The 71488-nt window shown below is 44.0% G+C and overlaps 2 protein-coding genes and 1 long non-coding RNA gene across 8 annotated transcripts; 2 read left to right on the top strand and 1 right to left on the bottom strand.

Moving 5' to 3' along the window:
• Nucleotides 1-33734: 33734 nt before the first annotated feature.
• Nucleotides 33735-55464, bottom strand: DCTN6 (dynactin subunit 6). 2 transcript variants are annotated; one of them, XM_059882214.1, is made up of 8 exons: nt 55423-55464; nt 50677-50741; nt 40756-40861; nt 39314-39402; nt 37924-37971; nt 36211-36353; nt 34979-35017; nt 34231-34319 (listed from the first exon to the last, which is right to left on the bottom strand). In XM_059882214.1, exons 1-7 carry the CDS (start codon nt 55443-55445, stop codon nt 35006-35008), a joined length of 486 nt encoding a protein of 161 aa, XP_059738197.1. In that variant the 5' UTR covers nt 55446-55464; the 3' UTR covers nt 34231-34319; nt 34979-35005.
• On the top strand, nt 55416-57521 carry LOC112444588 (uncharacterized). 5 transcript variants are annotated; one of them, XR_003032937.2, is made up of 4 exons: nt 55550-55810; nt 55917-56042; nt 56173-56335; nt 57181-57521. It is a non-coding gene; the product is annotated as an uncharacterized lncRNA (long non-coding RNA). The 5 variants fall into 5 exon arrangements; XR_009493159.1 differs by having other exon boundaries at nt 56170-56335; XR_009493158.1 differs by lacking the exon at nt 55550-55810 and adding an exon at nt 55418-55505 and having other exon boundaries at nt 55886-56335.
• Nucleotides 57522-60450: 2929 nt separating this feature from the next.
• On the top strand, nt 60451-69462 carry MBOAT4 (membrane bound O-acyltransferase domain containing 4). Its single transcript, NM_001192257.3, has 3 exons — nt 60451-60569; nt 64502-64726; nt 68499-69462. Exons 1-3 carry the CDS (start codon nt 60451-60453, stop codon nt 69460-69462), a joined length of 1308 nt encoding a protein of 435 aa, NP_001179186.3.
• The last annotated feature ends 2026 nt before the right edge of the window (nt 69463-71488 follow it).

Genomic DNA, 71488 nt, shown 5'->3' with positions numbered 1-71488 from the left:
ACGTCACTCTTCCCTCTGTGCCCTCAGAGCCTTCTCCTCATCACAGCACTCGCTCCACAGTGAATTCTTCTCTCCTACAAAACTAGCCCTTAACCAGGCCCTCAGACTTTCACGCTGGCCCTCTGAGTTCACTGATAAAGGCACTAACTCTGGGCACACGTGTCTGCTGCAGGATTTGCCTCGTTACACGTGAACCAGATGTCAGCTTAGGCTCGTCCCTCACTGGCACCTCTGGGCAGTGCACAGCTCGCACAGCTGTGCGGGGAAGCCCTGGCGTCAGCTGCTGTGCTTTACTTGCTGTGCACTTCCCACTGCCTGCCATTCGGCTTGATCTCAGTGAACATTCATTGACTGAATACGTGCATAAATCGATGACCTACTGAGGGGCACTACCAGGCATGCCAGTCCACTCACTCTCACAAGCACGGTTTTGAACCTACTCTCCTCTCCTCAGATCTCCTCACTCAGGAAGTGATCTCGCTTCTACCATACAGAGACACAGATATGGCTGGGACAGCAACAGCCACCTCTTCTTCCCAACACCAAATGAAAGCCTGTCTTTTCCTTTCTCGTCCTCTCGTTGTGGCAAGGATGACAACCCTCCCATGAAAGCGAAGTCCTTCAGTCCTGCCTTGAATCTTGGCCAAGAGCCCTCTGGAGGAACATAAATCTCTCTCCTGTTTTCAGCCTTTGGCTTCTGGATCTTTCCTATTGATTTCATAACGCACACAAGTAATTTCCAATAAGAACAAAACAACAGGCACACACACATACCTTTGCTACGTTATCTCCACTCACGGTCTCACAAGTCAAACGGCTGGGTCACATTCTGCACACTGGCTGCCAGGAGCCCACCCACGTACAGTGACAGAAAGTTTGAGATCTGAGTGTGGCTCTTGGACTGGGAAGTACCTCCAAAGCAACTGCTTTGCAGAGGAAAATCCAAGTTCCTTGGTTTGGAGTAGGAAGCCTAGCAATATCTGATTCTATTCTGTTTTTCCGTTTTCTCTCCTGCCTCTCTTCCCCATACACATACTCATGCCCCATAACCAATGTACCACTATAGCTGGCCTCTCTATGACTACAGGTCTCTATAGGTGCTGTTCACATTCTAGAATGTTCTTCCTCCTTTACCACCCGAACATTATCAAGAGACTAACTCAGATGTCATATCTTCTTGAGTGGAAAATAAACTGGATTTTAAGTTTCATTTCGCTGAGTTTTATCAACTCAGTTGTCATTGTGGTCATACTTTATCATTTCTGCTGGGCATGTAGGTATGTCTCACAAATATGAAACATGCATGGTAAACTGCTATTAGTCACCACAAATTCCCATGAACTAGCATTCCTAAACCCTGACAGTACAATTACTATTGACAGCAATATAGAAGATACATAAACTGTTTCAAGAATCCATTTAGGTTGGGGCTTCCCTGGCAATCCAGTGGTTAAGACTGAGCTTCCAGTGCAGGGACTACAGGTTCCATTCCCGGCAGGGAACTAAGATACCACATGCTGCAGAGCTCTGCTGAAAAAATAAATTTTTTTTTAAGTTTAAAGAAAAGTAAAGTTAGGTTGTATGAAAAAAGAGATGCTTTTGACCAGACTGATAGTTGCAAGTTATTGCTAGCTGGGCGTGCTGCTACCTAGATAAAGACTACATTTCCTAGCCTTCCTTGCAGCTAGATGTGGCCACAGGACTAGATCCCTGCCCTGGAATGTGAATAAAAGGGTAGGTGCAACTTCTGTGTTTGCTGCTTGAAAGGAAATTGCCCACCCTCCTCTTTTTCTCTTTTCCTTTCTTAGGTTGAAGCATGGATATGGTTATGACCCAGCAGTGACTGTGCAATTAAGGATAATATCCTACCAGTCCATCCTAAAGGAAATCAGTCCTGAATATTCATTGGAAGGACTGATGTTGAAGCTGAAGCTCCAATACTTTGGCCACCTGATGCGAAGAACTGACTCACTGGAAAAGACCCTGATGCTGGGAAAGATTGAAGGCAGGAGGAGAAGGGGATGACAGAGGATGAGATGGCTGGATGGCATCACTGACTCAAAGGACATGAGTTTGAGTGAACTCCGGTAGTTGGTGATGGAGAGGGAGGCCTGGCGTGCTGCAGTCCATGGGGTCGCAAAGAGTTGGACACGACTGAGCGACTGAACTGAACTAAGGATAATATCCTACAGATGATGACACACAACAGGATGAGAAGAAGCCAGAACCCCAGCTGACCCACCAATCTGGACCACTGTGGTCTCTGGTGTGAGAAATAAATAAATTTAATTTAAGCCACTGTGTATGTGTATGTAGACAGATGTCTCTTTAACATAGCAGCTTAACCCTACGTTGCTTTCTGAGGTGGAGTAGGCAGAGAGCTTCTCCAAAGCAGAGATGAAATCTCTGTCATCTTTTTATCTCTAGCCCCCAGCAAAGCACCTAATTAAAACAACAAAAACAACAAAAATTCAATAAGCCTTTCCTGATTAATTGAATGGATGCCTGGACTGGTAAGAACTAAGGCCATAAAAAGTGAATTGGATTAAATCTGAAGGGCCTGGGATGTCCTGGTTAGGAATTGGGACTTTACACGGCCCATATTAAGGGTCCATGGAAAGTTTTCAGAGAAAAAGAATTTCACGTGTCTGTCGTCTCAGAATCGTGTTAGCTGGCGACACCTGCTGGCCACTTGGAACCCTGCACCTAGCGCAGGCTGCGACTCCAGGGAAGAAGAGATTAAGCAGTTGTCAAACACTGTTTAAAGTTACAAATGGGAAGACAGCAACCTTGTGATAAGTAAGAAAAATTTGGAACTGCTCTGGGCCAGTCATTGTGATGGGTCCTGTAGGAGGGAGGCAGCAAATTTTAGACATGGTTCTTGGTGTGGAAATTTTAGGTGCTTTTTTTTTTTAAACGTTTCTGTCCTTTACTCTTGATAAGCTTCTAAAAAATACCTGTTCAACAGCTGGTCCAACTGACACAACAGCTGGCCCAGACAGGGCGACACCTGAAGAGTCTGATGGCCCGGCTGGACCCCCTCTTTGAGTGGTGACTCGCCTGGCTGGAGCCCAACAGGAGCTTTTCTGCACATAAAACTACAAGTCATCCACCAGCTGCAACAAGACACCAGCCAAACAAGGGTGGAGGTTCTGCGCCCAGAGGCCAGCATGCCGTTTCCTGAGGACCTGTGCATAGAGGAAGAGGCTGGTTACAGTCAGGCCTGGGAGGAGCCCCTAATGGGGAGACAGGGACAAGGAACCTCACGACCCCCAGAGAAATGGAGAAGGGGTTATGGAGAAGATGCAGCAGGGTGCCCAGTCACAGCCCCCGCTGGGAAGGAAGGACAACAGCCGACTGCTTAGTAAAATGGTCTGTTCTTGTCGGGGTGGGGAAGCCTCTTGTGCCCTTTCCTGCCTCCTGTCTTTCTTTCTTGTCTATTTGCATTGGCTTATGCTTTTCTCAGGCTTCCCTTGTGGCTCAGCTGGTAAAGAATCCGCCTGCAAGGCAGGAGATCTGGGTTCAATCCCTGGGTCAGGAAGATCCCCTGGAGAAGGACATGGCAACCCACTCCAGTATTCTTGCCTGGAGAATGCCATGGACAGAGGAGCCTGGCGGGCTACAGTAAATGGGATTGCAGAGTCGGACACGACTGAGCGACTAATACACACACACACACATGCTTTTCTCATTTCTATTAAAGGAGTAAGTTAGTTGAGCCAGCTTGTGATTTTGATTAAAAAAACAAACAAACAAACAAGGAACCACAACCAAACCAAACAAAAAGCCCACACTGTAATAAGAGATGATCCGTTTTCTCAGATGAGACAGTACACTGAGGTCTTTGGCTGGACCCACAGGGGAGATTTTTCTCAGTTTTGTTTTGAGAGAAGATGTTCTAGTCCTAAAAACCAGTCTGATCACCCCTAAGGGACACCGTGCGGCCCCTGCAACGGTCCTTTGCCCTTTAACTTCTGCCTCCAGGAAGGACACTCAGAGAAACTTTCTGACCCCTTTTAGCAACTGGATAAGACCATGCATTTCTCTGTGACAATATACCTGAGTTTTGAAAGTTTTTTCAATTTCATATTTTTGTAAGCCATTACAGATTTCTAACACAACATATAACTAAACTTCAGATGAATGCCCAGATAAAAAGTGCTTTGGGAATCACAGGAAGGGAGATGGATATAAGATGATGAGGCCTTTAGGAGGCGGTCTGTGCGTGGAGGAGAGCGGGCATTTGGTTAAGCCTTGGAGGGAAAACAGTTAATAGTAGGCTCCTACCCATTCCTATCCCTTCTCCCACCCTTTCCTTAAAACTCTTCTCCTGGCCTCTGCAAATGACAAAAGAACTCGTTTTTGAGATGATTTTTAAAACCCTTGATGAACTGGTAACTGACCACCCCCACTCCCCACGCAAGTCTGTCTAACCAGGCACCAGCGTTCTCTCCACCAGTCTCCATCGGACAGCCCAGCTGCATGAGTGTCTAAACTAAAGGGACTCAGCATTCCTGGAAGCAGGAGTCCCTGTCTGGACTGTGCAGAGTTGGCTTTTTGGGAGGGAGGGGTAGTATGGGGTGGGAGGATTCCTACAATGAATTAAATTACAAAAAGCAGGCAGCTGCAGCAGGAAGGGGCCTGAGTTTTCTGCCAAAGGATTGGAACCTGTTTTGACGGCTACGCATCCCTCGTGCACGGAAAAGGTGCTTTTCTGAGTCCTTGTTCCCAGCTGCTGGCCCTCGCTCACCAGGCCAGGCCTCCAGACCTGTTCAGGAAGTGAAGCTAGGATGAAGGCTTCCCAGTCAGTGTCCGGTTCCTTTTGCGTCATCCCAGACTGTTCCTGGGCTGGACTCTCTGGACCTCTCTGAGGTTGCTTCATCAGGTTGGCCAGACCTTCGGCCCATCGCTGGCTCTGTGACCCCACTTCTGGCCTTGTCGCTCACCTCCCTCCTCACCGCAGCAAGAGGCTCCTCACTGCATGCTGGCAACGTCCTGATGCGGAAGACTGGCGGACCCAACCAAGAATGTTCAGAGTGACCGGTAATGAGGCTGACCCGTTACTGTCTAGAGCAAAGTGTCAATTTCTGCCTTGGGGCCAGTGAGCACTGGGGTTGAGGGACGGCTGGGTGGCTTGGGGTTGGGTGGGAGGCCCTGTTAGCTTTCCAAGCTCGGAGCAATGAGGCTGCAGAGCTGAGAAGGGAGAGTATCTGTACCTACACCTAGCTCTGCCCTGGGGGCGGGGGGAGGGGCGGTGCTCCGCAGCCCCACCTCACCCTGATGCACACTCAGAAGGTCAGGAAGGTGAAGGAGATGATTACACCCAAGTGGGAGGCTGCTGGGCTTGGAGCCTGGTGACCAGCCACTCCACTCCCGCATTCCATACCCATGTCAACTCCGAGGTAACAGACATTGGTCGTGCGAAGCCACTCAGTTCTGAGGTTGCACAGCAATTGATGAGCAACACAGAAAGCGACGCTGGGACCTTCAGAGGACGTGAAGGCCCCTCTGGGGAGGTGTGGCCCGCCTGTCTGCAGTGAACCCCAGGAGCTCTCTCCTCCCACAAACCGCACCCTCCTTCCAGGTTTCATTCACAGTAGTCCAGGGTGACTGTTTTCTCTTACCACTCTGACCCCATAGTTCAGAGGTCCCCAGCCTCCGGGATGCAATGCCTGGTGATCTGAGGTGGAGTTGATGTTATAATTAAGTGCATGATAAATGCAATGCCCTTGAATCATCCCGAAACCACTCTCCCTACTCCTGGTCCGTGGAAAAATTGTCTTCCATGAAACCAACCTCTGGTGCCAAAAAGGTTGGGGACCACTGTCATAATCGTAGGAAAAGTCATCAAGCCCCTTTAAGACTCTGCTCTCCAGCACCACCCCTCCCCCAGCCCCAAGAGAGGAATCCCTCACCACATACCTGCCTCATGATCTCCTGGAACCTTCTAGCCCCTTAAAGACAATGACTCCATGGACCCCTGAGACGTCACCAGGTCTCGCGTGCTGAAAGTTATCGACAGCATCCCACTCACACTTTGCTCATCAACCTTGAGCTTCAGCCTCTTATCTGAGGAGAACCTCTCCATCAGCAATCAGCTTTTACAGCAGATACAGCACCTCTCTTTTAAAGGAGGTTTTGTGACAATATTTTCCTTAGGAGAGTAATCTAAGATGATTTCAGAAAAAGTGAAAAATCCATACAGCGATCGCTGTTAAGGTGTGCGTGTGTTATCCAAGCAAATTCACTACAAATAGTGAATAAGAAATGAAGCGCTGAAGTAATTTATTTTGTCATAGCCAGAGCTTGGAAATGAACTGCTTTGCACCCTCGAGGCTTTGTGTAATTTAAAGCATTTCCTGGCAAACAACAGCTTGGGTCTTCTAGAAATATTCTGGACGCAGATGTGAGGGAGGAACGGGATCTTTGTGGGCCTGTTTCTGCCTGACCAGAAAGAAACAGCCGTGAGGTGGGGAGGATTGTGGAGAAAGGAAATAACACGAAACACCTGCGGCCAGTGGGACCTTTGCTCACTGCCTGACGCCTGTGACCCCCAGCTCTCACCTGCCCACCCATCCCCAGATATCTCACTGCCCCCACAGGGGAACCACGACCCCTTCCCCACTCAAGTGCCCGAGCTCTGCCTACACCCACCACCCTCTGAGACCACAGCCTGCTGGAATTAGTTTGCAAGCGCTGTTGTAAATAATGCCATCACCTGGGTGCCTTAAAAGAACAGAAATGTATTCTCTTACTGTTCCGGAGACTCGAGGTCCAAACTGAAGGTATCGGCAGGGCTCGTTCCTTCCTGGGGGCTCTGAGGAGCATCATCCCTTGCCTTTCTCCTGGTGGCCGCCACTGGCCCCTGGCGTTCCTTGGCTTCTAGATATGTCCCTCCAACCTGTCTCCACCCTCACGTGGCATTCTCCTTCCGTGTGTGTGTGTGTCTCCACGTGGCCTTCTTTCAAGGACTCCAGTGATTGGACTGGACTCCCACCTTAATCCTTAATGAGCATGACCTCATTTTACCATATTACATGAGCAAAGACCCTACCTTGAAATAGCATCGTGTTCTGGGGCTCCAGGTGAATCTAATTTGGGAAGGATGCTACCCTGTACATTAACGTTCAAACAGTCCACATTTTAATCATCAGTCTTGACAGCCCCTGAGTTATACCCATTGGATTACAAATCCTCCATCGTGAGAAATAAAGGCAAGGGAAGAGATCACGAAAAGAAAGGCTTGACACCCAAACTCTGCTGAGATATATTGGATTAAACAAGTTTTCTGGAGGCCCCAGGAAGACCTGGATGAGGATTTTGAGGTCTTCCTTGTTGCTTGGAGATAGTAGGGGAGCAGTTCTTTGCAGGAGGAAAGTTTCTAAAATATGGAAAATGAAAGCAAATCTCCTGGAATCATAAGGGTGGACCACAGCTACCTTAGGCAAGAAAACAATGCATGACTGTTACACAACCTGTAACATTGTCTTTAAGAAGAATTTTAAGGACGTGGGAAAATGCTTACACTGTAACGCAAAACAAAAAAGACAGGACTCAGAACTGCACCGCAGCACGAGCTCGACTACACAAAGAGGAAACGTTTCCAGAAAATAAGGATGGTGCCAACTGTGAGGTGGGGAGGTGAGCTAGAGACCTATTGCCTTTTATTTCACACACTTCCGTGTTGCCTGAATATTTTTTCCCGAAACTTGGATGCAAGTGCTCAAAAGATATATAAACTTCCAGTTATATGATAAATAAGTACCTGGGATATAAAGTATGATTCATATAATTAACCCTGCTGTTATGTTATATATGAAAATTTGTTCTATATGAACATTTTTAAGAGAGTATATCCTGAGTTCTCATCACCAGGAAAATATTTTTTTTTCTTTTGTATCTATATGAGTTGATGGATGTTCACTAAATTTACCGTGATAATCATTTCGTGATGTGAGTCAAATCATGATGCTGTACACTTTAAACTTATTTAGTGTTGCATGTCAATTATATCTCAATAAAACTGGAAGAAAAAATAAACTTTAAATTTGAAAATGGGTTTAGATTTACAGAAAAGTTGTAAAGATAATTCAGAGAGTTCCCATATATCTAGTACTCAGTTTCCTCTATTGTTAACATCTTGCATTTGTTACAACTAATGAACAACTTTAGTTAACCAATGTCAACTTTTTTTGGCTTCGTGGCATGTGAGTATCTTAGTTCCCCCACTAGGGATTGAACTCACACCCTCTGCAATGGAAACACAGAGCCTTAAGCACTAGATCACCAGGGAATCCCACCAATATCTATTCTTTCATGGGATTTTTAAAGTGTTTCATCTAATACCTTTTTCCTGTTCCAGGAGGAGCCCGTCCAGGACATTAGAGACCGTGTCTCCCTGGGCTCCTTTAGACCATGACACTTTCTTAGGCTTTCCTTGTTTTTGGTGAGCTTGACAGTTTTGAGGAGTTCTGGTCAGATAATTTGTAGAAGGTCCCTCACTTTGGGTTTATGTTTTCCCTCACGATTAGATTGCAGTTATGAATTTGGGGGGAAAAGACCACAAAAGTTAAGTGTCATTCTCATCACGTCACAGCACAGAACAGATTACTTTAAAAAAAATTACTTGGTTTGTTTTTATTTGTTTTGGCCACACTGTGTGGCCTGCAGAATCTTAGTTCCCCGACCAGGGATGGAACAAGGGCCACGGCAGCGACAGGGCCGAATCTTAATGCCAGACCCCCAGACAACTCCCTACGTTACTTTCTGAATGAAACATACAATAAAATATAAATACGGATCACGCTACAAAAATAGCAGTGTCTGACTCTGAGTGCAGATTATGGGGGTCTTCTTAATATCTTTCTTTACAGTCTTATATAAAAAGCATAAAGTATGTTTCATAATTGGAAAAAGAATTAACAACATCAGAAATCCAAGTGCAAACATCCAGGGAGGGCAGCAGAGGGGCTTGGCCGTGGGGACAGGGCAGAAGGGTAGGAGGCGGGCCGGGTCTGGTGCGGGAACAGATGTCAGCGTGACGGGGAACATGCCAGGCCGGCTGCTGGGAGCAGTCAAGATTACTAATGGCAGGACAGAAAGTAACAGCAACAAAAGGAGATGAGGGCCGGGGCTGGGAAGACAGTGCTAATGAGAACACTGAGAAGCATTCCAGGCAAAAGGGTCACCCAAAAATGTAAGCAAGCCTGGAGCTAAGATTAGTTATGGCCAAATAAGTCTTGTAGGATTCAGGGGGTGCAGGCCTCTGGGTGAAGGCTCGGGCACCTCTGCGTCTCCGAATCCGGCAACGCAATGCTTTGTGTAAATACTGACTTTTTAGGGAAGACAGAAAGGAGCCTCTTTCTTTTTCCACTGCAGGGATTAAGGAAAGTTTATTGATTTTTAAACAGGCTGTTTCTAATCTGGGCTTATTTTAGATCTAATAAGACTGTTATCATTATTTTTTAATTGGGTACAGAGAAGGGAATTCGACGTCAATCCGTGGGTAAAGTATTTTTAATTGCTTTGGAAGACGTTACGTTAAAACTGAGATTGTAGGTCACACGCAAGTCCGAGGGCACTGGTCCCACAAAGATACTCTACTGGAAGTGGTTATGTCTCCCCAACTTTTTGGTCCAGCATTAAAGTGACTGGGCAGATGGGTTGGCATGCATATAATGGTGCAAATGACCATCACTTCCGGAGAAAGTGGCCTTCCAAGTATGCTTGGCAAACTCCTATTCCTTCTTCTGAAACCCAAATCAAGTGTTGTGTGACACCTCAAATTCTCTTAGGCTTCACAATATATCTCAGGTGGTAAAAATCACCTCCTTTTCTACCTCACAAATTATTCCAAGAGACAAGTGAGCCGGTTTTCATGAAAGTGGTTTGGAATCCAAAAGCACCAGCATTTGCTGGTGATGTTATTGTAAAGATATCTGCAGGGAATTCCCTGGTGGTCCTGCGTTCTCACTGGAAAGGGCATGGGTTCAGTCCCTGGTCAAACACCGTAGTGTTCACTGTAGCACTATGTACAATAGCCGGGGCATGGAAGCAACCTAAATGTCCATCCACAGAGGAATGGATAAAGAATACATGGTACCTGCACACAATGGAATATTACTCGGCCATAAAAAAGAACAACAGAATGCCATTTACAGCAACACAGGTGGGACTGGAGATTGTCATACTGAATGAAGTAAGTTAGACACAGAAAGACAAATATGATATCGCTTATATGTGTAATCTGAAAAAAAAGTGGGTACAAATGAAATTATTTACAAAACAGAAGTAGAATCATGGATGTAGAAAATAAACTTATGGTTACCAGGGGGTAAGGGAGGTGGGGAGAGATAAATTGACAGATTGGGATTGACAGATACACACTACTATATTTTTATGTAATAAGATAACTAGTAAGAACTTGCTGTATAGCACAAGGGACTCTACTCTGTTATGGCCTGTTATTCTTTAGAAAAGAATCTAAAAGTGTGGGTATATGTGTATATATAACTGACTTACTTTGTTGTACACCCGAAACTAATACAACATTGTAAATCAACTATACTCCAATTAAAATTTAAAAAAAACATCCCAGGTTGGGGAACTAAGATCCTACAAGCCACATGGTGCAGCCTAAATAAATTTTAAAAATCCTTAAATAAAAATATCTGCAAGTTAACGATATGTGCCCATAGGTAGGTAGCTGCACCTCAATGCAAAGATGCATCTGGGAGGGAGAAAGTTGACCAATGTCAACGATGGATAACACTACATATTTGAACCCGGCTGGACGTGTGGCTTGCATCCCGTCTTCCTGATTCCTTCCACCGACTGCTCAGAGCTGGGACCACTGACTTCTCTGATGCTCACCCTTCAGTGCAGTTTCCTGAGTCAGTGCTCAGGCAGGCAGGAATTAGAGTTTAAGCGCCTCCCCCCCGCCCCCAATTCCCATGGGTTTAGGGACCCTTGGCCTCCAAATGACCCCCCAGTTTCCATCTTGGTTCCACTGTGCTTGATGGCCAGTCCCATGGAGAGGGGTGTGGCCAGTCCTGGAGCCTCAGAGAAGCCCAGGCTTCACCAGCACCGGAAAGGGCTTCTGTGCGGCTGCTGATGGCTTTTCCTGAGAGGTGGAATTCATCTAAGGTACAGGCTAGGCTCAGGTTCGCCTGAGCCCTGGATTTCCTGGGCTGCTTCCCCCTCTCCGGGTGGGAACTTGCTGCCACCAGAGACCTAAAGGGGCTTTCTGAGCTGACCCTCTGTGGTCGGCCACTCCCTCACTCCCCTGTTCCACGTGCTGGGCCCAGGTGGACCCCCTCCTCCCCACCTTCTTTTGCCAAAGAAGTGCCCTATGTAGGCACTGGTCCTACGTTTTAACAACTTTCTTTACTAATTTGTTGTTTGGCTCTAGAAATATTCAGGTGTGATCTCTCCCATTACACTCTCCAAATCGCCAAACTTCCACCAATAATTGAATAGTGTCCTGCTGTAATTCAGAATCTCTGCTCTCATTTCAGATATACTGAGGACCCACATAACAATAACAATCAGATAGTGACGGTTTTATTGCTATATTAAAAATGGATAACCAACAAGGACCTATTGGATAACACAGGGAACTCTGCTCAACCATGTGTGCACCCTGGATGGGAGAGGGGTTTGGGGAAGAAGGGACACATGTCTCTGTATGGCTGAGTTCCTCTGCTGTTCACTGCAAAAATCAAAAGTTTGAAGTTTGAAAGACAAATACTGACTGTTGAAGAGCACCCCCGCCCCGTGACAGCGCCCCCTCCCTGCGAGGCGTGTCATCTTCTCTTTACCCGTGAGGACACTGAGCCCAAGAGGCTAGCCCGGGGCGGACAGCTGGTGGGTGACAGAGTTGGGATTCCACCCAGAGCCGTCTGGACCCAAAGCCTGTGGTGGTGGCTGTGTGTGACCCAGATGAGCAGCTGATTCAGGTGTATAAACTGCCGTGGGACACGGACACAGGTGGTGACACGTATTTTGAAGCATGTATTACATTTCCATGTTATGTGTTATTTTCCTCCTCTGGAAAACCCATGTCCATGGGTCCAAAGGGCCCATGTCCATCCTCTCCTGTCTCCTCTGGCAACACTTTGCCTTTTGTATCGAAAGCATCCTGAGAGGAGCTGTGGGAAATTGAAAGAACAGTCAGATGTAGTTTCTGTCTTCAAAAGGTCTTAATAAAGGAGATAAATGGGAAATTAAGTGAGTGCTGAATGAAACTTTAAGCTAGTCCCTTTTCTGTTTCCTTTTGGCTGCCTAGAAACGGCACTGACTCCATTTATTCTGCAGAATATCTCAAATTGGAGAAGGGCTTTGAATTCAACAGCTTTGAATTCAACAGCCAATGGCTGCGTTTTAGGAGTACAATTTTTGTGTGTGCTTTAAGGGGCAAGGATAAGACTTGAAGGGTGCAGGGAGGGGTGTGATACTGTCCATTGCCATGAAAGGTAGTTGCAGTCTGCCCGGGGACTCGGAGAGGGTAATCGGTTTTACATTTGGTCACCCTGGAAGCCGTTCCACTTCCCAGTTCCTCCAGCCTGCCTTAGAATTATTGTTGGGTTCAGTTAGCAAAGCTTTATTGATGGCCCACTATGAAGCAGACAGAGTGTGGGGGAAAACAGGGTGTTAAAGTTGAGGGGGGCACAGTCTCTGACCTGGAGGGGTTTATCAGTGAGATAGGACAGATTTATAGGTAAAAGATGGTTGGCTCAGTGCGGAGGTCAGGATGAGGTGCTAGAAGAGTCCAGGGAAGGGATCTAGCCCAGTGTCAATGTGTGGTGTAGTATGCTGTGTGTGTGTGTGTGTGTGTGTGAACATATGTGTCTATCTCTGTGTTTGTCTATATGTATATCTATATGTTTTGTAAAAATTAAGTAGAAACCTCAATTTCTTTTCTTTTTTTTCCAACTTTTTTTTGGCTGTGCTACATAGCATGTGGGATTTTATTTCCCTGACCAGGGCAAACGAGTGCCCTCTGCAGTGAAAAGTGGAGTCTTTTTTTTTTTTAATATAAATTCATTTATTTTAATTGGAGGTTAATTACTTTACAATATTGTATTGGTTTTGCCATACGTCAACATGAATCCGCCACAGGTATACACATGTTCCCCATCCCGAACCCCCCTCCCACCTCCCTCCCTGTACCATCCCTCTGGGTTGTCCCAGGGCACCAGCCCCAAGCAACCAGTATCATGCATCGAATTTGGACTCTTAACCACTGGACTGTCAAGGAAATCCCCCTCGATTTATTTTAAATGGAGTTGGGAGAACAGAAGGGGGAGCTCTCAGGCCCTGTGATGACCACAGAGCCCACCAGGAAGCAGAAAGACTCCGTTCCTGGCAAGCTCTCAGCCAATGGAAAGCCACAGACTCTGTGTTTACTCCAGCTCTCCTCTTCCTCTGCCCCCACGCCCCCCTTCCCACCCCTGCCACCAGAAAAGGGATCTCTTTCCCCTGACTCACCATGGCTCAGACCCCTAGTTGCAATTGTGAGGGTGCAAGAAATTCTCATCTACTCTGCCAGGTTCTTCTGGCTGGTCTAAGAATAAAATGCACATGAGACAGATTAACAAGAGGCAATCAAACCAAATTTCAATAATATGTATTCATGGAGGAGACCCAGGAAAACTCAGCAAGTCATGAAAATGGGGTCAAGCCCTCACCTTGAACAGCCAAAGGCAAAAGAGGCTGTTGGAGGTGTGGTTTAGGACTTCAAAGGGGAGGAGGGCAATTCCCAAGGAGATGGAAATGCAAATGTTTGGTAAACAAATGTCTGTCTGCTGGGGCTGCGGAGACGCTGGGACCCAGATTGGACCCTGATCTCTAGGGGTTTTCCCTACCACTCTGGTCCATACTTTCTGCCGAAGTCTCTGGGGCAGCTCTATTCCGGGAACAGACATCTCTATGCAAATTCTTTTAGGCAGTTAGTGGGAAGGTCAAAGTTTCTGAGTTTTTTGGGCCTTGATTGTTTCCAGCTTGAAATAATCCCCAAGACTGAGAGGCATGTTGTCTGTGATAGTCGCTCACTCGTGTCCGATTCTTTGAGACTCCATGGACTGTAGCCCACCAGGCTCCTCTGTCCATGGAATTCTCCAGACAAGGATACTGGAGTGGGTAGTCATCCCCTTCTCTAGGGGATCTTCCCAACTCAGGGATTGAACCCGGGTCTCCTGTATTGCAGGCGGATTCTTTGCCATCTGAGCCACCAGGGAAGCCCTAGGGTGGCAAGTTTTGCTCCCCTCCACAATTCTCTGCTGATCCATCTTTCTTGGAGAAATGACAGGCAGTCTGTTTGTTTTAGGTCAATAAGGTATACACCTTCCTGAAGACAAGACACCTGACCTAAATCTTGAAAGGAGATTCCAATCAAAGAGAAGGGCAGAGCCAGGACAGAGGTGATGGATGACAAGTTGAGACCCATCAACTGGAATGGGAGGTGAGAGGGGACAGGGGTTAGGACTGGGGGGCCCATAGTTGTTGGCTGAAGTAGACGAGTGAATCCTGTAATGCACTGGGCCCCGGGAAGCAGAGGAAAGACAAGGTTAGATTAGCCTCTTGGAGCATTGCTCTGGTGGCCACCTGGGGACCAGAGCAATGAGGGTGGAGGTGGGACACTGAGCTTAGTCATCAAAGGAAACAGTCCAGGAGAGAGGCCACCAGAGCCTGAATTCCAGGAGGGGACAAAGCAGTGGACAGAAGGTCCCACACTACCCTGCTGTCCTACAACCCAAGTGACACTTCTGTCTCCTCCTCACCACCCTCTGTGCTCCCTGCCCCCCTGCCAGCTTTTCCCCAGCCTTCTGATGAGTCAGCCTTTGCAAGCCTCCCCTTAAACAGCAAGGAAGCCAGAAGTAGGAGAGGGGAAGAGATGGATCAGAGATGGAGCAGAGCCCTCCAGGCCTTCCTACCCCGAGTTCATATCTGATCACCACGTAATGTCATTTGCTCTTTGCAGTTGATTAAGACCATTACTTCTCTATTGGCTTAATTGAATTGCTCATCTAGACACTTATGAGGGGTTGCTGTAGTGTTAGTGATTCTAGTTTTTCTTCTCCCTCCTTCCCTTGCCCTCTTCTGCCAGGCTCCGGGTTGTCCGGGTAAAGACTGACCGTTCCCCGGGGGTGGTGTCTAATGGCTCCCAAACAGGCTTCCACTGTGAGAGTTTCCACATTGAGAGCTTCTTCTTTGCTTTTAGAAATCACTTCAATAAGTACCCACCAGATTAGATTCTTATGCAGACAGTATCTGTTGTGGGGATGGAAGAGAATACAAACATAACAAGACTGTTAGGAAACGGATCTGTGGCTTTCCAGCTTTCTTACTCTCGTGGAATCAAAAACACAGGCACTTTTGAGCACCTGGCCTGTTGAAAGCACCGCCCTTGGGAGTGGGGTTGGTGGTGGATGAGGGGACAACCTAACCGGGAGGTTAGGTCCACAGGCCCATGGAGCACAGGGAGCTGCGGTGGACTCTGCCCAAGAGACTGGGGCTTCTTGTGTCTAAACTGAGTTTTTAAACGCTAAGTGGGTGTTTGGCAGGCAGAGCCAAGCGCATTTAGAGCTGAGGAGACAGCGTGACCAGTAGGATGGGGGGATTGGGGAGTGACCAGAATGCAGCTGGTATAGTCACCTGCAGAGGCCCTGGCACACCACACACTGGAGTTCAGTTCAGTTCAGTCACTCAGTCGTGACCGACTCTTTGCAACCCCATGAATCGCAGCATGCCAGGCCTCCCTCTCCAACTCCCAGAGTTCACTCAAACTCATGTCCATTGAGTCAGTGATGCCATCCAGCCATCTCATCCTCTGTCATCCCCTTCTCCTCCTGCCCCTAATCCCTCCCAGCATCAGAGTCTTTTCTAATGAGTCAACTCTTCGCATGAGGTGGCCAAAGTACTGGAGTTTCAGCTTTAGCATCATTCCTTCCAAAGAAATCCCAGGGCTGATCTCCTTCAGAATGGACTGGTTGGATCTCCTGGCAGTCCAAGGGACTCTCAGGAGTCTTCTCCAACACCACAGTTCAAAAGTATCAATTTTTCGGTGCTCAGCTTTCTTCACACTCCAATTCTCACATCCATACATGACCACTGGAAAAACCATAGCCTTGACTAGACGGACCTTTGTTGGCAAAGTAATGTCTCTGCTTTTGAATATGCTATCTAGGCTGGTAATAACTTTCCTTCTAAGGAGTAAGTGTCTTTTAATTTCATGGCTGCAGTCACTATCTGCAGTGATTTTGGAGCCCAAAAAAATAAAGTCTGACACTATTTCCAGTTTCCCCATCTATTTGGGCTTTACTAAAGTACAAGCAACTGGAAGTAGTTGAATGTGTGTAGAAGTGGTGGATTGTGTGTTTTCGGAAAAATAACTAGAGAGACATGAAGAGAGGGGAGTGATGAAAAGCAGTTTTGAAGCTTTTAGAGGATGCAGGTGATGAAGCCTGCTTCAGGAGATGGGATGGAGAGAAAGGGACAGTGTCTTGAAATATTTAGGATGTAGAATTGAGCTCTGTTGGCTGCTTACGGTGTAGGAAGGAGTAAGGCATGACAGAAAGTTTGCTGGTTTGGGGGAGTAGGTCCCTACCATGCACTTGGATACCTGAGGAGAGGCTAAGATAAATTAGTCATGTTAGGTGAATCGAAGGATGTTTCTCTGGTGGCTTCAACAGTAAAGAATCTGCCTGCAATGTGAGACACCAGGGTTCAATCCCTGGGTTAGGAAGGTCCCCTGGAGAAAGAAATGGCAACCCACTCCAGTATTCTTGCCTGGAGAATCCCATGGATGGAGGAGCCTGGTGGGCTACAGTCCATGAGGTTGCAAAGAGTCGGACACGGCTGAGCGACTAACACTTTACAGTGTCGGGTGAATCTCAGGATGGAATTGCCTACAGATTTGGCAGAAGGGAAAAGGAAGAGCTCAAGGAGGACATGTGGAGAGAGGTTTATTCTTCGCGCCCAGGTGGACTCTGCTGGGTCTCCTAACGCCTGCAGTGCTGCCACTCATGCCAACCGCTGTATGAACTGGCACTGAGTCAAGTGGGACTCACTCCAGACCCCCACCCGTGAGGCACTTCTGGGAGGCTGGTCGGATGAGAGCGCACACTGAAGGCAGTACTAGAGGGCCATTCAGTGGAACCTGCTAGAAGGCAGCTGGAGCTTGGATACCAGGAGAGGCCCAGGTTGGAAATCCAGGCTGCAAACAATTACCAAATGAGGCAGCTGAGGCCAGGGGTGTGTGTGAAATCACTCAAGTAGAGCTCCCAGACAGAAACCCAAGGAACAGCAGCGTTTAGGGAGAAGCTGGGGAGGTGGTGGCCATGGAAACTGCAGTGTGAAGAGGACAAGGGGAGAGCAGAGGCTGGGAATCGGCCGCAGGGTGGACCAGGCTGGTTAAAGGGCGTTTCACCAGTGAGACCAACGAGGGGAGACCGGCAGAGTGGGAGGAAGCAGAACGGGGCAGGATGGGGCGGAGAGGAGGGTGAGGGGTGGCGGTTAGCCCAAGTGACCAGGACTCTTGTCCCCCTGCCTGTGCACTAACTTCTTTTCCAGGCCCAGCTTAGTTTGCTCTGGGCCCATCCTTCCCGGCTCTTGACCCTTGGGGGCTCCAGCCTCTGGGATCAGAGGTAAAGCAAGGAGGGTGTAGAGCCTCCCTTTACTTGTCTCTGGATAAGAGCTTCTGGACCACTGGGCCAATTCCACTCTTTCTTGTTTTGCACTGAAAGAAAAAAAAAAATCAGTGTAGATACCACGCAGTGATATTTCCAAGCATGGCTTTGATCTTGAGGTGGAAACATTCCAGGAGAAAAACAAGAAAAAAGCTTCTTAACAATCTGCTGCTTGTTGGCTGAGAGACTGGGTGTTGGGCTGATTGGTGGAGGTCTCAACGCTCAGCAGTCAGGGAAAAAGGCTCTCCCATGGCCATCAGAGGACCTGAGTGGCGTGTTCTGAACCCGACCGCCCGCTACTGCCTTCTCGGCTAAGCACCTCTAACAACTACCATATGTTAGCTGGAGATTTTACTTAAACAACAATCCTGATAATGCCATAGAAGGCTTGTGTACCTAGGTTCACATCACAAGCATGTTTTGTTTCTTTTTTAAAAAGATTTCCTTTTTGGATGTGAACCATTTTTAAAAGTCTTTATGGAATTTTACAACACTGTTTCTGTTTTATGTTTTGGTTTTTTTTTGGCTCCGAGGCATGTGGGATCTTACCTCCCCAGCCAGGGATCAAAACTGCACCTCCTGCATTGGAAGGAGAAGTCTTAACCACTGGACCACCAGGGAAGACCCTGAAATCATGTTCTCTATGTGAAAACAAATTTAAAATACATTTGTATGAAGTTTGAAATTCACTTCTGAAGATTTTAATGTGGGGTTGTACTGGGGGATGGTTAGAGAATTTAATAATGATGGAAAGACTCCACAAGTCAAATTATTCTCTTAAATTTTCTGCTTTGCATAATCACAATGTAAATAATGTATATGTTCATATTAATGCTCATTTCTTTGGTTAAATAAAAATTCCAGTGGACAGGAGGCAGCTTTTATAGGTTCTTAACTATGAATGAAGTGAGATAGGGTAGTTTTTAGCCTGATAAAAATCCAGGAAAATTACATTCATTTTGGTGCATTGGAAGCAAATACAGTTTTTTGAGGAAAAAGTAGAAAGGTATTGGGGTTTCTCTAGTGGCTCAGTGGTAAAGAATCCTCCTGCCAATGCAGGAGACATGGGTTTGATCTCTGGATGGGGAAGATTTGCAGGGGAAGGAAATGACAACTTATTCCAGTAGTCTTGCCTGGGAAATCCCATGGACAGAGGAGCCTGGCAGTCCCTGGGGTCACAAAAGAGTCAGACACAACTTAGTGACTAAAACAACAAAGACGCATTGAACCCACACATTTTCTTTTCAGGAAATGAGTATTTTTTAATTGGTCAATGATGCAAACTGTCCATGTCCACATTCCCTTCTTTATCTTTTCAATTCCGAATATATTCCCTCTGCTGTTCCTCCTCTCACCTCCAATTTTGTTAATCTCATTAAGATAGACTTACTAAATGATAATAGCCGATGATGGTTTCTGATAGGTGAGGAGGTGCGAATGAATACAGAGATGAAGGGACATCCAACCAGTGTGACTGAAGGAGGAGGACTCATATATGGGAAAATCTAGAGGATCTCATTTTGACAGTATTATTTTGACAGCTCATTCTCCTCTTTCGAGGTTTTTTTTTTCCTTCTGGACTGAACTTGAATCATTGGGGTCATTCTTGTTTGGATGCAGTTCAGTTCTCATTTACTTACTGAGCACGTATGCGTCATGCACTGTGCTAGATGCCTGGGGAGAGGGCAGGCTTTTACAAACCACCTTCTGGTATCATCTCAGGTGAATCTCAGGATGGACTCTAAGGATCTGGCAGAAGGCAAACGGAAGAGCTAAAGGAGGGCAATATGAAGGGAGACTTGGCCTTCGTGCCCAGGTGGAATCTGCTAGTTTTCCCCTGGTGCTGGCGACAGCCTGCTGTACAAAGTGGGACACTCTCTCCAGGCTTCAACGCAAGACATTTCTGGGAGACCTGCAGGGACTGCGCTGGGGCCATCGGCTATACAAGCTGGTCCTTGAGGGCAGCATCTTAGATCCAGATGAAGGATAACAGAAAAGTCCCATTTGGTTCAATTCTCTGTCTCTCTGACCTGCACTGGAAATACCGTTTGAGAGTCTCCCAGTTGAAACCTTCCATTATCGGTGATGGGGAAAATGGAAATTACTCTCCCCCCGACTTTTTAAGGGCTTCCCAGGTGGTGCTAGTGGAAAAACACGCCTGCCAATGCAGGAGACATAAAAGATGAGGTTCAATCCTTGGGTCAGGAAGATCCCCTGGAATAGGAAAAGGCAACCTGCTCCAGTATTCTTGCCTGGAAAGTCCCATGGACAGAGGAGCCTGGTGGACTACAGTCCATGGGGTTGCAAAGAGTTGGACACAACTGAGCACACGCATTTATTTGGTTGCTCCGGTCTCAGTTGCGGCACACAGGATCTTCGTTGCAGCTTGGGGATCTTTAGTTGTGGCATGTGGGAACTAGTTCCCTGACTGCATTGAACACGGGCCCCCTGCCTTGGGACCTCGGAGTCTTAGCCACTGGATCACCAGGAAAGTCCTTTTTTCTTGTGTGTCATGGCTACCAAGAATCACGGAAATGTTTTTCAAACCAAAATACTGGGGACCTTATTGTCTCCAAACTTTCTAGTCAGAGATGGAAGAGCTAAATGTATGGGAAAAGCACATTGCTAATTTAATCATTCCTTTTTATTTGCTGAAACGCAAGGTTCAGATGATCCTGATTCAGAAGAGGGAGTTTGGTGTGGGGCTGTACCAGAAGACTCCAACCCAATGACATTTTGTTCCAGAATTATTTTAAAGCCTTAAAAATGAATGTAGCTGCAATTTCATGTGGCGAAACAAAATGGGTATTTGAGGGAATTCCCTGGCGATCCAGAGGTTGGGATCTGCGCTTTCACTGCCAACGGCGCAGGTTCAATCCCCGGCCGGGGAAATGAGATTCTGCAAGCTGCACAACACAGCCAAAAGGAAAAACAGGAAAATCTAAATTAAAAAATAAATAAAATGGGAATTTGAGAACAGAAATGTAATATTGGTTATGAATCATGATAACACTGGCCACCATTTATTAGCCCTTACCATGTTTCAGGTTTCCTGATAGGTGCCTTATAAACCTGCCCTCGAAGCCCAGGCTGATCGTCAGAGATTAGCTGGTTCTTGAGGTCAGGTTTTCTGCTTCTCCTCATTTTCCCGCTTGTCCTGTTCACATCTGCTTTGTTAATCTTAACGTGAACACATCTTTATCTTAACCCACTTCAAGTTTCTTTTGGAAAAAGGCAACATCCTGATGAATGAAATACATTTTTAGAATGACTTTTTTAGAGTGATTGATTGATTTCAGTTTGATTCAAATGCTAAAGAATTTATGGCTTTACCGAAAGACAACCGCCATTCTTGTTCAATTATTCTGCTCATTTCTACTTTGTAAACAGTGTTCTTTTATGCAAACAAAGTTGGAAAGCCTGGATCTGGGCCCTGCAGGGGCAAAGGCCTTTCCTCTGTTACTAAGTGTACACTAGGGTCCTCAGCTTAGTTCGACTTACAATCTTTCGACTTTAGGATGGTGTGAAAGTGATACTCAGCAAGTAGAAATCGTACTTCGAATTCTGAATTTTCATCTTTTCCTGGACTAGCGGCCTGCTCCCTGGTGATGCTGGGTGGTGGGAGTGAGCCTCTGCTCCTGGTGAGCCCTGTGATCGCGTGGGTGAACAATTAGTACACTGACAATCATTCTAGACCCACAGGGCCGCCCTGTTTTCCTTTTTCGGTACAGCGTTCAGTCAATGACATGAGAAGCTTTGTGATACAGGATTTTGCCCAACTGTAAGCAAATGTAAGTGTTCTGAGTGTGTTTAATGTCTGATTCTTTGAAACACCATGGACTGTAGCCTGCCAGGCTCCTCTGTCCATGGGAATTCTCCAGGCAAGAATACTGGAGTGGGTTGCCATGCCCTCCTCCAGGGGATCTTCCCAACCCAGGGATGGAGCCCAGGACTCCCTCATTGCAAGCAGATTCTTGACCAACCAAGTCACCAGGGAAGCTCGACTAAGCACACAAGTTAAAGTATTCTGAGCATGTTTAATGTAGGCCAGGCTAACATATGATGTTCTGTAGGTTACATGCATTTTTCAACTTATGATGGGAGTATCAGCAAGTAACCCCACTGCAAGTTGAGGAAGATCTGTATTGTCTGGTGGGGCTTCAGAGGGAGGCTCTGGCATTTCCACACCTGCCTGTGCATCATAATCAACAGGTGGGGTGGATTGTGGTCTAGAATGAAGCTCACTCTCCTTTATAATACGAATAATGTGTCTTCACATATACATAATCTTTACACTTGTACTTCATGGACAATCTATATGTGTGTGCCTGTAAGTACAGTTATGTAGCTGATCATTTCTCTGTTTCACTTCTTCCTGAGTTGCCCTCCATAATTATGCAAAATACTTGTGCACAGTAACCTAACTAAAATAGAAACTATTCAAAGAGAATTCAGATTTCCAGAGAGGGTGGCTGCCCAGTGAGTGACAAGGACTCTTAACGAGGACTCCAGGAGGATCGGCCACACCTTCACTCGAGGGCAGGAGCCTTCTCTGGCTGGGAGCTCCCTCCTGTGACTCTGGCAGTGGTGAAGCGGGGACGGATGCTCCCTCTGGGGCTGGGGTCCCGTTGTCTGCCCCACGCATGCTGCCTTTGGGAGAGGCAGGGAAGGGACATCAGGTCAGGTCATGGCTCAAAAATCCATGCTGTTGACTTACAGACCCTTCCAGGAACTTCCAGGTACCTTAAAGCGAACTGCACATCAAAGCAAGTGGCCCTTAGACTCTGAGGGGAGGCAGCTCAGGATCCCTAAATGGAGCTCTGTTATCAAAAGGGCCCTTACGCGGTGAGGTGCTGAGGTAAAACCAGTGCGTTCTGACTTGCTGTTGGCGTGTTTGTGTTTTAACACTTTGGTGAGTTCTTGTTCTGACCTGGAGAAGCTAGGAGTAAGATGGGGGGATGGACCTTAAAGTGATGGAAGGATTTTCATTCATTTTCTGATAATCCTACTGCCTGCCTTGCCTGGGAAAATGCTTCTTTGCAGTGTCTAGTAGTACAAAATAAAACCAAATAGTCTTTGTGTATTTACACTGGGGCTTCAGTTATTTAAAAACATGGATAGGAAAAAAATTAGCAGAAAATATAATTAAATAGTACCAGTGATTTCCTCATGTTGAGGTGGGTATCTTTTTTTCCCCAAGTTTTGTACTAAATGGGGCATATTTATAATGAAACTGAAATATGGGGTGGGGGACCACCCTGTTTTGCAATTTATGCTACAAATTTTGTCTGAAAATTCCACCAAATGGAGTATCTTCAAACCTGGGGGAAGTGTGTCACCTGGAAAGCTTTTAATCTTCAGAGACTGCGAGGTCTAGAATGGGGGTGCTGATGTACAGCCCAGGTAGAGGACCCTTGAGCTTAAAACAGATAGTGTAGGGGGTCCCTGGAGAAAGAGAACCAGGAATGGCTTTCTCAACATAAGAGAAGTCATTTTGGGCTCTAAGCCTAGCCACAGTGTTTGCCTTAACGTGGCTCAGTAATTAACGATGCTAAGGGAACAAGGAATACAGGAACCGAGAAAAGGCAGTCAAACAATAGTGAAATGATAAAGCAGAGTCCTAGCTCTTTCTCAAGGGATATACATAATATTGATTTATGTCTGAGTTCTGCAGGAACTAAGGCTCCTTTCCATGTGGAAGCCAGAAAGTGCTGACTCGACCCTCCTGATTTCAATCAACTAAAGCTTGGCCTCTGTCGATCTTTGCCCCATTCGATACTGAATTTTCTATTCTATGCTGAATTTTCCTCTGCTCAAAGACCTTCATGAGTATGTATGTGCCTTTAGCTTAAGACCTCCCCAGTTTTGCTCTTCAGAGAGAGACTGCTTTGGGAAAGATCCCTAGTGTTCTTACTTGCTGCAAGTAATACTAAATCCCTCCTTCTACTGATTAATCTGAAAGAGGTGAATCCCAACTTGTAGAACCACATATATATTTTATTTCACAAATCCTCTCCCATTTCCAAGAATGCTATGAGTTCTGTGTATATGAGTTCTGTGCTTGGTTTTGCTTTCTGGCCTGATGCCTGTCAAGAGAAAAACCCAGTTTTTAGGTAACAAGCTAATGGTTTCCAGACTCCCTCATTAATCTGGGTATGACCCTCCTGTGAAGGCCATGACAGCAAGACTCTGGCTGGAATCAGAAGCTGAAGGGAGTGTCAGCAGCCACCCACTACTGTGAATGGATAACAGGGCGTGGGTCCCCTGGGTGCCTTGGATTGAACAGATTCCCCAGGGTGGTTTCCACATCCTTTATTAACCTACCAGATACTGGAAAATAGTCAGTTAATTTTCAAAGCAATATTCATTTAAATTCATAAAAAAAACACACATACACACAAAACTCATAGCACTCTTGGAAATGGGAGAGGATTTGTGAAATAAAATATATATGTGGTTCTGTAGGTTGGGATTCACCTCTTTCAGACTGATAAAAATAAACAGGCTAACCATGACAACTTTTAAGCTAAATATTCAAGGAGGCAGTGGTAAAGAATCCACTTGCAATGCAGGAGACGCGAGTTTGATCCCTGGGTCAGTAAGATCCCCTGGAGAAAGAAATGGCAACTCACTCCAGCATTCTGGGAAATCCCACGGACAGAGGAGCCTGGTGGGCTACAGTTCATGGGGTTGCAAAGAGTTGGCCACGAGCAAGTTCTGGGAGATGGTGAAGGACAGGGAAGTCCGGTGTGCTGTCGTCCATGAGGTCGCAAAGAGTCAGACACTGAGCAACCGAACAGAAACACTAGCAACTAAACGACGACGTCTTTTCGGCTAGCGGGTGTGAGGGTGGGCTTGGCAGTGATGGTGATGCTGGCCAGGATCTGAAACTGTAACAGGAGAAGTGACGTAAGTCACTCAAGGCTTGGTTTGCAATAAAGATAACATAGTGGAGATTTTGATCTAAAAGTAAAATCAGTGAGTTTTCTCTCTTAATTATCTTCTCCACAGGACATGAGGGTGTTTCATTTCAGATTCTAGAGACTCGGATAAATGAAAAGTTCCTGAAAGTCAGGTAGACAGACAAGCAAATTGATTTTCAGTTGACTGGAGTATTAGACACAGACCAGATGTCCCTTGGCCTCTGCTCGCCTTTCCTGAGAGTTGTCTCTGCTCAGAGCCAGGGGCAGTCACACTTGGTCCACAGGATCCGGCCTTCCTGGCTAGAGTTGGATGGGACTAGCAGTGGGACTAAGAGTCTCAGTCCTGAGAGTTTTGCACTGGGGCTGTGAGATGCTATTTAGTCATCACCGCAGGGCAGTGAACGGAGGACTGGAAACTAGGGAGCGAGGGCAGGCACGCGGTCAGGGGCCCGCATCTGCAGTGGTGGTTGCTTTGCTCAGGGACCAGCCAAGCGGACAATTAGAGAGAGAACGAAAGCGAGGGGCGACGGCTGCCGGCTTTCTGGGCCAGTCCTCTGTGGGTCCCAAGGCAGGCTGGATGCCCTTGGATTCCATCAGCCACCTCGAGAGCCTTCCATAAAGGCCTTTTTGCTTAAACTAGTTTGAAGTGATGTCTTTACTTTGTGACCCAAAAAGTGTTGACTAGAAAAAATGGTAACCAAAGCAAAATGCGTAACTTAATCAGAACTAATAGTGAGAAAGAAACGTCAACAGAAGCAGACATTAAGAATGTATTAGTCATTTTTCCCTGATGAAAACTTTAAAGCAGTCATTTTTAGCTTTGGGGGGTGTTAATGGTTAGAATTCTTTAAGAAACTCATGAAAGTTACAGACCCTCTCTTCAGAAAAAAACCCCACATTTTGCATATAATCCATGGACCACAGATTAAGTAGGTTAGGTAATTAGGGTTTTGATTTGAGCCTTAATAAATGGGGCTTACAGACATGTTATTTTCATTATATCTCCCAATTATATTATAAGCTTCTTTGTAAAGGATAAAAGATTTGTTTCTCTGTAAATTTAGTTTATTAGCAGATGGCTCAAATGGTACTGTTCAATAAAGTTATTAGTATCTGTTAAACTACTGGATATATATTTTATCAAAATACTTTATAATAGGACTTCCTTGGAGGTCCAATGGTTAAGACTTGCTTCCAATGCAGGGGCTGCAGGTTTGATCCTTGGTCAGGAAACTAAGATCCCACATGACATGGGACACAGCCAAAAAAACACCAAAAAAAATCCCCCAAACTTTGCAATATTGAAAAATACTTTTTCAATTACTAAAATACTTTTTGCATACAAACCATGATTTGTACCCCGAACATCATTAGTCATCAATGAAATACAAACTCAAACCATAAGACACCACTACTTCACATCCACTAGAATGGTTAAAATAAAACAGACAAATATTACCAAGTGTTAGTGAGGATGCAGAAAAACTGGAGTCCTTGTTTGTTGCTGGTAGGAATGTAAATTGTGCAACCACTGTGGAAAACATTTTGGCAGTTCCTCAAAAAGCACAGGACTTCTCTGGTGGCACAGTGGGTAAGAATCCTCCTGCCAATGCAGGGGACACGGGTTCGATCCCTGGTCTGGGAAGATTCTACAGGCCACAGAGCAGCTAAGCCCTCAAGCCACAACTAATAAGCCCCTGTGCTGCAGCTACTGAAGCCCACGTGTCCAGAGCCCAAGCTCTGCAACTGGAGAAAACTCAAGTGCAGCAGCAAAGAGCCAGCACAGCCAAAAATAAATAAATAAAGCAGTGTGTACATGTCAATAAATAAATAAATAAATAAAGCAGTGTGTACATGCTGATCTCAGGCAAAATTTTTTTTTTTTTTCAGGCAAAATTTTTAAAAAGAACCTATAAGATCTCTAAAAAAAAATAAAGCTAAATGTAGTTACCACATGACCCAACAATTCCACGTCCACTTCCAGGTATGAATAAGAGAAATTAAAACTTGTCACACAGAAAACATGTGCATAAATACTCATACCAGCATTATTTATAATACCTCCCCCCCAAAAATTGCAACAACCCAAATGTCCATCAACAGATAAATGGATAAACAAAATGAGGTATTATCTGTATGCTGGAATATTATTCAGCCATAAAAAGGAATGAAGTATCAATATACGATATAACTTACATGACCCTTGAAAACATTATGCTAAATTAAAGAAGCCAGTCACTGAAGATCACATATTATATGATTTCATTTATGTAAAATGTCTAGACCAGGCAAATCATAGAGGCTGAAAACAGATTAGTGGTGGCCATAGTTAAGGAGGAAGCACTGCTAATGAGTATGGGATTTTCTTTTTGTAGGATAAATTATGCCTCAAACTGCTCTAGAAAAATCTTCATTGGGGATCTCAAAAGCAGCTCTAACTCAGGAGTCCAACACTAAATTCTTGCTCTTTCACATCAATCTTGTCTTCTTTCTATGCTCTGTGGAGCTCAGAATGGACCACAATGCATCTGCTTAAGCAAAGTGGAAACCCCTGGGGCATGCTTGGCATCTTGTCTCTGCCCTGCCTGCCTCCCCCCAGCAAGGTTTAGTTCATCCCCGAATCTTTTCATTTTTATCTCATAAATCTCTCCTTAGTCTTTCCTCTTGTCCATACCTTTATTGTTACATACCAAGCCTACATACAAACATCTCTTGCTAACAAAATTTCCTTCTGGTCTACTCACTCTTACCCCTCTTCAACCTACCACCCACGCAGTAGCTGACAGGGCCGGGTTGCTCAGTAGATGGACCAGGCTCGTGCTGGTCCCACAAAGCAGGCCACAAAAAACTGAGGCAGGAAGCCTGCCGTGTCGTGCCTGCTGTCTGTGGCACACAGTGGGCGTTGATCCAGGACCTTGCTTCAGACGTAAACTAAGAGCCCCTCCAGGTGGAGGCTTCCCAGGTGGCACAGTGGTAAAAGAACCCGCCAGCCGGTGCAGGAGACGCAAGAGACACGGGTTCAACCCCTGGTCGGGAAGATCCCCTGGAGTAGGAAATAGCAACCCACTCCAGTATTCTTGCTTGGAGAATTCCATGGAAGGTGGAGCCTGGTGGGCTACCGTCCATGGGATCACAAACAGTCAGATTACATACTGACCACAAGCATGCAGACCCCAGATTGGATGGAAACAGAAGACTGATGATTAAGATTCCCAAAACATCATCCTGTTATCTCACCACCAACCAATCAGAAGAATGTCTATGAGTTGATCACAAACCTGTAATCCTCACTCCTAATGCTGCCTTAAAAAAAAAAAAACCTTTGCTCCAAAGCATCAGGGAGTTCAGGTCTTTTGAGCATGAGTTGTCCATTCTCCTGGATTTGTGTCCAGCAAATAAATGCTATACTTACCTTCACCACACACACACACACAAACATTGAGACAACTTTCTTGAAAAATTTTGTATCGGTTAGGATACAAAATTCCTGCAGGTAATAGAAACCCCAGCTAAGACAGTGAGGAAATGTATTATCTCTCCTAACAAGTTCAAGGTTAGGTAGGCCCTAAGGTAGGCTCAGCCATGTCTTGAAGTGCCTATGTTTTTCCTATCTTTCCATTCTGCTGCCTCCCCTCATGGTGGTAAGGTGGCCGTCAGGAGCAAACATGCAGCCTATTCCCCTAAACACATCCTGTGGTAGAAGAAAAATCTCCTTCCCAACTATAAGTTCTTCCCTGAGCTTGAATTGAGCTAATCTAAGCTACATGTGCACTTGTGGGCCAAGGAAAGGCCAAAAACTTGTTGGCATGGACTGACTGAGGCTTACTTGTGGATTAGGTGGACAGCTGAACAAAATTTGAGAATCTGCGGAGAAGGAGGAAGAGGAGACAGATGCTTGCCCCTGATCTAATATGGCTGTTCTTCTATACAAAGCTTGAAATACAGGGAAGGGGCCTTTGTATACTGCAGAAAGAGGAAGGTAATTTAAGCAAAGCAGTCATACTACAGTATGACTTCCCCCCCTTATTTCAATATTCAAAACCCAAACGCATTTGATTTTCTGTCACCCGGCACAAACTAACTTTAATAATTTGTTTATAATAAAGTAAAGAGCTTTCTAATTTTTCTTATTACATTATGACAAAGTTAAAATGTAAAAGCTGGTGTATGCGATCAGGGGTGGGTCATTCTTTTCCCAATTAAAAAATATACTAAACATGATGGCAGAGCTTCACTGACTACAGGAGTAAATAAAAAGTCACAGTCTTTTCTTCTGGGCTGTAAGCATTTAAGCAATATATTGATATATCACACACCTACAATTATGCCAGCCTTAAGTGAAACGGAAACATACTTCAGGCACAGTTACAGGATAAGTTGAAAGATCTGAAACCATCTCTTCAGATAATGGGCTTGGGCACATTATATGTAGTTAAGTTATAAAATCTACTGTATTAAAAATTAAGCACGTCTAACCCAGAAATAAGGACTTTCGTGTAATCTTTATAAAAACGAGGCTGATTTAGAAAAGTACTTACGTCACTAGCAAGCACTGAGGCCTAGGTAATTCACGTTCCTGTACCTGTGTGCGGTTGGCAGCTGCTCGTTATGTCATACTGTGGAACCTCCCTGCCCCTGTGTCGTCAGGATCTGTCGATGGCCAGTTAAAGAGAAAAGTAAGTTGAAGAGAAAAGCAAGTTAAAATGGGGAACCACAAAATTATAATAAATGTCCTTATAACTTTTTAACTTAAAACATATACAAGTTCATTCACCCATCATTCCTTTGATATCAGGCTAAGACCTCGTCTCTGAACGGGGTCTCCTGATTGGGGTGCGCATAAGATATCCATTAGCACAGCAGGTAGCCTTGTCAATTTTAGTTTCAGCGCAGTGAGGACTCAAGACACTTGTGGAGCAAACCAAGGGCAGAATTCTAGATTTTGCCCTTTCCTCCCGCCCAAGCTTTCACATCTGTTCTGTCCACACTTGATTCCACAGCATCTTTTTTTTTCCTGATAGCAGGTCTTTCTCAAGCATTCAACGTAATCTCAGAGAGATTACGACTCTCTTCACACTCATATTTGTTTGATTTTGGTAACACTGCATGAAATCATGTAATTACTGAGTACAACTTGCATAAACAAGTTTGGGAACAAGTGACTGACTTTGAAAAGCATACGATGCCAGGAAAAACGTGACTAGCCCATCAGGAACTGGCCTACTTACTAGCTGTAAAAAGTTTGTGGGCCTTCCTCACCATTTTTCAGAAAGAACAGAGACTGGTTCAAATGTCTGAACCACAGGAAAGCAGAGTCGGTTTAAGAAACAGAACATCTAAGTTCAGAGACTTAGCCCTCACACTCACATGAAGTTAGTGCAGACACTCTTCTGGAAGGGATGTTAACAAAGATCTGGCCAATCTTCCTTTGCTATTAATAGGTCCCTAGTGGGACCAGCAACGCTTCTCTGAGCCCCCATCTGGATGTGTGCAGTGGGACTGGTTCTGCCCCTGGTAAATACTCTAAAATATAAAATATACCTATCTTCCTTTGAAGGAGGCAGGCGAGGAACTGTTCCTAGTTTACGTTTAATAAAACACTTAAGTCTAAAGTAGCCTTAATATAGGTTGGATTACTAAGGATAATAAAATTCTCTAGGAGAACCCATCTACTAGCCAAAAGGGGGGAAAAAATGATCCTGTTTCTGGTGCCCTCTTGTGATAAAACAGCAGGTCTACAGTGGGATTATAAACCTTTAAGATTAAATTATTTTCATTTACCTTCATTAGGAGTTGAACACTAAGAATTAGACAGCAAAATGATAAAACAGGTGGTGCTTGAGGATAAGCCATGAAATTAGAAGTATTTCCTCTCTACCCTCTTAATGTCTAAAATGAAATTGTATTACTTTTAGAAGTAAAAACAATGAAAATACCACCACAATTTACCACCACACTTAATTAGTAATAATAAGCAGAAGCAGTTTAAAGTTCTAGATAGAATGACTTGTAGTCTTAACCTTAATCCCTCTTTGAGTAATTCTTATTGAATCCAGTGGGAAGACCAAATCTTTTATGTTCCTATTGTTTTGTCTCAGGCTGTTTAAAAACTTTGAGAGACAAAAACCAAGCAAGACAAATCCACAGCTGTTTTCCTACTAGCATTTAGGAAGCTCACCAAGTTATAGAATCTCTATCTTAAAAGGTTTAACTAGCCTTCCTAATGGCAGCATTGAGTGGGGTAAAAGTTATGCACTCTGGAGCTGAAATGCCATTGACTAGGGGAGTGACTATTGGAGAAGGAAATGGCAAGCCACTCCAGTGTTCTTGCCTGGAGAGTCCCAGGGACGGGGGAGCCTGGTGGGCTGCCGTCTATGGGGTCGCACAGAGTCGGACACGACTGAAGCGACTTAGCAGCAGCAGCAGCAGCTGAGTGACTCTGGTTACTAAACCTCTCTGCACCTCAATTTCCTCATCTGTAAAATGTTGTTATAACATTACCTCCCTGATGATTAGGAATATTAAGTTAACGTCTAGTTAGTTATATGTAAACTGCTTTAAACAGTGCCTAACATGTAATAGGTTCTATACAAGTTTAACAAATACAGGCAAATTTTTTAAATGTCAGTGAGTTTACTAAGTATATATTTTAGCATTATGAACAGTTTTCATATTATTTTCAACATGCTCTCATTCAGCACCCTTATCCTTTAAGATTTTTTATTAATACTTCCTACTTAGCCTAGACAAGTTGAGTTAGTATTAGTCGCTCAGTCATGTCTGACTCTTTGTGACCCCGTGGGGTGTGCCCGCCAGGCCCCTCTGTCCATGGAATTCTCCAGGCAAGAATACTGGAGTGGGTGGCCATACCCTTCTCCAGGGGATGTTCCCCACCCAGGAATCATCTGGGTCTTTTGCATTACAGGCGGTTTCTTTACTGTCTGAGCCACCAGGGCAGTCCAGACAGGTTAAACAGAGGCTTAATGAAATGCAGGCTAAACTTAGGACAAGTAATCTAAATGTCTAAGAGGACAAGGTTTATATGAGGTAAGGAGATGAAGATCTTGAACAGGGAATTCCCAGCTGGTCCAGTGGTGGGGACTCCATGCTTTCACTGCAGAGGGCCTGAGCTCACTCCCTGGTCGGGAAACTGGGATCCCGCAGGACGTGAGGCCGAAACAAACAGAAAAGAAACCTTGACTGATGTCATGTGTGTGCCCATCTTAGACAGCAGCCCTTCTTAAAGCTCCCCACAGCGTAGGGGTCCCTAACAGATGCTGACGGTGCACCAGGAGGATCCGGGTGGAAATGTGTGTTTGTGGATGCCGGCAGTTTTAGAAGATGAATACCGACTCTTGGATGTTCCAAGAACATCAGTTCTTGGCTCCTTCAAAAGGTGGAGCCTGATGACCCCCTTGAGTGTGAGATGGACTTAGTGACCTGCTTCTAACAGATAAAATGAAGCGCCAAGTGGTGGTGTGTAATGTTGGAGACGAGGTCTTTCCTCGCTTGCATCTGCAGGCAGCTGAGGGCAGAGGACACCTCTGGTCACTGAACGGCTGACATCTCTTGGATTCAGCGCCTCCCCTCCATGGGTTAACACTGTGTTCACGCTGTCACATTCTCTTTCTCTGTATTCCTGGTAAACCGACATTTTCTGTTAACATTTTCTTTCCTCAAATGAGTTAATGGCAATTAAAAGCCGCAGTGTACCTGATAAACGCTGAGGCTCTTCTCACATGAGTCAATAGTCTGACTCTCTGGGGATATCTTATTACCAAGTCCTCAGGAGGGATCCCGCGGCTGTCTTCACATACTACTTGCATAGTTTGGAGCACAGGGCAGTTATGAGCACATCAGAGCTTATCTAGATATAATATTCAGAACTGGCACAGCATTTCAAGGGTAGTTTTGTAATTTCTGCTCTTTTATGTAGAAATTTTTGTGATCAACAACATCCTAAGGCGATCACCAGGGCTTGAAAAATGAATAGACAGAAGTTATCAAAAACAGTACATTTATGTGATGTTCTTCTCTTCTCAAACCACTATGTGTAGCAGTATACTTTTCTAACTTGAGTCATGAATATTCTTATCAAAATAAAGTCATTCACATTTGGAACAAAGGCTAATTTGTACCAGTCAGTTTTGGAAATTCAGAAATAATTTTTTTTTTTTTTATTTTATTTTTAAACTTTACATAATTGTATTAGTTTTGCCAAATATCAAAATGAATCCACCACAGGTATACATGTGTTCCCCATCCTGACCCCTCCTCCCTCCTCCCTCCCCATACCCTCCCTCTGGGTCGTCCCAGTGCACTAGCCCCAAGCATCCAGTATCGTGCATCGAACCTGGACTGGCAACTCGTTTCTTACATGATATTTTACATGTTACAATGTCATTCTCCCAAATCTTCCCACCCTCTCCCTCTCCCACAGAGTCCATAAGACTGTTCTATACATCAGTGTCTCTTTTGCTGTCTCGTACACAGGGTTATTGTTACCATCTTTCTTGTGATAACTTATAATGGATAAGAATATGAAAAAGAATACACATACATGTATAACTGAATCATTCTGCTGTGCATGGGAAACTAACACAACATTCTCAACTGTATTTCAATTAAAAAAATGTTTCAAGAGAAAATATTTTAGCATTTAATGTCTTACTATTAATCAACATCTACTAATTCAAAAGTTACTATGTTCCATTAATGGATGCACTTGAATTATTAAAAAAAACCTTGGAATTACAATAAAATTCTCAATATTTTGCCCATTATGTAATCAGGTAAACAGAATCATGCCAAGGTTGATAATTATTAATTAGTAATATGCGCCAAAATAATTTCATATATTTATAAATACATCAAAATCTCTTCTAGTTTCATTGTCCTCAGAAACCTAAGAATATCACTCAATGGTCATTTACTTGTCATTTTCATTAGACACCATTCTTTTTGACTTCATATTCTACTGAATACATCTTTCCCCGATTACTTATGTTTTACTAAAAAGAAAAAAAAAATATTCTTGGGAACATAATGAAATCTAAATTAATTCAATAGCTGCTGAAATTTCACCTGAAATTTTAGACAGCCACAAATTCACAAAAGGAAAATGTAAACACATTAGCTTTAATATTTAACTAGTATACAATAAAAATTAAAAGAGCTATTTTGGGAAAGTTGATGCAAGTAGAAAAACTGATTAAAGTAAAGGTCCTGTCATCAACATTTTTATTTAGTTTAGTATTTGTTAGAATATAAATACATAACAATATGTTCTTTTTTAACATGAGTAGTCTTTTACATAACTAAAAGTCATGGCCAACATTTTATATAACATAAAACATAGAACAAAAAAATCTGTAAATTATCAGAATGGGACAAGGACATCAGAAAATAATACATTTTATATAAATTATAGAGGACAGTTACAATGCAAATCTATTACTTTCTTCTCTAATTCAATTTTACAAGATAAAGTCAACAGGTGTTTCGTGGACTGTTATGAATGCACAAACATGTGGCTCTTTCAAAAGACACCAGTCAAAAAAGAAAAGACATTGGTCAAACACAAATATTATCTTGATGTCATCTATTGTTCTTAGTTCTTAACTGGAGTTGAGCTTCCTTTCATGGTCTTCTTTAGGTGATGGTAGTTTGGCAAGATTTTCATCAGGAAATCCAGCTGTAGTGTCTGGGGCTAAAAAGATAGGAGAATTTTAAGAACTGGCCAGCAGGAAGCAAAGTTGAGAGCACCAGGTAGAAAGGATTATCACTACGTCACGGATTACAGGTGATTTTCACCGATCTCTGTTTTTTGGACTGAGGCATGCCGAATCAGCTCCCTGACCAGGGACTGAACCTGTGCCCCCTGCAGTGGATCCCATTCACTGACTTAATTTTGCTTCCCTGCTTTTTCAGTTTACAATGAACATAAATTAAGTTTGGTAATAAGAAAAAGCCAAAAACTTTTGCATGTAAAAATGTATGTTTATCAGTTTTCAACCTTGCTTTTTGTAGATTTCATCTTGGCCTCTAAGAAGTGAAAGAGTTTCAATTACAGTAGACGTCATGAGTACACTGCTTTCTATATGACAGAGCACACAGCTACGACACTCATCTGATCTTCACTCTTCATACGTCAGCTTTGCTCACACTTGGCCTCACTGTAAAATTCACTTGGGGTACTTTTAGGCCCTTTGTCCTAACCACTTTGGTTCAAAAAGTCTGGGGATCATTTGTAGCAAGGACCTCTATGTGATCCTCATAATTGGTAAAACATGGAAAACAGTGTTGCGTACATACCATTACGTATTAAACTTCAGATATTCTTGCTCACTTAGTTCTAATCTCCCTTACCCCAACTCCAGCTTCATCTCTCCCTCTTCAATCATTTTGCTGTTATGCAGAAAGATAGTGAAAAAATACTAGATTTGTTCTTATTTCTTTTTTGGTCCAAAGAATAGTAATACTTGCTTATAATAATAAAAGCCAAAGATTACAGAATTAGAATAACCCAGAAAGAACTGGCATTTTAATTTCTGATAAAATATGGCTAAGAATCAAAAGTGCTAAATGTCTTGCAAACATTTCTTTGGGGGAGGGGAAGGAGGCTGCGTAACTAAGGAAATATACTGACTGTGCCAAGCAGTAAGGTTAAAACTTCAATCAGAATGCCTTCTGTCCAAAGGAAGCCCCAAATGCTCTATCAATACTTATCTCCTACTCTAACATCAAACTCCAAATGCATATTTGCCATTATTCTTGGTTATTAGGAGGGGACAATTCCTCATAAGCCAGGAAAATATCTAAATATACTTGCATATTCACAAGCTGCATTTATTTTCAGGCCAACTATGTCAGCAAACCGATAGGTGGACCCAAGCTGGGTGTAAAGTAATTTGGTAGGTTCATTTCTTACCCCTGAAGGTTGGTATTTTAGGAGCAAATCAGTGTAGTTCGTAAGGCTTGGAGATGCACCTTCAGTGAAAACACGTAAGACTAGGAGAAACATCCCTGGATGTTCTCTTCCCACAGTCAATATGTCCCTGTCATCTTTGGACGTATTTCTGATATTAACTTACTGCTGCTACTGCTGCTGCTAAGTCGCTTCAGTTGTGCTGGACTCTGTGTGACCCCACAGACGGCAGCCCACCAAGCTCCGCCGTCCCTGGGATTCTCCAGGCAAGAACACTGGAGTGGGTTGCCATTTCCTTCTCCAATGCATGAAAGTGAAAAGTGAAAGTGAAGTCGCTCAGTCGTGCTTGACTCTTGCCCAATGGACTGTAGCCTACCAGGCTCCTCCGCCCATGGGATTTTCCAGGCAAGAGTCCTGGAGTGGGGTGCCACTGCCTTCTCTGGATATTAACTTAAGGACTCAATAATTCTGTTGAGTCAACAAATAAATTGTAGTTTTAGGAATGTTCCTCTGATGCTTTATTTTTTTTTATTTATTTATTTTTTTTGATGCTTTATTTTAATCACTTGCTTTTAAAATAACAGACTCGCTGCCCCATTAAAACATTTATGTGGTATTTTGGGAAAATTAGCAGCCCTAGAAAGGACGCTACCGACTAAAGAGGTTCTAGCACCTGTGGCCGTTCAGTCTGCACCCGACGCAGGCAGTCTCCACCATAGATCACTGTGTTCTCAGGGATGACTTCAAACGTGTTCAGGTTGCAACAGGCCCCGATGATACAACCACTCGTCAGTATCACATTTCTGCCCACATACGCTGCAGGAAAGACACACAGAGAGCGACTACAGAGGACAGTCGGTGACGAGAACACTGTTTTCCTCCTGAGATGATGCAAGCATAAAAATACAAACTGTCCTTAAGAAACATATTAAAAGAAGTACTTCAGTCCAGAGTTTGTACAGCAGAGAGGCACGAAGCAGGCTAGTATTAAGTGGATTCAAAACAGAGCTCCGTTGTGATCTGTGTGACCTGTACACGCTCTCAGCGAGTTTATCTCTAAAATGGAGCCCATCCTACTTCACAATGGGCTGTAAGGAATAAATGAGATAATAAATGTCAAGTGTCAAGCACAGGTCTGACACACGGTCAGCATACGATAAATAAAAAATGACATTGATACTCATCATCATCATAACTGGCAATCCAAGTTAAATAAAAACCACTGCGTAGGTTAACAACAAGTCTTACTATTTTAAAAAAGCTCTTCTTTCATGCCATCCAAGACTAAGAAAGGAAAGGCACTATTCTAAAGAGGTCTTGGCCAATGCAGGTTTGTTGTATGAAGCAGGGCACTCAAAGCCGGTAGGGAGAGAGGTAGGTGGGGAGTTCAGAATGGGGGGACACATGTGCGCCCATGGCTGATCCATGGCGATGTATGGCAAAAACCACCACAATGTTGTAAAGTAATTATCCTCCAATTAAAATAAATTAATTAAAAAAAAATAAAGAGGTCTTGGGCTTCCCTGGTGGCTCAGTGGTAAAGAACCCACCTGCCAATGTAGGAGACATGAGTTCCATTCCTAATCTGGGAAGATCCCACATGCTGCAGAACAGCTAAGTCCACGCTCCACAACTATCGAGCCTGAGCTCTAGAGCCCAGGAGCTACAACTACTGAGCCCACGAGCCCTAGAGCCTGTGCCCCAACAAGGGAAGTCACTGCAACGAGAAGCCCAAGTACCTCAACTCGAGAAAAGCCCTCGAAGCAACAAAGACCCAGCACAGCCAAAAATAAATAAAAATTTAAAAAATGAATAAAATGACTGTATTTGTCCTCTTAAATAGATAACATTATTTAGAAAAATAGACAAGTCTTATCATTCCGGTTCTTTCTGGACAAGCTCTTGGAGTCACTTCCCAGCAGTGGTGGCAATTCAGGAGACCCCTTGCCTAGCCCCTCCTATGATAAGTAGCTTACATATGTTTCTAATGGGCTAGGGGAAAGCAGTCCTGAAATTAAAGAAAGCAAACTAGTAGAGAAACTGGTTTTTTTCCTTTAATGCAACAACAACATGAATCAACTAAATTACCATTGACACTAGTTTTTAGTAGAAATCGTTTCCAAATCTTTCACCTGAAGGTTTAATTCAATCCTGATTTAAACATACACAGTTAGAAATTTAATTTAGTGGATAAAAAACATGATTAGATGAGGTTCCTTAAAGGCAAATAATTTGTCTCACGGCTATGCTAGCCCACTCCCAACCATGCCTGCTGTCCTTCCAAGCACGTGGCTTCGTTGTGGTTTGCACTTAGGCTGTTTTTCAGAACACCACAGAGAGAGAGGAGGTAATCACTTCTCATAATATAGTTCCAAACGTAGCTTACCTTTTGACTCGATAACATTATTATCTCCTATTTTCATGGCTTGGCAGTCTGTAAGCCAGAGTTAAGCACACATTGTGAACGTGTTCATCTTTTTCTTTCTGATTCACTCTCCTCGTCCTGCAGTGGGGCGGACCGAAGCCTGAGAGGGCCCGCAGGCTGGGCTGACCAGAACCCCCTGCCCAGGGCAGCAGGCAAGTACAGTTTAATTCTTTAAACAGAAATATCTCGAAGGATAAATAAATGACTTCTGTATTTTTAAAGAAATGAGTACCTTATATCCCAATTTTATGAGTATTTTCATAACTGTTTTAAGAAACATATTTTCATAATTGTTTTAAAAAAATTAAAACTGTCTAACACCCAATCACATAAGGGCAGCACTGTTAACAGCCTGACATATCTTTACATTGTAAAGATATATAATTCCCTTTATATAACTGGAAATCAAACTGTATAAAATAAAACTCTATAACCTTTTGTAGCTTATTTTATTCAGTTCACCTACCTTTGCAAGCCTTATTCCATACCATCAAAATATTTAAAAACATAATTTTATGTGACTCCTTAATGGTTCTAATGGTCTATCTTATAAATGAAGCTTAATTCATTTAAATATTTTGCTATTGTTAAACCTTTAGTTTTTTCCTTGAAGTATTAATAGTTTCTCTTATAAAATAATGTTTTGCTCACACTATGAAAAGATTTTACTCACATTATGAAAAGATTTTACTCTTTTTAGAGCATGAAATCAGCAAAGGCACTGGTAACACTCAGGAGAAAAACATCAAAGAATGAAATATTTCCAGCCCATCCACCATTTCCTTGTATCAGACAACAACACACTGTCAACATTTTAAAACTATACAGAAATCACAAATGGGCAGAGCTGTGGCTCTTAAATCAGGACTGAAGCCAAGATTACTCTGCTTCGTGTCCAGTGCCACTCAGTCGCTGACGGACAAGACAATCACTGACTGTCCGTCACCCGCTGACAAGACGCAGCAACATGGGAAGACGGCTCCTAAAGGTGAGTGCGTGTGTGTGCACGCATGCACACCTGAGAACAGCATGCTTCCTTCACTCTCTGAAGTTACTCAATGAAGGAGAGGGAATAATTTTTTTTTGATATACTGTAAATAAGTCTTTTCAAGAGATGGATGGCCTAGTCCTAAAAATATAATTCATACATTTATTTATATATATACATAATATATGTCACATGTATAATTAAATGATCTATTATATATAAAGTGTATGTATGTGTGTATATATATACACACACACACACATATAAAGTATTTGATAGATAAACTATGACAATTTCTACAGAGGAGATTGGGTACTGAAAGACAGTTGGGAATGATTTCTCTTAAATTATTGCAAAGGATACAACAGCCAACTTCAAACACATTATTGGTGCCAATGATCATAGGTTTGGGTTCTGGATCTTCTGCATCAGGAGTGATATTATCAGGGTGACTATAAAAAGAAAAGAGAAATTATCAAAAAGTCAATAATGCAATAAGCAATTCTCCTGTTACAGAATTTGGGTTCATTCTCTCAATTGGACCTCTATCAAGCTTGATATATGTAATGACATTAAGTAACTTCTTAATCCAAGAGAATTATTTATCCTCTATGCTGGAGAAGACTTGATTCTGAATTGAAAAAGAACTACTGCAATGTAAAGAAATCACAGGTGCGTATAGAAGGTCAGTCTTCCTTTGTTTATTTTTTAAACTCAAAGCCCAGGGGACCTTTCCCAAGACAAGGTAGAAAAGAAGCTGGCTGGGACTTTCAGCTTGTTAAATTGGAATCAAAATCATGCCTAACTTGAAAATTTTCCATTCCTAATAACCATTCAAGATTGTGAAATGTAAACAGATATTCATGTAAAATAATCATTTTATGCTGTTACGTGGTTAGCTGAAACATTTGTAACAAAAAAATGTTTGCAGTCTAAGAGAAGGAAGCCATTTAAAATTGGTGCTTTATCTCTGACAGCTGAGTTACTGCAGAATATAGCTGTTGTTAATTGACTTAAAGGTGCCAAAATATATTTTAAAAAGAAACTGCTTAATATAGTAAGAAACTCCCAAAGCCTAAGTAAGCATTAAGACAAATCAATCTCTTTATCACAGTTAAATATTTTCCCAAGGTCTTTACTACAAATTCCATACACTGTTGCTATAAATTAGGTATAAGCTTGAATTTCCTGCCAAAATTTTATCTAGCTTTACAGATGCTTGTAAAAATTTCATAGGTATTACAGTCTAGTTGACTAAGATCATACATATTCTAATAGCTTATAATTTTTTTTAATCTTTAAAGTTGAAACATTGCCTCTAGGACCTCCAGTTTTTCAAATATAATTGTGAGTGTTATCCCCACAAGGCACACAAAAATATACATCAGACTGAAGTTCACGTGTCCTGGTATGAGTAATAACATGGCAGTCAGGATCAAGCCATCCCATCAGAAGACGACTCGAGGCTGGGAGCACAGCGCAGGGCCACTGGGGTGTCCTCAGGAGACGCCTCCTTACGGGACAGAAGAGGCTGGCACGTGGAAGGGAAGAGGACCAGACCCAGACTCGGGGATTCCAGTCACCCACCTATGAGCTGCTTCACCCTGGACAAGCCTCCACCCCTCTGGTCTGTAGCGTCCTCACTTACTAACTGCTTGTGTTGAAAAAGATCCTTAGTGTCTTCCTGGTTCTCAGACAGTGGGCTTTCCAGATGTCAGCTGTAAAAGGTCCCTACAGATGGCTGACATGAACGGAGACTCTCTCTGCGGCAGCTCATTCAGAGCATGTGTAAGGGTGCTACTCACGCATTTATGATGAGCGCCTGCTCCTCTATTAGGTTGCCTTCGCCGATCACTATTGGACCGGCTTCTGCGATGATTCGTGCTTTAGGGTGGATCACTGTCCTGGGTCCTGTTAAACAGATGGGAAAGAAATTACTTGTGGAGGCCGAGCTTCTAAGGAGGCTCTTGGGAGGAACGTTTCCTAACGCGGGTACCAGGTATCCCAGAGGGCACGTTACAAAGGCTATCACTGTAGTTTGGGCCAAATCTCCAGCCCAGGAGAGGGGACACAGCACAGGGCTTTGGAGCCGGACAGTGCGGCTCACCCTCTGCTGTGAAGTCTCTGTTATCTCAGTGGTGAAATGGGGGTGGTGATAATACCAGTCCTGCAGGGTTGTTGTAAGAATTAGATGAAACACTGTTTGTAGACAATGATATTTTGGCACAGAGTTGGCAATAAAAGTTAATTCCTTTCCTTCTCTTCCCTCCTAAAGGTAAGGCTCTCCTTGCTTACAACACTGGTGCTTGCTTATGCTGGTGAACCACATAACACTTTCTCATGCTGGTGTATTACAGGATTAGTCCTTTTATTCAGGGAACATGATGAAATATGGGTGGAATGAGAGTTAGAAAACATGGAGACTAACCTGACCTTTGTTACACTGTCACCATCCTTATTATAAGCCTACTCAGTGGAAGAAGGCAGAGCCCTTGAGTCTGGTCGAGGATACGATTTTAACCAGTTGAAAAGGATAAAGGGAGGCAGAGGAAGGAGCCAAGCGTGGTTAATGGAGTCTGGCAGTGGGAGAGCTGAGCTGAGGCAGTGACTCCAGCCTCACGCTGCGGGGCAGGAAGGGCCCTCATCGCATCCCTTCACCACCGGGGTGGAGGAGGCCCTGCACGGCCTAAAGAAGGCCGTCGGTTCCGGACTGTACCATTCCCTTCCTCCGCTCGACTGACCCAAAGGCCTAGCATTTGGCTGATAGTGAAGCCACTGATGAGAAAGCATCACCTCACCGCAGGCACTCCCTCCCAACCTGCCCCACCAACGCAGATCAAGGCCGTCCTTATCTGTAGACACGGGGACAGGAAGTTTTGCTTTGTACAGGATGCAACTGACTCCGACAGCACGACAGGGTGGGCAGAAGCGCTGGCACGAGGTAGGGAGGGAGGCAGGCAGACGACACTGCCCATCAAATTCAGCACTCAACTGCTTCAGTCGACTGCACTAATCAACTGTTAATTTACTCAACAATCACTATCTGCCAGTGACAGGCAAGACGCAGGGCTGCGTGTTACAGGGAAACAAAAAGGAACGGGTGCTACTGTTGCCCTCTGGAGCTTTGTTTGTCTTGAAAATCGGGAAGACTTAACACGCTCACTCAGAAATGTATTAAAATAAATAAGGAGGTGTTCCTGGTGCCCAGAGAACTGGAAAGACTCTCAGGACAGCTTATTTTTTTCCCCAACAAGAAGAGCTGGGGACTGATAACAGAGGGTGGGGCCCAACATGGGGTGCGGGGTCAGGGGACACATAGAGGGTAGCTTTGTTCTTTGTGGCACCTCTGGCTCCCTAAATCCTCAGTTGCTAAAGTAAAACTTTCCTGGCAAATGCTCCTGTTTAGGATAGGAGATTTCAGAATAGAAGATGGGGTCACTCAGATCCCTGGGAAACTTCTCAAGGTGGCCATGACTGTGACCACGGGTGCCTTTTTCCTTTGGTTAAAAATATACACACATACACGTAATTATAAACATATACACACACATACACATAATTATAAATACACACATACATACACATAATTTTAAATACACACACATATATAATTATAAATATACCTATATATAATCATAAATATAACACACATACACATAATTATAAATATACATACACACATACACATAATTATAAAAGGAATACCTGCTTACCCCAAAAAACTCAATCAAAGTCAAAAGTGAAAGATCCTCTCTCCTCCTGCTGATCTCATTCCCTGGAGGTAACTATTCTTAAAAGTTTGGAGTATTACTCCAGACTTGAGTACTAGTGTATATTTAAAATCTGTAAATATGACTGTATATAAAATATATTTCCCTAGAAAGTTAGAAGATAAGTTCAACTTGAAGGAGAAAAAATATGAATTTTACATACTAAAATATGAATTTCAAAAACTAAGGAATGGTACTTATTCTGCAACTTGCTTTTTCACCTAAAAAGTTATCATGATTTTTTTCCACATAAACTGTTGAATATTATTTCACATTATATTAATATACCATGATTTATTTAACCAACCCCTTAATATAAGGCATTTAGAAGAATTACCACTTCTGGCAAGAGGTGCTAAAACAATGTTGAAACAAACACTGGATTCCTTTGAAATGAGAAACTTCTTATAGGTCCTTCCAGCTGTGTGAAGCAATTTAAAGCTGTGGTTTGCACAATACCATATTTATATTTTATGTCAAGATATTCTATGATAAAGGGACACGATCTTTCTATTTTCGGTTCTTTATAATTAAAGCCCCAGCCAGCAACCACATCCCTTGTCTAGAAAGTCCAGGCTCTGGCCTTTATTACTGAAAGGCTGTGTGCTTAGCCTCTCAAATGCTTCAGTTTTCTCATCTATAAAAAGATGAAGTCTATGATAGCCTATCTCACCAGGTTGAAGTGTGGATTATATTTGGAAAGGAGATCATGGGGTCTGGCCCATAGTTCTTCAAAATGGGAGGTTCATCACTATCTGACACTAAGAGCTAAGAACTTTATCAGAGTAAACAAAATAACTCTTTCTGGTCTGAGAAACAGAAGAAAAGGGACTGCTTTATTCCCCTGATACTCAGGTAACAGGGTGAAACCTCCTTTTAAACAGGGAAGAAATTCTTCACCTTACTGTAAGACAGTGAAACAGATTAATAAAAATTTTCCATACTGGCATTAAAAATCTGACAGGAGGAAGAGGTCGTCCTGGCTATGACAGAAAGCAGATCCTTTACCACAGCTAGATTAGTACCCAGGGGCACAAGATATTCTGCTGGTCCTCAGGCTGCAGCTTTTGACAACAAGCAGTCTTGCAAAAAGCTACGTGAGAAAAGGCTGATAAGACAAAGGTTACACTGGGACCTGTGCTTCTTTAAAAGTTCCTCTAAAGTACAGGTTTGAAAACAACTGATATTTTCATGTTTTCCCTTTTAAAAATAATGTTGGCGCTGTGTTAGCCAGGTATTTTATTATTATTATTTCTTATCATTCTTAACAAGAGGGTTAGTAAATAACTGGAAAACTGGTTCTAAGTCTCAGGGCCTTCCCTGGGATAGAAAGCACTACAGGAGACCAGTGAGCAGATTCCGTGAGACGTTTAAGAAAACACCTCCACCTGGTGGTCACACTGCCAAACTACAAGTCCTGGAGTTCTGAAGTGACTTGAAAGGTGAAACTGTTGCTCAGTCCCTAAGCTGTGTCCAACTCCTAGTGACCCCAGGCACTGCAGGATGCCACACTCCTCTGTCCTTCGCTCTCTTCTGGAGTTTGCTCAAACTCATATCCAGTGAGTCGGTGATGCCATCTAACAGTCACATCCTCTGCCACTCCGTTATCCTTTTGCCTTCAATCTTTCCCAGCATCACAGTCTTTTCCAATGAGTCAGCTTTCCTCATCAGGTGGCCAAAGTATTAGAGCTTCAGCCTCAGCATCAGTCCTCCAATGAATATTCAGGGTTGATTTCCTTTAGGATTGACAGGTTTGATCTCCTTGCTGTCCAAGGGATTCTCAAGAGTCTTCTCTAGCACCACAGTTCAAAAGCATCAAATCTTCAGCACTCAGCCTTATGGTCCAACTCACATCTGTATGCCTACTGGAAAAACCACAGCTTTGAATATATGGACCTTTGTCAGCAAAGTGATGTCTCTGATTCTTAATACACTGTCTAGGTTTATCATAGCTTTTCTTCTAAGGAGCAAGCATCTTTTAATTTCATGGCTGCAGTCACTGCCTGCACTGATTTTGGAGCTCAAAGAAATAAAATCTGTCACTGCTTCCACTTTCTCCCCTTCTATTTGCCATGAAGTAATGGTACCAGATGCCGTGATCTTAGTTTTTTTTAATGTTAAGTTTCAAGCCAGCTTTTTCACTCTCCTCTTTCACTCTCAAACAGGCTCTCTCCTCTTCATTTTCTGCCAATAGAGTGGTATCATCTACATATCTGAGATTGCTGATATTTCTCCCAGCAAACCTGATTCCAGCTTGTGCTTCATCCAGCCTGGCATTTTGCATGATGTACTCTGCACAGAAGTTAAATAAGCAGGGTGACAATATACAGCCTTGACATACTCCTTTCCCAATTTGGAACCAGTCCGTTGTTCCATGTCTGGTTCTAACTGTTGCTTCTTGACCCACATACAGGTTTCTCAGGAGACAGGTAAGGTGATCTGGTCTCCTGTCTCTTAAGAATTTTCCACAGTTTGTTGTGATCCACATGGTCAAAGGCTTTAGCATAGTCAATGAAGCAGAAGTAGATATTTTTCTGAACTCCCTTGCTTTTTCCATGAGCAATGAATGTTGGCAATGCGATCTATTCTGAATTGTGAAGAAAGAGCAAGGTCATGGGTGACAAACTAAATAGCTCCCCTTAACCTCTTGAAGAGCTTTTTTGGGGCAGAGATTAGAGACGTTAGTTTTTAAACATGAACTGCCATATCAGATCAGATCAGATCAGCCGCTCAGTCGTGTCCGACTCTTTGCGACCCCATGAATCGCAGCACGCCAGGCCTCCCTGTCCATCACCAACTCCTGGAGTTCACTCAGACTCACGTGCATCGAGTCAGTGATGCCATCCAGCCATCTCATCCTCTGTCATCCCCTTCTCCTCCTGCCCCCAATCCCTCTCAGCATCAGAGTCTTTTCCAATGAGTCAACTCTTCGCATGAGGTTGTGACTGCTAAGACTTAAGTTTGGTGAACTTCTTAAAGGAAACGTCTGACCAGGTGCTTTGTCTCTGCACAGCGCTGGAGGCTGGCCCCAGAAAGCCTGATTGCCCAGCACTAGTGCAAGACGCGGGCAGCAACCTCTCGCTGAAACGTGAGCACAGTCTGCTCCACACTTTTCTGCACGCAAGTGGCACTTTCACCTAGGACGGGTCTGAATTCAAACCAAGTTGAAGGGTCTTGGGGTTAAAATGCTTTAAAAATAAAAATCTGTCACCATGGAAAGTTTTTGTTAAAAGGCTGTCGTGAACTTTCTGGAGCTCTTTCTGGCAGGGTAGTTTGTGTATTTTCTTACCAAATGTGCTGAAACCCTATTTGGCTTATCTCCTTGTTTGGATAAACGTGTCTAGAGTTGGAGCTGCCTTACTGGCTGATGAATTATTTTTCTAAATGGTTGGCTGGGCTTGACGCAACCTAGCCAGAAAGACATTCCTTGCATCGTATTTCCATTCCCTTCAGTTGGTAAAGGGTATTTTTCCTTTCTATCTTTGCCACAGAAAGCAATCTTTGTGGACATTTTCATATGTCAATAAATAGTTCCAAAAGCCACAAGGTCTCTTGAAAATGAAAACAATTCCTTTGGCCTACAAGACGAAGTACTTTTAACAACTGTTTTATATTCGATGCATTTCTCAAGTCAAAGCCACTGTTTTGCCTTATTGAAAAAGATTTCCATATAATGTTGTACATATGAAACTTATGTAATATTATAAACCAATGTGACCTCAATTTTAAAAAATTTCCACAATAAAAGGGAAGCTTTTGATCTGTATTAAAAACTCTAATGCAAAGAACAACAACGTGGGGCAAAGTGCTTCCATCACAAAGCTGTGTCCCTGCAGGCGCTCTGCCTTCACACCAGGAGTCCCCAAGTGTCGTCCTAACCCCAGGAGTCTGCCTCCAGGCTGCAACAGGACCGCAGGACTGTGCACGGACGCACCTTTCTAAGATGGGTTTCAGCTTTTAAAACAAAATTTTCAGAAAATAACGCAAAACCCATGAATCAAGGCAGTCTAATTAAAAGCAGGCTTAAAAAAAAAAAAGCAGGCTTGATAGTAAATAAGATGAAACCTTATTTACCCAAATTATAATTAACGAGAGAACTGTTATTTTTCCTAAGCTCTGTTTCCTAACAGACTCTAATGAAAGGGGTCAGGTTCCGTCAGTGCCACAGACATAGGGTTTCTGATTAAGGAATACACTTCAAAGCTTCAGACTAGTTTCTTTGATAAACCAAATACTTGATTTTCTAGGAAAACAGAAAATGTAACGTTCTACTAACTGAAACACAGCAAGGTAAAACTGACGAGGGGATGCAAAGTTATGTAAAACATCGTGAAATCTCCATATCTATACTGTAACAGGAGAAGACTTACATTAGCTATTCTGATAAATTAAGCAAAAACAAAACCAGCCATAAGTTGAAAAACAACAGCCCATCGACAAAGGGATGGATAAAGAAGATGGGATACATATACATAATGGAATATTACTCAGCCATCATAAAGAATGAAATAGTGCCATTTGCAGCAACATGGATGGCCCTAGAGATGATCATACTATGTGAAGTAAGTCAGAGAGAAAAACAAATACCATATAATGTGATACGTGGAATCTAAAAAAATGAACTTATTTACAAAACAGAAATGGAGTCACAGATACAGAAAACATGGTCACCAGGGAGGAAGGGAGGGAGGGATAAATGGGGAGATTAGGATTGATATATACACACAACTATACATAAAATAGGTAGCCAGTAAGGACCTACTGTATAGGACAGGAAACTCTACTCAATACTCTGTAGTGACCTGTGTGGGAAAAGACTCTAAAAAACGGGGGGTATATGTACATGTGTAACTGATTCACTTTGCTGTACAGCAGAAACTAACAACACACATTATAAATCAACTGTACATCAATGAAATTTTTTAATAAATAAAAAATAAAAGTTTCCCTAAGAAAATTCCACACCCCTCCCCCCCAAAAAAAGAAGGAAAAAGAACACGGCAGGGAGAGTGAGTTTTCATCAGGTAACTTATCTCTACTCTCTGCTCTGATTTAACTTTATATCTACCAAGAGCTTTTTTTAATCTGAGATATTATATCAGAAAAAGTAATTAACAGTACCAAAAGATTAGAGATTATTTTACACCAAATACAAAAGTGATAGAAATGACTAAGTATCAGTTCTGGAAAATTTCCATATTTATATATACAATTAAGAATCAGAAACAGGCACAATGAAAATGAGATAAGAAATATGGAGCATGGAACACCGGGTAACTGGGTTATACCAGAGTGATACACTGGGTATCACTCTGAATCTTTTCCTTAGTTTTGAAAATTGAGGTGTTTCTGTAAAGTGAGAACATTTTCTGATTTTAAAAACCTGGGTCAAAAATAAACCCAACAAAATATTAACTTAGATCCATTCAATGATGAAATTAAAGTCACTAGTTAAAAAAAAAGATTATTATCATTTCTTATGCTACAATCCATCTCTGAAAATCTGTACTGAACAATAATTTTATATTTTAACCACCAGAGGGTACATGATCACCTGATCAGCTTATATGGAAAGCAGATTTAAATACCACATTTCTTTACATAATTTCAACGTTCAAGGAAGGCAGGAGGATAAGAGGGATAAAGAAGAGGGAAGAGCACCAAGACAAGAAAGACAGGGGAAAACAGGAAAGTGAGTGCTGATTCCTGAAACCCCCAGGCCGTAGTCCTACGCAGCGGTCCAGCTCTCCCTGGCACAGGATAAAGCCTTTACTGCTTTTCTAGGGAAGCTTCTGCAAGGACAGAACCTGTTATTTCAAATCTGAAACACACACACACAAACATATATGTATACTTGTGTGTACACTTATGCCTGTAGAGATATCCAGACTATCTATGTGTCTACTACACAGTAGATACTGAACACATTGTTTAAAGTAGGGAAGAAGTAGAAATGAGAAGGAAATATCATTACTTTAGTCTTGCTAAGTCACTTCAGTCGTGTCCGACTCTGTGCGAACCCCACAGACGGCAGCCCACCTGGCTCCCCGGTCCCTGGGATTCTCCAGGCAAGAACACTGGAGTGGGTTGCCATTTTCTACTCCATATTTTTTTTTTATTTTAGTCTTACTTTCCTTCTAATTATAGAGTACCCTGCGAATTAATTTTAGGTGTTATCCCTCGAATCATGATGAAAACCATAAAAATACTAGAATAAAAATGCAGAGGAAGAGAAACATGTGGCTAATTTCTCCTCACAAAAAGTCTGCAAGTGGTTTAAAAGTTAACACAGGACTGAAAAGAAACAGAGTCACCTTCTAAACTTTGAAATTCTGTCCATTTAAAATAATTAATTAGATCCAACCTGGGCAAAGCCCTAATTATGCTCCATAATACTGGCACAATCGTAACTAGTTTTATAAGACATGATCCTGAAGTGGCTTAGACTTACTAAAATTACAGAAATTCTTTTTTCTTTTGTAGTTCCTGTTAGTGTAAGGGAACAAGGCACAGTTTCTCTCTGAAAGTGCACTTAGTTTTCTGAAAGCTCTACTCTGGTAACATTCAGTGGCTAGTAAATACGCGTGCACGTTAATAAAGCTACCAGGGTACCATGTCCAGTGAAAACGTATGGAAAAGATCTAGTGGCTAAAACGTGCATTTGGGGGAACTCAATCATGTTCATATAAGCAAGTTGCTGTTTAGTCGCTAAGTCGTGTCCAACTCTTTTGCGACCCTACAGACTGCAGCCCACCAGGCGCCTCGGTTCATGGATTTCCCAGGCAAGAATAAAAAAGGGTTGCTATTTCCTTCTCCAAGGGATCTTCCCCACCCAGGGGCTGAACCCACATCTCCTGCAATACAGGCAGATTCTTTACCACGGAGCCAGCAGCGAAGCCCATGCTGCCACATGTTAAATTTTTCATTTCATTTTAAACGCTGGACTTTACCTCTAGAGCAAGGCTACACTGATTTTACAGTGCAGCTAGCCAACATTTATTGAGTGCTTACTACATGTCAGGTATTGGGCCATGACTTTCATAAATATTCTCTTATTTAATCCTTCAAAAAGCTTTGAGGAAGGCACTCTTATTTTGCATGTGACAAAAGCTGCTTCCACTGAATATCCATTCTTCCCTTTTTCTATGTAAGAGAATCCAATACGGGGGCTGCAATGTGTCCGGTTTAGACTACATCTCCCAGCATTCTCCGTAGCTAGACGTGTCCTTGAGATCAGGCCCAAGGCAAAGAGTGTTGTGGAACCTTCAGGAAGACTACCTAAGGGGAGCGGACTCCACTGGGAGGCGCACCCTTTAGTTTCCACTCCTCTCCTTTCTGACCCAGGACACTCTTGGTGCTCCAGCCATCACGCCCTGGCCTGTGAGGCGCAGCTCCCGGACAACCAACTGACAGGACGTGAACTGCCTACCCTTAGGCTTTTTATACGAGAGAGTAACTTCCGTGTGTTAAGCCACCACTACAAGCTGCTGACCCTAATTCTGATACACGCAATTACACAGAAGGGGAAAATGACAGAGACTAAGTGATATGCCTGAGGTAATCCAGCAGATAAAGAGCAAGGATGCTAACCCCAGGTCCATCAGACTCTGTGGTTTACACTCTTAGAAGAGTGTAAGCTCTGCTATATTCACTGCTGGGTCCAGAGTGCAAGCACAGGTGTGAGCATAGGGCCTGGCACACAGTAGGTACTCAGATGTCTCTCGAATAAATTACTTTATTATACTGCCTTAGTCTATCAGATGGGAGTTTAAACATAGACTCCATCACACTAAATTATTTGAGAAATATTAAACACTTAGAGAAATACATTGCTTTGTCAATAAAATTAGGAGCTCAGTCAAACATAGAAAATAATACCTAATGAACTGTAAAGCACAGAAATAAACTAAATAACACCAATTCTTGAGAGACAACACTTATAGGCTATTCTCTTACCTATAGTGACATCACCTCTGATTTCGCTCTCTACACACACAACTGCTCCAGGTGCGATCTTCACGCTGCAGGAAGAAAAAAGGAACATGCATCATGGGTAAGGTTTAAAAATATTGTTATAGGAGCTATCCTGGCACTGCAATGATAGAAAGGTTAAAACAAATTGATGGAAAAATGAAAAGTAAACTGTAAGATTTAATATATTATAAACTTCTCAGGTGATACACCATCCATCAACCTAAAATCATTTATCACGTGTTCTTAAAATGCTTGAGAAGAAAAGAGGCACTGGACTCTTTTAATACCAACATTGTTTTTAAATAGCAAAAAGCTCAAAACAATCTAGGTATTCATTAGTAGGGACCTGGTTAATGCGTTATGGTATAGTACGAACTAATATACAGCATAAAAAAGAAGGAACAATCCTGTGTGTAAAGAGTCCGGATGACCTCCAAGCTACATTGCTAAGTCAAAAAAATTGAAGCCAGGGACTAGAATCAGAGGCTCCAGCATACAAGGACAGAGGGGAACATTAGGGTAATTGCTGTGCATTGGTCTTAGAGAGCAAAGACAGAGGACTTCAAAGGGAAGATTTCTAGGAAAAAAGAAAAAAAAACTGAAAGATTATGTGATGAGCACTTGGGGAAAAAGTTAGGAGGCATCTGACATTATCTGTTGAAAGATTTGAAAAACATCAGTATGTAGAAAAGAAAATGAAAAATGGAAGTTATTTGGTTAAATTTTAGATGAAGTCAGTTTGAGGTACCCATGGAGAAAGACCCAGTATATCTAGATCTGGGGCTATGAGAGAGCGCTAGACCAGAAATATAGCTGAGCGTCAGCTGAGTACAAACTCTTTAACATGTTTCTCCATCATTCATATTCCAGAATCCACCCAATTATTCCCTAATATAAATGCAGAGTAACACCAAAAATAAATATTAAAAAAAATCACCACTTCCATACTGATGTGGAAAACTTAAAAAAGACATGTACGGATTTTTCTTCTGTAAATTTAAGTGAACAAATCTTCCTCTCACAAAGTATTTTTAAGGCTCTAAGTAAAAAGAATATCCATCAGAACTAAGAATCTGGCTAAGAATCTGGCTGCCAATGCAGGGGACATGGGTTCGATTCCTGGTCTGGGACAATTCCACATTGCTGTCGTTGTCATTAAATTGTGTCCAATTCTTTGACTCCATGGACTGCAGCATGCCAGGCTTCCCTGTCCTTCACTATCTCCCACAGTTTGCTCAAACACATATCCACTGAGTCAGTGATGCTATCCAACCATCTCATCCTCTGCTGCCCCCTTCTCTTCTTGTCCTCAACCTTTCCCAGCACAGGCTCTTTGCCAAGGAGTCCGTTCTTTGCCTCAGGTGGCCAAAGTACTGGAGCTTCAGCTCCAGCATCATTCTTCCAATGAATATTCAGGGTTGATTTCCTTTAGGATTGACTCGTTTTTTATCTCCTTGGGGTCCAAGGGACTCTGAAGAGTCTTCTCCAGCACCACAGTTTGAAAACATCAATTCTTTGGTGCTCAGTCTTCCTTATGGTCCAACTCCCACATCCATACATGACTACTGGAAAAAACAGTAACCTTGGCTATACAGACCTTTGTTGACAAAGTGGTATCTCTGCTTTTTAACATGCTGTCTAGGTTTGTCATAGCTTTCCTCCCAAGGAGCAAGCATCTCTGAAATTAAAAGGTTCCACGTGCCATGGAGCAGTTAAGCCTATGCACCACAACCACCCAGCCTAGAGCCGATGCCCTGCAACAAGAGAAGCCGCTGCAACGAGAAGCCCACACCTCGCAACTGGAGAGCAGCCCCCATTCACTGCAACCAGAGAAAGTCCCCACACAGCAATGAAGACCCAGAATAGCCAAAAATAAGTAAGTTAAAAAAAAATACTGATAAAATAAAAAACTTATAATCCTTAAATCTATCTTTAAGAAATGTCCAGAGGAGACACAGCTATGTCTGTCTCCATCATTTTCACAGGCACTGACTCTCTACAAGGCACAAAATAATACAATTTAAAAATGATCCATCTGGGTTACTACATGTCACTTGTCTGCTGAAATCACAGAAAATATATAACCTTTCCATTGAATAGAAGGAAAAACTTTAGGTCCTGTAGACTGCATCCTATGCAGACACCACTGCCATTACACTGCAGACACAGGGATGGACTAGAAAACAGAAAATGCTCCAAACCTCTCATTTTCTAGATGGGGAAATTGAAGCCCAGGGCCTTGAAACTTCTTGAAGCAAAGTTCATTCCCGGGACATCACTGTCCTAGTATTATTGAAACACAAGTCCATGTAACTCACAGTGAGGCCAAACAATACTAAAACGTCAGTTTGGAGCAGAGAAAGGTTTACTGTAGAGCCAGGCAAGGAGATGGGTAGCTTATGCCTTAAAACCCCCAAACTCCCTGAAAGCCTTCAGCAAAGCCCTTTTCTAGGAATTGGGGTGGGGGCATGGTTAGTTGTTACCAAACATCCTGGTGTCAGATCCTTTGTTCTTGAGGTTGGTTCATGGTCAGGTAACGATGTTCCTGTAAAACTCTACCAAATAAATGTTATTCTCTGTTCTGACAAGGCCCAGGTCCCAAGGCACCACTGTCACCCTCCAAAGTCCAGGTCCTGGCTAAGAAGAGGCAGATATCCATCAGATATCCATCCGTCCCCAGACTCTGCCTAGCCGTCATCGCTGAAGGAGACAGGCGCCCAGGACCCCAGTGACTCTCAGGCTCCTCAAGCCACCCTTAGGGCAGAGGCTGGGTCCTGCAGACTGCATCCTATGCAGACACCACTGTTATTATGCCGCAGACACAGGGATGGGGGAGAGGTTCGCAGCCGCTCAAGACCTGAGCCTGGCCAGTGGGAGGCCTTGGCCAAGGCTCTGAAGCCCTGCAGGACACAGCCCCCAAGTGTTCCCAGGATCTGCCTCTTACCGGACTCTCTGCCTGAGGCCTGAAGACCACCACTCTGCTGACAGAGGGAACCACAACTGTCTCTCACTGACAGCTGGCAGCTTGTGGGAGGGGCCCACTGCAGCACCCATGGATGGCTGAGCAGGACCGCTAAGGGTTGCTCACCGACAGTTGGTTGCTTATGGCAGAAGCCCAGTAACTGCTACCTGCCTTCCCAGGTGGTTTGCTGGTAAACAATCTGCCTGCCAACGCAGGAGATGCAAAAGAAGCAGGTTCAATCCCTGGGTTGGGAGGACCGCACCCCCTCCAAAAGATGGCATGGCAACCCACTCCAGTATTCTTGCCTGAAAAATTTCATAGATAGAGGAGCCTGGGGGGCTGCAGTCCATGGGGTCACAAAGAGTTGGGCAACTGTTATCTGGTAAAGGGGCGGGGCTTAAAGGTGTACAGCAACAGTCCATGCTAAGGTTTGTGCTCAGCCACACTCTAAAAAACACAAACATCAATCATCCCTTTTTTGTTAGCTGGAAGTTTCCTGGAAACAGCCTGTCACTTTGGACAGTTTCCTGTGTCAGCTGAATGATTTTGCCCTTGAAAATGGTGATAAATGTATCACCATTTATAAACACTTTTTCTCCGATCCTTTTCCCTTCAGGTGGGTTTGTGTGTAAAAAAAGCAATCTTATTAAGCTGTGGACAAATAAATTAACCTCTATAAAACAGCTCATTTTACACATGATTTCCGATCCTAGTTTTCCATTCCCTCAGCCTCCTTCTTGCTATTTCTTTTTTTAATGAAAAAAGCATTATCTAATATTTAACTTATACTGGGCAAGTGAGAACGGAAGAGACTCAAAAGTGCCCTGTCTTCAGTTTTATGCCCAAGGAAGACGCCCCAGGTTGCGTGCGTCAGTCAGCATATTTCTTTGTGAGGCAGGAATAATAAAACTCAGGAGTGAAGGGGCGGAGCCGAGAGCAGACAGCCGAGGGAAGACTTAGCCGAAGTCCTAAATAATAAAATATCAACAGTAACCTCATCTCCACAGTACTCTCCTATATACTGTGCATAATATTCCTAGCGTATCTGTTCCTCTTTAGCTTATGCAAAAGATTACAATTACCTGCCTAAATGGATGAAAAACCTAAATGTTAATTTACGGCCGCCCCCAAAACGAGGCTTGTCGGTGTTCATTTTCTAAAAAAGTCAGCAGAGGGTGCTCAACGTTGCTGCTTTGGGAAACGGTTTAACTGAAGCTTGTCTTGCATCCCAGCTGTCCCTTTCCACCGACAGCGCCCAGCAGCCCCGAGGCCCGTCCCCACGCGTTTACCAAGCAGCTAGCTTTGGCCCAGGCGCGGGCCCCGCTTTGAGTCTGTCTGCACATACACGGAGCGCCCCCGACGCACACGGAGGGTTTGGGGGACCGTGGGTGATGGCGACACAGGACAGCTACAAGGGTTCGGAGCGCCGCGGGAAACGGGAGGGTCCCTCCGTGTCCCAGGCGACGGGGACGCCCTGCATCCCCAGCAGGCCCGCCCGAGACAGCGCGGGCGCGTGGCGGAGGGCCAGCGAGGCCACGGAGGGACCACGAACCAGGACCTTCCCCTAACCCATTCCGCATCCTTTCCCGGCCCTCGCTACCCCCAACCCGTCGCCTCCTCCCTCCGCGAAGGCCAGGTCTGGGCCTTAGGAACCATCTGGGCCGGGCGCCTGGAATAAGACACCACCTAAGTCCCCACCACTGGCGACCAAGAGCAGATTCCACCCCTGCGGGGAGGAGAGGACAGGACCTCAGACAGCGACCCACCTCTTTTGAGTCTTCTCCGCCATGGTTTCAGCTCCTGTCTCTAGCTGGATCGACACAACCGCCTGGCCACAGCGATGATCTCTGTAGGTGATTGTGGAGCCTGGCAGGACGGGGAAGGGGCGGAGCCTTGGCGCTGCTCGCGTGGGCGGGGGCGGGGCCGGCTCGCGTTGGAGGTTTCAGTTCTGCGTGAGCCGGCTCCAGCCAGGCGGCGGTGTTTGGCCGCGATCTGATTGTTAGTGCAGTAAAAGGTTGGGCGGACTCGGATTTAAAACAGCCGTTAAGTCAAATCCAACGCAAGTCACTGTGACCTCACTAAGCCCCACTGTTCATTCTCAGTTAAGTTCCTTAAGGATCCTCCTGCTAAACCTGGGCTCTTTTCCCTTTCAATGTGAGTTGGTTCTCCACCCCTACTCCCCATCCCCACCCCGTAAGTTAAGTACCCTCTACCTGATGTCTTTCTCAGGTTAATCTCTAATTCTGCCCTTCTTGCCAAGCTTCACACCTGATTATTCGAATGCCCACTTGACCTGGATGCTGCGAGGTCTTATGAAACCTAAAATGTGCAGAACAGAGCTTTGGTGGCACAGTGGTAAAGAATCTGCCTGCCAATGCAGGAGTGGGTGAGTGAAAGTCGCTCAGTGCTGTCTGACTCTTTGTGACCCCATGGACTGTAGCTTGCCAGCCTCCTCTGTCCATGGAATTCTCCAGGCCAGAATACTGGAGTGGGTAACCATTCCCTTTTTGCAGCAGGCTCAGGTTCAATCTCTGGGATGGAGAGATCCCCTGGAGAAGGAAGGACTCTTGCCTGAAAAATTCCATGGACAGAGAAGCCCTCAAGCTGCAGTCCGTGGGGTCCCAAAGAGTTGGACACCTCTGGAGCACCTGAGCTCGCACGCATTTCTCTCTAAAGAATGTAAGTTGGTCCTCTGATCTCTGTCTCAATAAAGGAATCCACCATTCACCCAGTTGCTCAAGACAGAAACTCAGGTCATCCTTGATTGTCTTCACCTGTCCATATATAATTGACCAACAACTTCTGCTGGTCCTGGGCTTCCCTTGTGGCTCAGCTGGTAAAGAATCCACCTACAATTCAAGAGACCTGGGTTCCATCCCTGGGTTGGGAAGATCCCCTAGAGAACGGAAATGGTAGCCACTCCAGTATTCTGGCCTGGAGAATTCCATGGACTGTATAGTCCATGGGGTCACAAACAGTTGGACACGACTGAGTGACTTTCACCTCTGCCGGTCCTATGCTTACAGTTTGCATCATTTGCTATCTCTAAATCTCCCTCTGTAGTCTGCGCCTTCTACCCTTGACCTCTAAAATCACATTTCCATCCAAGCTATTCTTCTGTAGCTAAAATCATCCTTTTAAAAACCAAATTTAGTTTTTTTTTTTTTACTTCTTTTTCCTTTTAAAATTGCCATTACTCTGGGCTTGATCCAGCCCCTGCCCACTTCTCTCTTCTTTAATTTCATGTTCCTTTTTCTCTTCTTTGAAACAGAGCAGGACCCTATGATCCTTACCCCAATGTCCTCTGCCTGCCTTTTGTCTGTTGAAATCTCAGTCAAAACTTATTAGTTTAATCAGAGAAATGAGAAAATGTGGAAACAAAGGGTAGCGGTCAAAGGAGACCAAATACTAATGATGTACTCATTAAGCATAGTCAGGGAACTTTAGTTCCTTCTCAAGGGCTATGGATAATATTCTGAGCCATATGCTGTGAGCTGTCTTATAGACACTGAAACCCCCACCAGGTGGAAGACGCTAACTACACGATGACCAGACTGTAGCCGTGACATAAGCTGCCACAGTTTCAAGAACTGGCCTCAAAGAAATGTAAACAACTGACCCTGGAACTGAAGATTAACTATATTTAAAACAATCAAGATGAAGCTGGTCAGACCACCAGTGACCAACTTGAAGATGATCGTAAGAGCGGACTGTGCTGTTTCTGCATGTAGCCCCCTCCCTCAGTCTATAAAAGCTCTTGCCCCTCTGGTTGTCAGTGGAGGGGGAACCACCTTTGGACAGACATCTGTCCTCCCCCACCCCCGTTGTCAGCATCCGAAATAAAGCAAACTTTCCTTTCCACCAACCTGGCCTGTTTATTGGCTTTTGAGTGGCGAGGACCTGGACCCAAACTTTCGGTAACATAATCACACTTTGATTCTCCAAGAAGCCAGTTTGAATTCAAACCCAAACTGCTTCCACCCGCCCTCTACCCCCACCACTCTTCTGACTGTTTAAGTCTCATGTTCAATGTATTAGTCAGGGTTCAGCCACAGAAACAAAAGCATTAGGAGATAATATAAGAAGAGGCTTATTGCAGGGAATGGTTAACGTGATCGTGGGGGTTGGTTAGGCAGGTAAGAAATCTGCAGGGCGCATTGCAACACTCATACATGGAGCGCAGCCACTGTCTATACAGGTAGAATTTCTTCAGGGAAGCTCCAGCTCTGCCCCTAAGGCCTTTTAACTGATGCAGGATCTTAGTTCCCTGACCAGGGATCGAAGCCGTGTCCCCTGCAGTTGAAGCACAGAATCCTAACCCTTGGACCATCAGGGAATTCCCACTTTGGCCCTACTCTTTACTCAACACTGGCCACAATACCTGACACGTGGTTGATACTTAAAAAAAAACTTGAATAAATATATGGATGAATTTAGAACATCCTGTTGTCTCCAAGCAGGTAAACACCTATTCACTTTTAAGCAATGTCTAAATTAATTTAAAAGACTTCCATGGCATGAGTAACAGCCGGGGTTCTCCAGAGAAACAGAAGTGGTAGAAGATAATATAGACACACACACATTTATTTTAAGGTATTGGCTTACTTGATCAGACTGGAAACTCAGGGAAAAGTTGATATTGCAATCTCATACCCAAAACCTAAATGTGGGAATTCAAGCAAGGTTTCTTTGAGGCAGGATTTCTTTTTGGGGGGAGAACCTCGGTCTTTGCTCTTCAGACCTTGAACTGATTGGATGAGGCCCGCCCACATTTTGGATGGTGATTTGTTTTACTCAAAGTCTATTGATTTAAACATTAATATCACCTTAAAAATACCTCTGCTGCAATATTTAAACTGGTGTTTGACCAAAGAGCTGGGCAGTGAAGCCTGGGTTGATGCAAAATTAATTGCAAGAGCATGCTTATAAGAAGGACAATTTTATCAATATTAGGTACAGTATCTAGGACCTATAAGCTTTTGAGAAATCTATAAATTATTTGAGACCTGAAAGTAAAATGTGCTGATTCCAAAATTCAAGAAGAAAAGTACAAGTAGGTATTAATAAATATTTAATTCAATGACAAAAAGCATAACTTTTCCCTATTAAAATAAGTGCAGCTCAATTCTTCTGAACCTAGCAACTATATTCAGTGGGGGCTGTGGTTGCATTTTAATATGTTTAATATGATGTGAGCTTATTCATTGCTTAGGGAGCCCTTTTCTCCCATTAATTGCTCTACTGTTTGTCTAGGGTTTTGTGCCATCTGTGGCCTGGAAAAAACTATCCATCTGGGAACATCCTTCCAGAGCCAATTTAAGCATTCCCCCTTCTCTACTTCCCTTGCATTTGAAAAATTCCTTATCTCTGTAGATGATTGCTTCTTTATTTATTCACTGCAGTATGCCAGTGATGTACTGCATCAATAGTTCCTTAATGAAAGTATTTGTTGCCTCTTCCTTCTTCCTAGTCAATTCAGAGCTACTGGAGGGCAGGAGCCATATCGTATTCATCGTTCTATCCCAAGAGCTTAGCACAGGTCTCTCATAAATTGGCAGCCCAATGGTGCTCATCATTTTTATTAATCAGTTGGTTTACCTTCAACTACATCTAACCAACCAGTTTATCCTCCGTGCTTTTATATACAGTATCTAATCTTCATAACAATCCTCTTGAAGACAAGAGAACAATTTTGCTGAATAACTGGCATTATTGTATCTACTTTTAAAATGAAGGCTTTCAGTCTCAGAGAGGTAAAGTGATTTGCTCAGAGTTCCTCAGCTAACAGGAGGCTTCCTTTCATGCTTTCTCTACTGTGAAGAGCTGTATCTCACTAACAGGTGGTCCTTGCCTTTAAGATTTTTTTTTCCTTAAGATGATATTATATCAGGCTATACTTTCCTGTCTCTTATTTAAGGCTGCTTGCTCTTGCATGTACCTTCAGAGATGAAAAACGGCTGGTTAGGGACAGCGCGGTGATGCTTGGCTCGGTAGATGGACCTCAACTCGCCATGAGGCTTCTTATTCTTGTCTTACTTTTAAGCAGTGTCTCTTGGATTGCTTTTCCACACCCTAAAGAAAAGCTTCTCTTTAAATATTCCTCTCCACATGTTTTCTTCCTTAAAGACTTTCGAATTTTAACAAGCACTTATTGAACATATCATACACACCCAGCACTGTTCTCAGTGCAGGCAATACAGCAATAAACAAAACAAAGTTCCTCCCCTGTAGAGCTCCGAGGGAGACGGGCAATAAACTAATCTAGAAATAGATATACAAGGGCTGGTGACCAGTACTATAAAAAAGAATAGAGCAGAAGGAAATAGTATAAGGAGCGCAGGGAGGAAATGGTTGGGAGAGTCTTCCTAGTCTTTGAGAACCTGCCTCCCTTTCTCACAGCTCATGTTCTTGCTCTCCCTTCCTAATCCAGTGAGTGAACTGTCCTCAATGGGAAAATGAGATTTTTCATTTACTTAGTGAAAAGAATATGACAGTCAGATGACTGGAAAGGCAAATACTGCAGTATGTAAACAAAACCAGAACTTCTGAAAGCAATGCTTTTGTGCATGTCCTTGTTAAGTGATATAATACCAAATATGTTTTGGTTTCTATAGTGAGTTCCCTTTATCAGAAAGCCAACTTTTTATACTGCTTATCTCCAGTGCTTTTGTTTGCCTTTTGCTCACCCTTCCTAAACCATATAAAAAGATCAGAGAACCTGGTTGAGACTTCTCTTTCAGGAAAGCATCAGTTAAGGACTCTAGGAAGGATAGCGTCTTTTGTTCCAGTTCATGATGGATTGGCTCCAGCTGTTCTTCCTTGATCCTGTATCACTTTATCAAGGAGCTGCTTTTCCTTTTGCACTTCTGTTTAATCATCTCTGTGTTATGGATTCATTTTCCACTCAGGCCAGGTAGGTTTGATGGCTAATTTTGCTCTTATGTTTAGGTTGGAGTGCACATGTGAATATTAAATATTAATTACACTGGTCATTTTTAAGTTATCATCATATCATCACTGCCACTGATTATTGATTGCTTGATTATGCATATGTCTAATAGAGTGAATCAGAATTGGAAATTGAAATCATGTCTGCCCTGACTCAGCTAAGTTTGATAAGTTCACATTAAAAGGGAAAAGGGTGAAAATAAACCAGGGAGAGATGAATGTTGGGGTGACACAGATTTCCTCAAATGGATGCATCTATAAATCAACCATGCACTCCAGATGTTCTTGAACAGTCTTAGTTTCATGGAATTCTATGATATTCAATAAAATTAAATTTTATTAAACATGATTTTTTAAGTGCCTTTGTATGATTTCCCAGAGAAATGAAATAAGTCAAAAACAATTTTCTTAGATTAGTTTTTTCTCAACCTGGGATCTAGTGATTATTGTCACTAGAGATTTGATGGGCTTCTCTGATAGCTCAGTTGGTACAGAATCTACTTGCAACACAGGAGACCCCGATTTGATTTGTGGGTCGGGAAGATCCACTGAAGAAGGGATAGGCTACCCACTCCACTGTTGTTCGGCTTCCCTCATGGCTCAGCTGGTAAAGAATCGACTGCAATGAGGGAGACCTGGGTTCGATCCCTGGGTTGGGAAGATCCCCTGGAGAAGGGACAGGCTACCAACTCTATTATTCTGGCCTGGAGAATTCCATGGACTGTATAGTCCACGGGGTTGCAACAAGTCGGACATGACTGAGTCACTTTCACTTCACATCAGAGATTTGATAATGATTAAAATGATTTTTTATAACCAATCAACTTGATACATTAGAGACAGTCCCTATTTTGTAAAAAAGTTTTATGAAAAAAAAAAGTTTTATGGTATATCCTTTTGCAAAGTTAAAATCCATTGCCAAAGTTCTACCTCCTAATAATTCACTTATTTCTGAAATGTGGATTTTTACATGTTGGGGGTTCTTATGTAAAATCTGGCTATATCTAACAATCAGGCAGGCTGAGTTTGATTACACTGTGGTAGACTATTACATGTACACAGCTAGTTGGGGGCTCTTTACCTTTGTTTCAGAGATGAAGGCAACAGTTGTAAAAAAAAAAAAGTTTCCTATTGAGGAAGAATCACTAACAATAAAGCAAAATGAATGCAAGAATAAGGGTTAATTCCCATAGGTTAAGATTTCTGGCTTTGGAGTCAGCTTAATGAGCCCTGGGCCCTCTCTTCCTGAGTGTTCTTGTATATGTGAATAAACTTGGTCTTTATCTGTAAAATGGAAATAACAATAATAATAATATCATCCTCATGGGGTTATTTTAAGGGTTAAATAAAGAAATTTCTTATAAAGGGATTATTGGCCCAATGCCCAGAATAAAATAAGCACCAAAAAAAAAAATCATGCATCTTGCATTGTACACGTGTAGACAATTTCTTTCTTTTTTTTAATTGTTTTCTAATTGGAGTGTAATTGCTTTACAGTGCTGTCTTTGTTTCTGCTGTACCACAGCATGAATCAACTCTAAGTATACATACATCCCCTCCCTTTCGGACCTCCCTCCCTCTCCCAAACCCACACCGTCCCATGCCCTCTCGGTCGGTCACAGAGCACTGAGCTGAGCGCCCTGCGCTATTCAGCAGATTCCCAGCAGCCGCCTGTTTCACACATGGTGGTGTGAATATGTCAGGGCTACCCTCTCAGTTCGTCCCACCCTACCCACCCCGCTGCGTCTGCAAGTCCATTCTCTACCTCCGAGTCTCTATTCCTACCCTGCAAATGGGCTCATCTGTACTGTTTATCTAGATTCCAAGTGCATGTATTAATAAACAATATCTGTGTTTCTTTTTCTGACTTAACAGTGCTTACAAATCCCCAGGGCAGTTGCTTCAGGTTTCACTTGTGCTACATAAGGAATAAGTGTTTTCCCTTATTTTTCGATGGCAAGGGAGCGAAGGCTTAAACCACAGTGTTCAAAGCCCTACACATAGGCTCAACAAGCGGTTCAGGAAGGGCCAGGGCCTGTGTAATGGAGCCTCTCATACTGAGGAACCTACATCTCCCTCAAGAAAGGAAGACATCTTTGCAAAGGCGTGTCTGTCCCAAGCACACGAGCCAAGGAGCCTCGATCCACACCCTGGGGCATATTCATTCATTTTTCCTGTCCCTGACTTCTCAGTCCCTGTTTCAGATGGTTTCTTCTGACCTTTTTGTTCAGATTTATAAACTTGGCACCAACTAAAAGGAAAAACCAAACAAACCTCCATATACTGTGGCAAGAAGAGCTAAATCTTCATTATGTGGAATCTCCAGGGCCTCGACTGGTCCTCGAGTCGTCCACTGGCTTCCGAGGGAGACAAGCTCCCAAACCATCGATGTTGATGTGGGTATTTACAACATTATAAAAAGTGCTAAGTCATGAGGCCAAAAAGTGCAGCAGGGTGGATTAAGGGTAGACATAATGACAAAATCACATGATATCATTACCTAATCTAAAAGAATGATACAAAGGAAGTTATTTACAAAACAGAAAAACTCACAGGCACAGAAAACAAACTTATGATTACCAAAGGAGATAGCTGGGGGTGGGAGAGGAGAGATAAATTAGAAGTTTGGAAGTGACATATACACACTACTATATATAAAATCGGAGAAGGCAATGGCACCCCACTCCAGTCCTCTTGCCTGGAAAATCCCATGGACAGAGGAGCCTGGTAGGCTGCAGTCCATGGGGTTGCTATGAGTTGGACACGACTGAGCGACTTCACTTTCACTTTTCACTTTCATGCATTGGAGAAGGAAATGGCAACCCCCTCCAGTGTTCTTGCCTGGAGAATCCCAGGGACAGGGGAGCCTGGTGGGCTGCCGTCTGTGGGGTCGCACAGAGTCGGACACGACTGAAGCGACTTAGCAGCAGCATCATATATAAAATAGATACACAACAAAGACCTACTGTATAGCACAGGGAACTGTATTCAATATCTTGTAACAACCTATAATGGAAAAAATCTGAAAAAGGATATATGTGTGTGTTTAACTGAATCACTTTGCTGTACACCTGAAACATTGAAAGTCAACTATACTTCAATAAATTAAAAAACAAAACAAAATATTATACTGATGGTAGCAGCTTTACTCGAATAAGGATGTACTGTAAGATTTTATTCGTATGAATTTAGAGAGTAGGCTAAACTATGTATACAGATGACAAAAATTATTAAATGATACACAAAGACTTTGTCATTGAATTTTCAAACACTTATTATAGCGAGGCATTGGACTTCCCTGGCAGTCCAGTGGTTAATGCTCCCAATACAGGGTGCATGGGTTCAGTCCCTCACGCCTTTGCAATGGGTTGGGGAACTAAGATCTCACATGTCACGTGGCAATAATAATAATAACAATAAATTTTAAAAGGGAGCCACTGAGCCTATCCCTCCCCTCAACCTTCCCTCTGAAGGCCAGGGCAGTGTGACTATGTCAAAGGGAAGAGACCCATCTGGCTGAGATGACATCTGGAGCCCTCCTAGATCCTCAAGCCTAGATTCCCAGAGCTTTTAGGTCACACAGCAGGCACAGGGCTGTGTGTGGCCCTACCGGGAAACATTACAGACCTGTCCCCACAGGACTGTTGGGGACAAGTGTTCTCACTGCTATGGTGGACATCAAAGAGGGGTGACCAGGCAGGAATCACGGTTCGCCTCCCAAGGAAGTAGTTCACAAATCCACCCTGCCCTACCTCCCGCATTTCTCTCCTATACCGCTGTGACTTCTTTAGGGGTGGAGTGGGGTCCACCTCCATCGGGCTTCCCAGGTGGTTGCTACGGGGACTGACTGCACTGCTTGGAGGCGGGCTCAAGGCCAGGCTGTCGTCTGTGTTCCAGGTACCTGTTCCTCCTGGCGGGAGGCGGTGCCCTGGCCGTGGCTGCTATGGGTGCCTTCGCTGTGCTGGTCTTCATCCCCGCCCTGTGCACGGTGGTCCTCATCCACTCGCTTGGCCCCCAGGATGTCCACAGGCCGACCTTCCTCTTTCAGATGACCTGGCAGACGCTGTGCCACCTGGGTCTGCACTATACGGAGTATTATCTGCAAGAAGCTCCTTCTACAAGGTAAAGCAGCCCATTCCTGCACTGGTACCAAGCCACCAGGGTTTGCTTCCACCCAGATGGTGGAGAGGACCTGGGCATTGAGTTTGAATCCGAATTCTTCCATATCTCAGCAGCGTGATCTTGAGTGAATCAGTCAACCTCTCTCAGCCTTCATGTCTTTTTCTGAAATAAAGGATGTGTGTGTGTGTGTGTGTGTGTGTGTGTGTGTGTGTTGGGGGATAACAACGCCTATCTTGCAAGCTTCTTAGGTTAGAGGTAATGAATATACCGTAAGTCCGCTACCCATGAACGAACTCTACTCCAAGAGTGTGCTCGTAAGTCCAATTTGTTCAAAAGTCCAACAAAGTTAGACTAGGTACCCAACTAACACAATCAGCTATATATACTGAAATAGGTTTATAATACTTCTCACACAAACAGTACATAAAAAACAAAAAAATAAAGAAAACATTTTTAATATTATGGTACAGTACCTTGAAAAGTACAGCCCCTGGCACACAGGGGCTGACACTGAGCACACAGGCAAGTACAGTTCCTGCCAGGAGGAGGGAGAGGAGGTGGGAGATGGTAGAGCGGAAGGATCGTCAGCAACAGGAGATGGAGGGCGAGCTGCAGTTTCACAAACACCTGATGTTAATGGAATGTATGTCCATGTCTGAAAGTGTGCAACTTAAAGGTTCATATGTAGGGGAGTTACTGTATAAACCTATTCTAGTAAGGGGCTTCCCTCGTAGCTCAGTCAGTCAAAGAACATGTCTGCAATGCAGGAGACCTGGGTTTGATTCCTAGTTCGGGAAGATCCCCTGGAGAAGGAAATGGCAACCCACTCCAGTATTCTTGCCTGGACTGTAGCCTGGGGTCGAAAGAGTCGCACACAAATTAGCGATTAAACCACCACCATTCTAGCACAGTACTGTATAGCTGATTCTGTTAGTTGAGTACTTAGGCTAACTCTGTTGGACTTAGCGAACAACTTGGACTCACAAATGCTCTCTCTGAACAGAACTTGTTCGTATGTAGAAGACTTACTGTAAGTGTAAATGTATGACTGCTAGCCTAGTAACTACCATGAGCTTCCTACGTAGCACGGTGCCTGGCACCAGCTGTAATTATCATTGTGCCCGAGAAAGAGGGTGAACCAGGAGTCCCAGGCCCCCGCCTGCAGGTGACTAAGCAGAGGACACACACCTCAGTGCAGGTGGTTTAGTAGACACCCAGCTGGCAGCCTCCCTGCTGTTTTCCGGTAAGATAGGGAAGGGCCAAACTGACTGTCAGCCTCTGCTGAATTTCCACACACCTGCTCCGCAAGAGTTTTACTTTCACTGAGACACAACTCTCCATCCCCTAGAAGAAGAGAAGTCACCCAATCCAGGAAAGAAAATCAGGTGCCAAGCAAAGTCTAGGGATGTGTTTTCCTGAACCAGTGAGATCAGCAGGATTAGAGGGAAGCAGGCACCTCTGCCATCCTGAGGGCTGTTGCTCCCGGCTCCACGGTCTCGTGGTGAACTAGAGTGGTGACCTATCGAGGGGAGAGTCACCTCTCTGATTCTAGCTGCCGTTGGCTCCTGCACTTTGCCATCCCTCTGCACCCAGGATCCTTTTCTTTATTCTATTTTCACCAAAGGCTCCAGGGCTTGCTTCTCTGAGGAGAAGGCACGATGGTGGGTGGGTAGGGAGTGGGGAGTCCCGACTGGGATGTGGTGACCTAGGGCTACCTGGGGGGCCTGGAGGAGCAAGTCGAACAGGATCTGGCTGGATGGGAAGGAGGCTGAGCCAGAGCTGAAGTGGGAAGATGCATTTGTTTGCTCTGGCCCTCATACAGAGGGCTGTGGACAGGTGGCTTCAACAACAGACATTTTATTTCCTCTGGAGGCTGAAGCCCAAGGTCAAGGTGTTGGCAGGTTCAGCTTCTCCTGAGGCCTCTCTCCTTGGCTTGTAGATGCTTCTCCCTGTGCTTTCCCACAGTCTTCCCTCTCGGCGGGTCTGTGTCCTGATCTCTTCTAAGGAGACCAGTCACCTTGGACTAGGGTCCACCCTCACGACCTCATCTTACCTTAATTACCTCCTTGAAGGCCCTAGCTCCAAATACACACATCGTAGGACCTCCAGTGGTCCAGTGGTTAAGACTCCATGCTCCCAATGCAGGGAACTCGGGTTCCATCCCTGGTTGGGGAACTAAGATCCCACGTGCCACGCAGTGCAGCCAAAACCAAACCAAAACCAAAACGAATAAATGGAAAGAAAAAAAAAAAACACCCAACATTCTGAGGTGCTGGAGGTTAAGAGTCCAACATATGAATTGAGGGTGGGGTGGACATGTTCAGCCCTTAACAGAAGGTGAGTGAACAGGGGTTAGTGGCCGGTTTGCTTACTGTTTGATAAGTCAAGTAAGGTCAGTTGTCCTTTAGTTCTCAGACACAGAAACAGCATTGGTTGGGAAACAGAACCATTTTCTCCTCATAGGACAGCACTCCTGATCGTCGAGCGTGTCACTGTAATTGTCATTAATTTTCTCCTTGACAGTCCTGCCAGCAGGATCTTCTCTACTGTGAGGGCGAAGCAGGAAGAGCTCAGGTGGCTGGTCAGGAACACGCCTCGAATTGCTAATGACTCAGCGAACACCCTGAACCTCTAGCATGACTCCCTGTTCCTCAGCTCAGATCCCAAAGCCTGCAAAATCTTTCATTTAAAAAAATTTTTAAATTGGAGGATAACTGCTTTACAATGTTGTGTTGGTTTCTGCCGTACAACAACTCAAACCAGTCAAAACTATATATATGAAAAGTGAAAAGTATTAGTTGTTCAGCCATGTCTGACTCATTGCAACCTCATGGACTATAGTCCACCGGGCTCCTCTGTCCATGGGATTCTCCATATACATCCTACCTCTTGAGACTCCTTCCCACCCACACCCCCCTAACCTACTCCTCTAGGTCGTCACAGAGCACCAGGCTGAGCTCCCTGTGTTAGAGCTTCCCACTAGCGATTGGTTTCACACGTGGTAGTGTATATAAGTCAATGCTATTCTCTCAATTGATCCCACCCTCTCCTCTCCACACTGGGTCTACAAGACCATCCTCTATGTCTGTGACTCTATTCCTGCCCTGCAAATAGGCTCATCGATACCATTTTTCTATATTCCATAGACATGCGTTAATATACAGTATTTATTTTTCTCTTTCGGACTCACTTCACTCTGTATAACAAAGCCTGCAGAATCTTACAGTCCAGATCTTCAGCTTCCTAGACTCTCTTCATTCCTAAGGTTCTGTTTCTTCTGTGGCAAATTTCTCCCAGGTCCCTGATCCTAATCTTAATAAGCCACTCTCAGAGATAACATATTCAATGTTTCCCCCATAATATTCCTTGTTTTTCTTTTATTTGCCTCTCTGACTAAGGATTCATCTGTCCATTTATCCTTCCATCCTGCTCAGAGGATCCTGTGGCTCTGAATTAAGCCAAGAGTCTTTGGGGCAGCACTGCAGGGTACTAGATTGGTCTTACATGCTTTTTAAAAAATTAAAAAAAAAAAAAATGTTTGGTCACCCCTCCCCCCATGGCATGTGGGATCTTAGTTCCCTGAAGAGGGATTGAACCCATGACCCCTGCATTGGAAAGTGGAGTCTTAACCTCTGGATCTCCAGGAGAGTCTCAGATTGATCTCAATTGTCTAGAGCCACCCATTTCCCCAGGGATCTTGTTTGAGCAATTGGATGGGGCTAAAATAAACTATGGAATGTTTTACTTTAAAAAAAATATATATCTCTTTCAGGTTCTGCATCACTCTCTCTTCGCTCATGCTCTTGACCCAGAAGATCACATCTCTGTCTCTGGATATTCGTGAGGGGAAGGTGGTAGCACCATCAGGACGCATCCCTAACAAGAATTCTTTGTCTGAGCATCTGCATGCGGCTCTTCCCTATCTCAGCTACTTGCTCTTCTTCCCTGCCCTCCTAGGAGGCCCGCTGTGTTCCTTCCAGAGGTTTCAGGCTCGAGTTGAAGGGTCCAGCAGTTTGTGGTCCAGGCACTCTTTCTGGGCTCTGACCTGGAGGGCGCTGCAGATCCTGGGACTGGAGAGTCTGAAGGTGATCGTCAGCGGGGTGGTGGGCGTGGGGGCAGGACTTGGAGGCTGCAGGCAGCTGCAGTGCGTCTTCGTCCTGTGGTCCACGGCCGGGCTCTTCAAACTCACCTACTACTCCCACTGGCTCCTGGATGACGCCCTCCTCCGCGCGGCCGGCTTTGGATCTGAGTTAGGTCGCAGCCCGGGTGAGGAGGGACTCCTCCCCGATGCGGACATTTGGACGCTGGAAACGACCCACAGGATAGCCCTGTTCGCCAGGAAGTGGAACCAGAGCACGGCTCGGTGGCTCCGACGCCTGGTTTTCCAGCAGCGCAGGACCTGGCCCTTGTTGCAGACATTCCTCTTCTCGGCCTGGTGGCACGGTCTCCACCCGGGACAGGTGTTTGGTTTCCTCTGCTGGGCTGTCATGGTGGAAGCCGACTACCTGATTCACGCCTTCGCCAGCGTGTTCATCAGCTCCTGGCCCATGCGGCTGCTCTACAGAGCCCTGGCCTGGGCCCACACCCAGCTCATCATCGCCTACATAATGCTGGCCGTGGAGGCCCGGAGCCTCTCCTCTCTCTGGCTGCTGTGGAATTCTTACAGCAGTGTCTTTCCCACGGTGTACTGTATTTTGCTTCTCCTGTTAGCAAAGAGAAAGCATAAATGCAACTGACATCTTTCCCATCCCTCCTCTCATATGCCCACGAAACAGACGTTAGAAAGTACCAGATGGCACCTGTGTGCATGTATTTGCACTTTTCCATGATAAAAGTTGTTGTTTTTTTTTTAAGTAATGGATGTATATACCTGATGTCTTGACATGGAAATCTGTCTATCTACTTTAATGATCTATTATTGATGCTGATACTGAGGATCCAGAAAGGAAAAAGACATAATTTCGTCCCTTAGGGGTTACAGTTTATGTGTGGAAGGAAAGTTTAGGTTTAATATGATACATAAAAATATAAGGCACTTTAATGTTTATACATGGAATCTAGAAAAATGGTATGATGAACCTATTGCAGGGCAGGAATAGAGACTCGGACATAGAGAATGGACTTCTGGGCACAGAGAGGGAAGGAATGGGTGGGATGGATTGACAGAGTAGCACTGAAACATATACATTACCATATGTAAACTAGATAGTATGGGAAGTTGCTAGATAACACAGGGAGCTCAATCCAGTGCTCCGTAACAACCTAGAGGGATGGGGTGGTGGGGTGGGAGGGAGGTTCAAGAGACAGCAGTTCAGTTCAGTTCAGTCTCTCAGTCGTGTCTAAGTTTGCCACCGCATGGACTGAAGCACGCCAGGCTTCCCTGTCCATCACAAACTCCCGGACCTTGCTCAAACTCATGTCCATCGAGTCAATGATGCCATCCAACCATCTCATCCTCTGTTGTCACCTTCTCCTCCCGCGTTCTATCTTTCCCAGCATTGGGTCTTTTCCAGTGAGTCAATTCTTTGCATCAGGTGGCCGAAGTATTGGAGTTTCAGCTTCAGCATCAGTCCTTCCAATGAATATACCGGATTGATTTCCTTTAGGATGGACTGGTTTGATCTCTTTGCCCTCCAAAGAACTCTCAAGATTCTTCTCCAGCAGCACAGTCAGAAGGCATCAATTCTTTGGCACTCAGCCTATTTTATTATCCAGCTATCACATCCATATGTGACTACCAGAAAAACCATAGTTTGACTAGACGGACCTTTGTCGGCAAAGTAATGTCTCTGCTTTTAAATATGCTGTCTAGGTTGGTTATAGCTTTTAGCAAGTGTCTTTTAATTTCATGGCTGCAATCACCATCTGCAGTGATTTTGGAGCTCAAGAAAATAAAGCCTCTCACTGTTTCCATTGTTTCCCTGTCTATTTGCCATGAAGTGATGGGACTGGATGCCTGATCTTCGTTTTTTGAATGTTGAGTTTTAAGCCAGCTTTTTCACTCTACTCTTTCACTTTCATCAAGAGGCTCTTTAGTTCCTTTACGCTTTCTGCCATAAGGGTGGTGTCATCTGCATATCTGAGGTTATTTATATTTCTCCCTGCAATCTTGATTTCAGCTTGTGCTTTATCAAGTCCAGCATTTTGCATGATGTACTCTGCATATGAGTTAAATAAGCAAGGTGACAACATATAACCTTCACATACTCCTTTCTCAATTTGGAACCAGTCTATTGTTCCATGTCTTTCACTTTCATCAGGAGGCTCTTTAGTTCTTCTTCACTTTCTGCCATAGGATGGAGTCATCCGCATATCTGAGGTTATACAGCTACATGTATACATATAGCTGATTCAATTTGTTGTACAGCAAAAACTAACACAACATAGTAAAGTAATTATCTTCCAATTAAACCTAAATTTTAAAAAATATAAGGTGCTGTGAACAAAGTAGAAAATGGCATCTACAGATGGTCTCCAACTTACAATGGTTCAGCTTATGACTTTGCAACTTAACAATAGTGCAAAAGCAGTACATATGCAGTGGAAATCATCCTTGGAATTTTTATCTTTTCCTGGCTAGTGATTTATGGTATAAGGCTCTCCTGGGGTGCTGGGCAGGGCAGCCACAGCTCCCAGTCAGTCACAGGATCATAAGTAACTTGAAACTTCCCTGGTGGTCCAGTGGTTAGGTCCAGTGGTTAAGACTTTGAACTTCTAAAGCAGGGGCATGGATCTGATCCTTGATCAGGGAACTAAGATCCT

The sequence above is a fragment of the Bos taurus genome, chromosome 27, assembly GCF_002263795.3.
Source record: "Bos taurus isolate L1 Dominette 01449 registration number 42190680 breed Hereford chromosome 27, ARS-UCD2.0, whole genome shotgun sequence".
Classification (NCBI taxonomy): Eukaryota; Metazoa; Chordata; class Mammalia; order Artiodactyla; family Bovidae; genus Bos; species Bos taurus.
This window is presented reverse-complemented; position numbering and strand designations above follow the sequence as displayed.

Bases quoted from the DNA above. Each gene is read 5' to 3' on its own strand.
- DCTN6 (XM_059882214.1), bottom strand. From the start codon at position 55,445: ATGGCGGAGAAGACTCAAAAGAG. The intron at 50,742-55,422 runs GTGGGTCGCTGT...TTCTTCCTGCAG, and splicing joins GCGGAGAAGACTCAAAAGAG to CGTGAAGATCGCACCTGGAG. The intron at 37,972-39,313 runs GTATCCTTTGCA...TCTGGCTTACAG, and splicing joins TGTGTTTGAAGTTGGCTGTT to ACTGCCAAGCCATGAAAATA.
- MBOAT4 (NM_001192257.3), top strand. From the start codon at position 60,451: ATGGATTGGCTCCAGCTGTTCTTCCTTGATCCTGTATCACTTTATCAA. The intron at 60,570-64,501 runs GTAGGTTTGATG...TCTGTGTTCCAG, and splicing joins TCATTTTCCACTCAGGCCAG to GTACCTGTTCCTCCTGGCGG. The intron at 64,727-68,498 runs GTAAAGCAGCCC...TATCTCTTTCAG, and splicing joins CAAGAAGCTCCTTCTACAAG to GTTCTGCATCACTCTCTCTT.